General features: G+C 38.6%; 1 protein-coding gene across 1 annotated transcript; it reads left to right on the forward strand.

Moving 5' to 3' along the window:
* Positions 1-13589: 13589 nt before the first annotated feature.
* Positions 13590-49421, forward strand: BACE2 (beta-secretase 2). Its single transcript, XM_026713674.2, has 9 exons — positions 13590-14454; positions 32468-32556; positions 34196-34412; positions 36784-36912; positions 39687-39821; positions 42797-42898; positions 44350-44499; positions 45526-45694; positions 47107-49421. The coding sequence occupies exons 1-9, from the start codon at positions 14149-14151 to the stop codon at positions 47358-47360; spliced, it is 1551 nt and encodes a 516-aa protein (XP_026569459.1). The 5' UTR covers positions 13590-14148; the 3' UTR covers positions 47361-49421.
* The last annotated feature ends 2987 nt before the right edge of the window (positions 49422-52408 follow it).

Here is a 52408-nt window from a genome sequence, read left to right on the forward strand (position 1 = left end):
TGCAGATCAGCTATGTTTTTTCTGGAATTTTTTTGTGTTTTTCTCTTGCTTTTTTGTGTGATGCACTATATAACATTATTCTCCAAATCTGACAGTATTGAAAAGATTGCTTTCCTGTATCTAAAAACAATGGATATGTTTCAATCAGTGCTACAAACAAATCCAGGTATCCAGGAAACTTTGGTATTTTGTAAAATAGATGGGAAAGTATTTCTATTTTATTCAAGCATTCGTTTAGCAGAACTTGAATTCTGATTCAAATATAAGGACTTTTTTTGCCTAGAATGTCCTGGCCTCTCATTTTAAGAGACCACAGACTACAGATCTTTAAACTTGATGATCAAATTCCATCTTGTTTAATGTGCAGTTTCCTGAAATGTTCCTTTGAACTTATTGGTTACTTTTTGAAGGCTTAGTAAAGATATTATCTTACTGTTGACAACTGGATTTTTTTTTTCCTTAATGGGTTGACTTGATTCTAAGTATTTTAAATATTTAGAGAAATATCCATGCTTATCAAGTGTTGTTCTATTGTCATTAGTTCTGGTGGTAACATAAATGAAGACTATAATTGCTTAGGGGAATCCATTATTGAAGAATTTTGCTAAAAAAATAACATGGAGTGCAATGATTTTCTAGGTCATCTAGCACAGGGCTAACACTGTACCATTGTGGTGCTAAGTGGCTTAGGTTGGCTAAGCTTCAGACTTTCAGCTCATTGAGAAGTTCTCTCACTTCCCTTTACACTACAGTGCAAATAAATATCACCAGGGTCTAGAAAACATATAATACTTCACATCTTTTTCTTTCTTTTTGTTTCATTTATACATAAAACTGGATTATAATGAAAGTAATTTCTGAGATCATATCTAAAATATACTATTCTTTGTTTAAACATAACAAATATTAACAAGTATCTCAGATCTGTAAATATTTTTAAACAAAATAACATGATGTTAGATAAACCAGCACAGAAGCCATTTTTAATTGTTGTGTTTACACACACACATGTATACATATCAATCACGCTACTGGCTTTCAGAGTAATTAGCATTGTATTAGTTTTTGGGAAGAAGTTCTTGCAGGTTCAAACATTCTTTGCCTTGTATAAAGCCACTCTTCATCTCCCATTTTCTCTCTGTCACCTTTCATATCATTTGATCAAAATTCTGTTAAATATCTTCCTAGAGACACTTAATTACATCCCTTTAATTTGTGTATTTATTCTTGCTTTTTTTTTCTCTTTGCAAAGGACAACAGTGACATCATTCTTTCAGTTATCAGACACAAATACAATCTCCAGACATGTGTGTCACAGAAGTCACAAAGCAAGCAACATCTATATTTTAATATTTCTCGGGGTAAATCATCTGCACCCTGAAACATATTGTTCTAACAAGATTTATGACATTCTTTCCATCATTTCTTTCTTGGATACTAACATTTATAGCATTTGTTTCAGTTGCACACTTGGACATTTCACTTACATATCGTAAAAATACTCCTTCCACTATTCCTTTGATTTTGTTCTAACTTCAAGGTTTGTAATTCCTCTTACTGCAGTTGTTCTATTTTCATTCAATTTTTTTTCACTTCTTTTACGTTTTTCCATGTCCATTGATCTACCCATGCTTTTATGTCCTGTATTATGTCCCTTGCCTTCTTTCTTAATGTTCTTGATCCTTCAATATAAACAGAGCAATCAGTCATATCTTTAGATTTTTATTCATTCCCTTGTCAATATGTATGTATTATACTTATGCTTAAAGCAAATATTCAGAAGAAACTTATAAGATAGTCCTTGACTTACAACTTTTCATTCAGCAACTGTTGACAGCCCAACCCTGTACAAAGGGATCTACAACCCCAGCCTAAAGTTATGGCCACTGCAGCACCCTCACAATCACGTAAACAAAATGTGAGCACTTAACAATCCACCTGCGCTTGCAACCAACTGCAGAGGTGCTCTATGCCCACATTACTTTTCTTCCCAATCCATCCCAACCTGCTACATCCTCCTCCCCTAGCATAACTCAATCTACTTATGTTTTCCATTGATCTCCTTTGGGAAACAGCCGATTCACTGTACAGCCTTTCTACATTGAGGCTGCATGTTGTTGTCCAAGAAGTGGAAAGAAGGTTCAATGTCTGCCTTACAGTCCACAACAGGGAAAACACATGTCAACATCATCCTACAATCTAAACACAGAAATACCTGTGTTTTTCTAGGTGGATACTCATTATCACATCTTATTTCATCCATAGATCTCTGAATGATCGATAAATTGATTATGTCTCATTAAATCATTGTGACTCTTAGTAATGATACAGATTTTCTCCATGGCAATATATCTCTAAACTGGTCTTTCAGGTCTTCCAATGGTAATCTTCAGCCATTGTCCCTGAGTCTACAATTTGCTGCCATTGTTCTCTTCTTCCGTTTCCTTCAACCTTTCCAGCATAAAAGCCTTCTCTAGAGAGGTAGTTCTTTTCACAATGGGTCCAAAGTAGGATAATTTCTTCTGGGTATTAGTACTACAAGTGAGAAGTCTGGATTAATTTGTTTAATTCTACATTTGTCTGTTTCTTGATTGTCCATGGTCTTTTCAGCATTCTTCTCCAACAACAAGTTTCAATATTCTTCCTCTGCTGCTTCTTCAAACTTTAATTCTGTTTCCATAGAAGGATTTCTATGTTTCACACAATTCTAATTTTTCTACATCACAGTATTTGAATATATTTTCCAAGACCATAACAGCTGCTGTACCAAATACTAGTCTGTTGCATATTTCTTGAAGGCTTTTCCTATAAAGTTGATGGTTGGTGCTAAAAGGCATAAATTATCCATCACTTTGATATATTTATCAGGACTAAGATTGGTTATTCTACCTGTTGTCATTAGTTTAGTCTTATTTATATTTTAGTCTTACTCTCTCACTCTGCTCAATTTTTATCACTGGAATTTTCTGATCCTTTTGTTTTTGGCTATCAGGTTCATCAGCATAGCACAAGGTATTGATGTTTTTTTCTCCAACTACAAAATTATGCTCATCTTCTTCTAATCCAGCTTCCCTTAATATATATTTTGCACATAGGTTGAATAAATAAATAAATAAATAAACCCACTCCATTGCCAACCTCAAACCACTTTACTTCACCATTCTCTATCTAGATTCTGGCTTTCTGATCTGTATATAAGTTTCTCATGGGGACAATGATATATTTTTGGGATTTCCATTTTTCTGAGTTTATTTCACAGCTTGGAGTGATTGATCATTCTCTTCCTTAGCTTAATTGGAACTTGCACATGAGGTGTTTGGGACCTGTTCCACAGTCAGCATCTGCTCATGACTTTGATGCTTTTTTTCATGCCTCCTTTTGGCAATAAAATAGTTGATTTGATTTTGATGTGCTCCATCTGATGATGAACATGTTTATTTAGTGTCATTTTTCAAAGAGTATGTTGGCTATGAAGAAACTAGAAGAATAAAATGGGTAGGCCAGTCTCTTCCTCATTTCCATTTCCTAAGCTGTACAGTTCAACTACATGTTCCTCTTTAATGTTTCTACCTTTGGCTTTCCAATCTCCATTCACAAGCAGCAAATCTTGCTCGCATGGTTAGCTTCAAACTGAACTTGGTCATAAAACTCATCAACCTTACCTTCTTGCATATTGGTGGTTAGAACATAGGCTTCAATGATTGTCATATTAAAGTGTTGTTCAGAAAACCTAATTGATAGTATTCAGTCATTGATTGCTTTGTGGCCAATAACTATTCTTGCTAGCTCCAACATGATTCTTTCTTTGTTATCTTCTGAGTAATAAATGGTGTGGTTTTCTGACTAAACCTGTACAATGTCAGACAATCTTAGTTTCCTGATATCTGAGGTGTTGATTTATAGTTGTTTCATTTCATCTGTTACTATATTGACCTTTCCCAAATTCATGTTTCTTACATTCTATGTTTCTTACTGTAAATGAGTATTTTGCAGCTACTAATTTTATTTTCTTATGTGACAATATCAGCAATTAGATATTCTGCAGCTTTTAATGTAGCCACATCATTAAAGTTACTAGTACTCTAAAACAGCAGTCACCAACTGGTGGGCCGCGATAAAATGTTGGTGGTCTGCAGAGAAATGTGCCACCCAAAGCAATTAATCCAGGCTGTGCAGGAACACAAGGCTGTGCCACCCACATGGCCCTCCCTCCCCGCCCACTCACTCCTTACCTGGCAAACTTGCCTGCTAAGTTGCTATTTTGCCTTTTTCTGACCATCAGCTGTTCTGCTGTGCCAGGAGATTTAGATTAGCTAGAAAGCAGGAAATTGTTGGATTTCTTGCTTTCTAGCTAATCTTTAGATCTTCCGCTCTGCTTTTAAGCAGAGCCAAACCTCCCTTAGGACTCAAGGTTCTGTTATTCAGTTGCAGACTCAGATAGCCAATGGCAGAAACACAGATCTAAGTGATTCTGCCTGCCTTCTCTGCCTGATTTTGGGTAAAAGTTGCCCTTTTTTAATTATTTTTTTTTAATATTTACATACATGGTGTGTTGTGAGTTAATTTTATGAGTTTGCTTGCAAGCAAATTTTATGTGATAGACTCAGCTTGCCAATGGCAGATAGATCTCTGAATGAATCTGTGATTCTGTGAATAACTCAATCTGCCTGTCTGCTTTGCCTGATTTGGGGTAAAAGTTGCTCTTTTTTATAAAAAAAAATTCAATATTTTCCTATATGGTATGTTGTGAGTTAATTTTGTGAGTTCGCTTGCTAGCAAATTTTATGGGTTTGCTTGCAAGCAAATTTTATGTGACAGGCTCAGGTAGCCGATCTCACAGATCTCTGAATGAATCTGTGATTCTGTGAGCAACTCAATCTGCCTGCCTGCTTTGCCTGATTTTGGGTAAAAGTTGCTCTTTTTTAATTAAAAAAAATCAATATTTATATAAATATTTATAATATTTACATACAAGCCATGCCTAGCCAGTCACAGGACCACCAAGCCACACGCACAAATTAGGTCATGCCCAGAGAACCGGTTAATAAATTTGAATTCCACCCCTGCCTCTGTGTGTTTGTTTGTGTGTGTGTGTATGTGTGTGTGTGTGTGTGAGAAAGAGAGAGAGAGAGAGAGAGAGGGAGGGAGGGAGAGGGAGAGAGAGGGAGAGATCTCCCACCAATGTCAGCAAACCACCGTCAGTCAAAATTCATATTAGTGGTCCCCGGGATTTAAAAGTATGAGTTTGGTGGTCCCTGTGGTCCAAAAGGTTGGTGATCCCTGCTCTAAAACATCCTCAGCTCTTCCTCTGTAGAATGTTTATTGCCACTCAATCTGAGGGACCTATATTGTCAATTATATTATCTATCCATGTAGTTTTCTTGGTAAAAATTTATCACAAATGGGAGGGGATGGGTGATAAGGAGTGATGAGAAGAGTAATATAATAGTAATGCAGACTTTGTAAATAGTTGGACCTGAACATGGTTATTATCTATCGATGGAAGCACACTTCGAGGTTTACAACCAGGATTATATCAATTCATGGCTTCTGAGATACATTTGCATCCTTTATTATTAAATGTATCTTCATTCTTACATGTATTAATCAGCTCTATTTACACAAGATCTTCATTCAGATATATTACATTCCTCCCCTTTCATAGACACATTTTTCATCCCATTTACAAATGTATACTTGCTACCATTTATTCCTTTCAAAAAACTACAATTGACTAATTTTCATATGCTACAGTTGTCACCAGTTGTCATGATAGCTTTGATCAATCAAGATTATTCCACTATACTTGTGTGGGGAAAATCAGTTCTTAAATGAGTGGAATCAATTAAATCAAGTCGTTATATTGAGATATAAGGCCAAAGTTTTTTACTTCTTTCCATAGATTTGTAAAGGGTAGTATTTTTCTTGGTGCCTTTTCTTGATTTATGGGAGATATCGCTCTCCTTATTTTACTGCTTTATTGCCTTCGTCCTCCTCTGGGTTTCTGATGGAAACCAGAGAACAGAATAACAGAGTTGGAAGGGATCTTGGGGATCTTCTAATTCACCCCTATATCATTACAGACAAATGATTATCCAGTCCCTTCTTTAAAATCTCCAGTATTGGAGCACTTGCAACTTCTGGAGGCAAGTCGTTCCACTAGTTAATTCTTCTCATTGTCAGGAAATTTCTCCTTAGTTCTTAGCTGCTTCTTTCCTTGATTAGTTCCCATCTATTGCTTCTTGTCCTGCCTTCAGGTACCATGGAAAATAGGTTGATCCCCTCTTCTTTATGGCAGCCCTTCAAATATTGGAATATTGCTATCATGTTACCCCAGTCCTTCTTTTCACCTTCTTTTCACCTTCTTTTCAAACATACCCAGTTCTGTTCTGACCCAAACCCTTTTCTAATAAGACAAACAAAGGGAACAGAAATATTTTAATGAGTCTTACAAATCCCTGTTTAAAAGGCTGCTGCAAACTAATTAACTTTGATAAGCACAAATCTTGCCAAAACTGTACGAGACTACCAAGAATCACAGATAAGAAATATTTCAAACAACAGAGTCTTCAAATATCAACTTAAGATACTGTAATGTCCACGAGGCTGAGTTTCAAAATGTCTTTGCTTCCTTCAAAGAATGTTCACTTCACAGCTGGCTTTTATCTTCTTGATGGAGGGGCCATTACCTTGCAGCCTTATTCCTGAGTTGCCCATGCTGTTACAGCTGCTCTTTCCTGCAAGCAATCCTGTGCACATGTGTACTTGGCAAAGGCTCTTCAGGAATCTCCTCATTGCTGCTGCCAGCCCCCACAATCTCTGAAGGCAGCAGTCCACTCCCTAATGATCCTAGTCCCTTATCTGAGTCCTCGCTCTCCTCAGCCATCCACATCTGCTGCCGGCTAACCACACTAAGTTCCTGCAATCATTCTTCATATGTTTTAAATAATTAAACTACATGTTAAATAATTAAATTAACATTTTTTACAAGATAGAGAATGTGTCTAATAGCCTCAGTCATTCCATTGCTATATACAACATTCTTTGGTAATAGTGAGAACAGTAGCAGTTGGTTTTGGCAGATTTGGGATGTGTAACCGAATCCTAGTTTTACTTCAAGCATGCTTCTGTTTGTGGCACAACCACAAACTAAGAGTAAAATGCCATGTATAGATGACATAGGCAGAATGTAGGCATTTATTGCACCTATGCTGTCATATAACTTTGGTCAGTTGAGGTAGTGATTAGTTCTCCCTTTTTCTTCACAATGGCCTTCTCCAGTTCAAGAAACATGGACAAAACTGTGTCTAGGCAATGAATCTTCTAATCTTCATAACGGTTACTTGTTTTACTGCAAGACACACCCAAACATTATTTTTGGCACTAAGCATATTATGTCTTGTTCATACAATGATAATCACGAATTATTTATGGTTTGTTGAACAATAATTTTGGGAATCATACATTACACTCATCTATAAATTATTATTTACAAACAAAGTATAGTTCACACAACATGCTCAAGCAAGACAAACCAACTCATATAATGGCACAATCAAATACATGACCTCAGCTTACATAGGACACTTTGGAAGAGTTGTATCTGATGGGTACTATGAGTAAATGCAGTATAAAGGTAAAGGTTCCCTTGCACATACCTGCTAGTCGTTTCCAGCTCTAGGGGGTGGTGCTCATCTCTGTTACAAAGCTGAAGAGCCAGCGCTGTCTAAAGACATCTCTGTGGTCATGTGGTTGGCATGATTAAACACACAGAATGCTTTTACCTTCCCACCAAAATGGTCCCTATTTTTCTACTTGCATTTTTACATGCTTTTGAACTGCTAGGTTGGCAGAACCTGGGACAAGTAACGGGAGCTCACTCCATTACGCGGTGCTAGGGATTCAAACCATCAAATTGCAGACCTTTCTGATCGACAAGCTCAGCGTCTTAGCCACTGAGCCACCGCGTCCCTAAATGCAGTATACAGGCAACCAACAGAAGAGAATATATGTAGCTCAGGGCCAAACTGTTGTAGTTCAATAGTTATATACCCTGTTTATAACTAGAATAATAAAATCTAAGAACCTAAAAATGGTGATGAATGATGATGTTATCAACCGATGATGTTACCAAGTCAGGTTATGAAATGTCTGCAAGTGAACACCAAGCTCAGAGGAGCACCAAGGACTCCCCAAATAGGTACCATTAGCCGGGTGTTATGTCCCCGGGACTAACACAAGTTCTCTATCAGGTCCGTCCATCCGGTGGGGGCGTTTGCAACCCCCATTGGCTGGCTCCCTTCGACAGCCGGCTATAAAAGCCGGCTGCTAGGTTGAGCCAGTCGCTGTTCGCTAGCTAGTCTGCTGTTAGCTGCAGACGCGACAGCCCCCTTTATTCCCTTGAATAAAGCGTGTTACAGAATGCTCTGGTGTGGCCTCCCTCTCCTTCGGAACTTAACATTGGCGACGAGGATGGGATGTGGCCAACCAGCAGCAACTAACAAGAGCTGAATCACACACCAAAACGCTGAACCGTAGCCGCGTCGCTGAGAGCTCGGTCAGTTGTGAATTGCGGAAGTGAAAGCAGAGCGTGTAGCCGCTCGTTAAAAAAGCTATGTGAAAGTAGGGCACTGAAAACCTCAGCCGCCCAGCAATGAGCACAGAATCCAACCGTTGCAGTTCGGATTCTGCTGTTAGCGAAGTTCCAGCGCTGCACTCACAGCCGCCAGGATACAATTAGGCGCGCATTTTGAATAGTTGTCAGCACGGGGCTACAGCCATAGCCGCCTACGCCCTTATAAGGGCGCGATTTTCAAACTGAAGTCAGTTACGGCTATACAGCCATAGCCACATAGAGCGTGTAACCCAGAGAGATCCTATAGAGCTGAAGCAGCACTGCGTACTGCAGCTGCCACACTTATCAGGGCCATTGCATTCCCAGTGAGATTGGTCAGTCTACAACAGACTGAACTTCAACATGAATTCAAATCCAGCATTTCCACCATTCAAGCCAGATGAAGACAAGTGGGACTCTTACAGGAACCGCTTCAATCACTACATTGACGCCATCGGTCTGGCCGATGCTACAGAGAACAGGAAGAAGTCGTACTTCCTGAGTTACTGCGGGGCCGCAGTATTCGATACCGCCACAGTGTTATTCGCCCCCAGAGAATTGAAGAACGTCCCTTGGTCCGAACTGTTGGAGACACTCTCCAATCATTACTCCCCAAAGCCATCACAGATAGCGAGACGCTTCGCCTTTCGTATGAGGAAGCAAGCAGATGGGGAATCTGTCAATCAGTATATGGCCGCTTTGAGAACCGCAGCACTCCACTGCGAATTCAGAAATTACCTAGACGATATGCTCCTGGATCAACTCGTCTGTGGAGTCAGAGATATAAAATTACAGAGGCGTTTGCTGGCCAGGAAAGACCTCAACCTCACTCAGGCAATCGAAGAAGCTTTGGCAGCAGAACTAGCAACTCAGTCGGCCGCTGAAATTCAAGGTAGCGCAACCAAAGCCATCCCGGTCACTGTCCACTCCGAGGAAGTGGTAAGCGAAGAAGACTCCATCGAGCACTCAGAGGTCCATCGCCTCAAACCCTTCAAACAGCCTCAGGTAGGAGCTAGACTAAAAAACAGCAGCACACCTAAACACAACCTGTTGTGCCTCTCCTGCGGGGGGTCCCATGCAAGAACAACTTGCAGGTTTAGGAACGCCACCTGCAACAATTGCAACAAGAAGGGCCACATCGCCAGGGCCTGCCAGGCAATGCACACAGCTCCACAAAGGTCATCATCCTTTTACTCTCCTTCCGAGCCACCCAGGCAAGTAGAAAATTGTTATACGTGTTACCAGGCTAACCATACCTTTTTGACCCCTAATAAAATCACACTTTCTATCCATCTAGAAGGTAAACCCTGCCTTATGGAAGTCGACACCGGGTCAGCACTCTCGATCATCTCGTGGAGCACACTCAAGAAAATACGACCTACCCTGTCCAGGAAGCAGCTCCAGAGAAGTCGCCTCACCTTGAGGGATTATCAAGGGAAGAATATTCCAGTACTCGGAACAGGCAAGTTCCTTGTTAGATTCAAATCCTTTAAAGGCCATCTGCCTTTAGTGGTGGTGGATGGTGCCCTCCCTAGCCTTTTGGGGTTGGATTGGTTCCCCTATCTCGGCCTTAGCTTAACGGGAGTACATGCTGTCTCACCTTCCAATATCGACACCCTATTTTCAGATTATGCTGATGTATTCAGCAATGAATTGGGCTGTTACAACGGTACGCCCATTTCTTTTTCAGTGGACCCAAGCTGTCCCCATCCGCTTGAAACCACGGAGAGTACCATTTGCTCTGCGTTCTAAGCTGGATGCAGAACTAGATAAATTGCTTAAGCAAGGGGTGATCGAGCCCACAGATTTTGCTAAATGGGAGACTCCAATTGTCACACCCCTTAAAAAAGATGGCAGTATAAGAATGTGTTCTGACTACAAGACCACAATCAACCGCTATCTACAGACTAGCGCATATCCAGTCCCAGTAATCCAACACTTACTACACACATTTGAACTGGGAACCATATTCGCCAAATTGGATATGTCACAGGCGTACCAGCAATTTCCTGTGGATAACCAAACGGCCGAATTGCAAACAATTGTCACCCACAGAGGGGCATTTCGATGCAAGCGCCTCCAATTTGGCGTTAGCGTCGCCCCAGGTATTTTCCAGTCATTAATGGAACGGATACTGCAAGGCCTCCCTGGCGTAGTTCCGTACTTTGATGACATCTTGGTTTCAGCCAGGGACAGACCCCAACTTTTCCTCAGAGTCAGAGCGGTATTGGATAGGTTTAGGCAGCATGGCCTCAAACTAAAAAGGGAAAAATGTGCCATCGCCACTAAGCAGGTGGACTTTCTTGGGTATAAAATAGATGCCTCAGGCATCCACCCGGTGGAGTCCAAGGTCAATTCACGAGGCACCCACTCCTTCTTCCAAGTCAGAATTACAAGCCTTCCTGGGTCTGCTAAATTTCTATGCGTCGTTCCTACCCCACAAGGCGTCAGTAGCCGAACCGTTGCATAGACTTCTAGACAAAAACACTCCATGGCATTGGGGACCCAAAGAGGAACACGCCTTTAAGGCAGTCAAAACGCTAATCACTTCAGACGCTGTCCTAATTCAATTTGACCAGCGCCTCCCTCTAGTCTTAGCTGCAGATGCCTCACCTTTTGGAATTGGGGCTGTTTTAAGCCACAGACTCCCCAACGGCACCGAAGCTCCAATCGCATTCTTTTCTCGAACCCTGTCAACAACCGAGCGTAACTATAGCCAAATCGACAAAGAGGCCGTAGCCGCCGTTGCTGCGGTCAAAAAAATTCCATGAATTTCTTTTTGGGCACAATTTTGAACTTGTCACAGATCACAAACCTCTGTTGGGACTCCTCTCAGGAGAAAAACAAACACCGCAAGTCTTGTCTCCCAGGATGACTAGGTGGACCTTATTCCTGGCAGCTTACTCGTACAAACTGGTTCACTGCCCAGGAAAAAACCTTAGCCACGCCGACGCTCTCAGCCGCTGCCCGTTGCCAGCACCTGTGGAGGACCCGGCCCCGGTCCATGCAATTTTCGATGCCAGTGAGTTTAACATCCCAGTCACCGCCGGTGACATAGCTCTCCACTCCAAGAAAGACAAACTTATCGCCCAGGTCCTGGACTGGGTACGGAGGGGGTGGCCGGGCAGTAATCTGTCAATTGATTTCTCACCGTTTAAAACCCGCCAGCAGGAACTTTCCAGTTTACAGGGCTGCCTACTATGGGGGACCAGAGTGGTCATTCCAAAACCGCTGCGTACGCCCGTCCTGAAAGCGTTACACGAGGGCCACCCCGGCATCGTCCGGATGAAAGCATTGGCTCGGAGTTATGTATGGTGGCCCGGCATGGACGACGAAATCGCGAAATGGGTAAGCTCCTGCCGCCCCTGCCAAGAATCCAGGCCAGCACCACCGATTGCTACCCCAACCAAATGGGAGAGTGCCAACGCACCGTGGTCACGATTGCACATTGACCTGGCAGGTCCCTTCCACGGCAAGACTTTCTTAGTGGTCGTGGATTCATTCTCCAAATGGATAGATGTGGCCCTCCTACTCACAACTACCACCCGAGCAGTTGCCCAGGCTCTGACCCGCTTATTTGTTACACATGGTCTACCTGACACCATAGTCTCAGATAATGGCCCCCAATTTGCCTCCACAGAATTCAGCCGGTATGTCACCAACCTGGGCATCCGGCATATCCTAATGGCTCCCTTTCACCCTGCCAGCAATGGGTTGGCAGAGAGAGCCGTTAGGACAGCGAAAGAAGCATTGGCAAGATTCACTCAAGATGACTGGCACTCCAGACTCTCTCGTTTTCTTTTAAGCCAACACTCGACCCCTTGTACTGTCACAAACAAATCCCCCGCCAAGTTACTGATGGGCAGACGCTTAAGGACAGTATTAGATAGACTGCATCCCCACTACTGCCCTGACACACCAATTGGTTCTAACAGTAGGGTCAGGAGTTTTATGTTACAGGACCAAGTGTTCGCCAGAAACTACGCAGGCGATCCACTGTGGGTGCCCGGAAAGATCGTGGCCATCACCGGCCCAAGATCATATCGCGTCCAGCTAGAGGATGGTCGTATATGGCGGAGGCATCTGGACCAGATAAGAAGTCGCCAGAGCGAACATGCCAACGCTGATCCAGGGACTCCGGTGACTGTCCAATCGCCGCATCCGAATCCCAGCTGCGACCTCCAGAGTGACCAGTCATCACCAGCCGAGCCAAGAGAACGGACGGTAGACCGGGACCGTCCTACAGAGGCGTCAGCCGTTCCAACCAGCGACACCACCGGGTTGCGTGACAATGACAATTTAACAATCCAACCCGGGGGCGGTGACCATTCCCATACGCCAGTTCGATCCGAGGGTCCAGCAGAGCCAGTTCCGGACTCCCAGAACTCCATGCCACCTTGTGTCTCGCCAGAACTGCGCCGGTCTGGACGCTCGCACAAGCCGCCCGCTTATTTAAAGGACTACTCGTGTTCGTATCTGGGGGGAAGGAGTGTTATGTCCCCGGGACTAACACAAGTTCTCTATCAGGTCCGTCCATCCGGTGGGGGCGTTTGCAACCCCCATTGGCTGGCTCCCTTCGACAGCCAGCTATAAAAGCCGGCTGGTAGGTCGAGCCAGTCGCTTTTCGCTAGCTAGTCTGCTGTTAGCTGCAGACGCGACAGCCCCCTTTATTCCCTTGAATAAAGCGTGTTACAGAATGCTCTGGTGTGGCCTCCCTTTCCTTCGGAACTTAACACCGGGCCTAAAAATAAAAGTGCTAGAAGGGGAGGCTGAAATGGGGTTTTTCGATCAAAACGCATGAGAGCCATTTCCTGGATGCCCATGTGATCGTCATGATCAGGAGACTCTGGTGGTGGTCAGAAAGCTCTCTCACGGGTTGAGGACTGTAAACCACGGAAAAATTGACGTCCGGGCTTGTGAGAAAGTATATTTTGAAAATCAGAGAAGGCTGGACCAATCAGCTGATTAGACTTCTGAGCAATAGAAAAGTTTCCACACAGGCTGTCGCAACTCCATAAACTCCCCCACTGCCTCCGCTTTATGAACAGCTTAGCTTTGATTGCCAATCCCTTTGGAAAACTTGTGAGGGGAATTCCTCTTCCTTCCTCCCTCCCTCCCTGGCGCCTTCTCCGCCTCCAAGACGTTCGCCGGCCACGGGGAGGGCTGACTGGCCCACCGGCCCAGGCGGAGGGTGCTGTTTGCCGAGCTGACCGCCCCGCGGGGCATTTTTCTTCAGCAACCCCGTCACATCCGCTGGGAAGTTACTCGGCGAGTGTCTGAAAAAGAAGACGGCGCGCCCCGCTGTGGTAACCGAAGTCCTGAGACGCTTTGAGCTCCGGGGAGAAACTTTCTTTCTCGCGGGGGTCAAGGGAGCTCTTCGCTGGATGGACATGCGGGAAGGAGCACCATGAAGCTGGGCTGCCCGGGCGCCTTCCTCGCCTCCCACCGCCGCGGCCGCTTTGAGAAGCAACGCAGAGGCAGGCAGCGGCTCCCTGCTCTCTAACTGCCTCGGGTTGCGGCGACCGGGGGTGGGGATGTCGGGGACGCCTGCCTGTGTCGTGCTGCTGCTCCTGCTAACAGTAGCGGAGCGCGGCCGGGCTGGCTTCGCCTTCCGCCTCCAAGTATCTTCTCCGGTGACCCCCGAGAGCACCCTGGTCCCCACTCCCGTGTTGCTAAAGTCGCGGAGCAGCGGCGAGCCGGCGCTCCCAAAAGCCTCGGGCTTGGCCTTAGCGTCGGATCCCAGCGGCTCCCTCAACTTTCTGGCCATGGTGGACAATCTGCAGGGCGACTCGGGACGCGGCTACTATTTCGAGCTGCTCCTCGGCACCCCGCCGCAGAAGGTAGGGACGCCACCGGAGCGGGGCTAGTGGACCACCGAGGGAGGTTTCCCCTAAAGTTGACCCGTTTGGGCGTTCGCACTCGGGACGGCGTCTCCTTTCCGCCATCGCACCATGGAGCGGGTCTCTCCCTTTCCCTATCCTGGGCGATTCAAGGACCCGAGGAGGAGGGTACAGCGGTACAGTGCCTAAGGCCACCAGTGTGCCTTCTTGGCATACTGTGGCTTTAAGCAGCTTTGATTCTGGAGTCCCGGTGGGGAAGAGAGGGTTAAAGCGTCCGAGGGTTGTTGTGAGAAATAGATGGGGCTTTCTGAAATACTTAGAAGTACCTAAAAACCGACTGAAGCTGCTAATTCGAGGCTAACTCCGATGCTTCTGGGAAGCTCACAGATTTCCAAGGCTGTAGTTGGTTCTGTTCCTTTTTTTATCCCCCACCCCACCTCAGGAACCGAGCTTTAGAAATATCCTTTCTTTGACTCTGGAAGGTTTGGTAAATTGTCAACGTCTTCATGTTTTAAAACTCCATGATGTATCCTTGAATGCCTTTGTTCAATCAGATGCTATTGCCATTCAACTTCGTTATAATTTGGGGGTTTTAAAACAGGCATTTTAAAGAATCAGTTACTAACATTTAGTTATCTCTCTATAAATAGGAACCCAACCCATTTCCCTTTTTTGAAGTCTGAGGTTTTGCAGAGGGATGGCCAGAATCTATATCTCTTAATTGTATTGGGTGGGGTGAGGCTGTAATTAAAACTTTCTTCTTTTGGGATGATGTGTTGGGTCTTGCTTCCAAGTAATGGCAGAAGCGGTAATAGAAGTCCATTGAAATCTTATTGTACTATATACTTTTTAATATGCTATTAGTACAGCTGAAAAGCAGATGGGAGTAGTTTCTGGCTGAGGGAGATTTTGGTGCCCAGAAAAGTAAAATATTACTTTCCTTGCTACAACAAAATTGCTTTTCCCCTGCCTGTCTCGTGGTGAATGTGCTTATACACGGCTCTTGATGTTTTCTGAATTTGGAACAGCTCTATAATACTTCAGAATAATCTGAATTCTGTATTCATTGTATTTATGTTTGCCTGACCTTTTGAATCACAACCTCTGACCTTGCTATAGCATTTGCTATTTCTGAAATAAAAAACAAAAGACCTTTCTATAACTATGTAGCAAAATCCTGGTATAGATGCTGATTCCATGTGGCTTGCTGGTTGTATAACTGTAGGCATTCTATTGCCATTGTGTGTTTTACAGTTGGCGCATAAGCACAAAAGTGCCTAAAAGGTGAGGTAAGCTTTTCCTGTTGATAGGACAGTTAATGTTTGTCCCCGACACTCCTTTTTCCCCACCCTGTGCCAGGCTGGATTCTGATCAGGTTGCACATCCTGCTAAGCCAGACAAAAAGAAACCAAACCATATTATGGCTTAGACACTGCATGACCTAAGTTTCTATGTGTGTGAGTATGTGGTCTATATTTCACATCAACCCACTTACAGGAATTTGAATTCTACTTCATAAGCATAGAATCCTCACAATCTGATCTTTGTGCTTACTGACTTCTGCAAGCCAGTGGGCTGCAATCTTCCCACTTTATTGTATTTGTGAGAATATTGAGAGAATAATCTCATAATTGTTTAAGGCAGTGGTCTTCAAACTTGACAGACTTTAAGACTTGGGGACTTCAACTCCCAGAATTCCTCCTCCAGTCATGTTAGCTCAGGAATTCTGGGAGTTGAAGTCTACAAGTCTGAAACTTGCCAAGTTTGAAGACCTTTGGTTTAAGGCAAGGTTTGTTTTAATTATGACGATGAATGAACTATAATGATGTGGTTTTCACATTCTGCTGAGTCATGCATAGAATTTTTTTCCTAATTTTTGGAGCACCATGAATCCTATTTTTCTGTCACATCTGAAGTCTGGAACAACATCCACCCACAGATGAATTTGGTCTTCATTCTGACTTGGTTCAAAATTGCTACTAAAACTTGGTTCTTCTCCTAGGTCTTGGGCTGGGCATGGTGGTGTCTGGCCTCTTGTATAATGTGAATATTTTCTATAAAGGGTTTTTTTTTGGGGGGGGGATAGCTGTATTTTATTTGTCTTTTAAATTGTTTTACTACTGTGTACTTGCCACTGTCACAATGGGATTTGGTGGCCTTATAATTTTATACAATGTTCTAATCATGAAGGGCCAAGACCAAACTAATTTTTTTTAATTTACATTTTAATTGAAAAGTATTATACCTCATATTATCATTCTCTGATTATATATTTAATAATTTTGCCCTTCTGCTTAATTAAAAATTACAATTTGATAATTCTTAGAAGTCTTTGCACAATTCTCATGTGTTAGAATTTGTACCATAATTTAGATCACAAAACACAGTTCATTAACTATAGTGGTTAAGTTCATATAACATTTTGAGCCAAAATCAAATAAATCATGAATGATATGAATTAGGCCTTTGTGTGAAAGAGTTGCAGAGGTATCAAACTTGTGCACTTCCTGGCAGGCTATTGAAAAGTGATCATATTTGCTTTTAGTCATGGATTGGTACCTAGTTACTACCAAACAAACGAACTTTGATAAAGGAAATGTCAAGTGAGGGAGTGCTTGTATTCATATTAATCAGGGGTGGGATTCAAAATTTTTAACAACCGGTTCTGTGGGTGTGGCTTAGGTGGTTGGCATGGCTTGGTGGTCATGTGATGGGTGGACATGGCTTGGTGGTCATGTTATTAGCTGGGTGTGGCCAACTCAATATCACTCACATCGAGGCACACATTTCCTCGCCTGGCCTTTCATGACTGGGGAAGCTGCAACAGTCGTAAGTGTGAAAAATGATCATAAGTCACTTTTTTCAGTGCCATTGTAACTTTAAATGGTCCCTCCACACAAGCAAAGTACCAGCAAAGGAGGGGGGAAAACTCCAGAGATGTTCCTGAGACAGGAAGTCTAATCCTGCCAAGAATATAATAAGGGTTAACAGAGAGGCAGTTTCTATAAGCAAAACCAGAATGTTTCCTTCCTGCCTTCCTTACAGGATTAGGCCAGTAATTTCTTCTAACAACCGGTTCTCCAAACTGCTTAGAATGTTAACAACTGGTTCTAGCAAATAGGTGCGAACTGGTAGAAACCCACCCCTGATGTTAATCCTATCCTAGGTCTTAATAATGTGATGTATTCTGTTTAATTCAGTAGAAGCTTTCAAATTACTTGTAATCATGAGCCTGCAGCACTGATTAATTGCAACAAGGTCTTGGATTGGAGAAGGGTAGTTGACATACTTGAAAGCAGCATAATGGGATGTTGGCATAGTGGGCAGCTCTACCTTGTTTATATCCTTTCAGCCCATATAAGTTCAGGTGAATGCCTGAATTACATTACGAAGCACCCTTTGGGGCCAGCATTACCATTTCCTAGATAATTCCACATCGTCTCCTTTCCAAAAGTTCTGGGGTCATAGTAATGATTGTTATCATGCTGGGAATATCAAAAAATAATGAAAGATATAGTTGATAGTGTTGGTTTGTAACTAGGAAAGACTAATCTATGTGATAAACGATGAAGGACGTGAGTGAGGAATTATTTCAATTCAAATATTTATCATTTGCTACCCTGTTTCTCCAACAATATGGCCTCCCCCAATAGGAAGTCCCAGCATGTTTTATAGGCATGAAATGAAATTAAGCCCCTCCCCCCAAATTAAGGCCTATATTAAAACATGTGAAATGGGAATGGTGGTGGGGGCTTGCCGTTAGGAAGTACTCTTGTTGCACACCCGGATATGGTGCTGCCTGCGTTGACCCCGATACAAAGTGCCCCACCAATGCCGAGGTCAACATCCAAGCCATTGCCGCCCACCCACCCAAAGATGCAAGGGGGGGGGGGGAATTAAGTCACCCCTGAAAAGACAACCTAGCCATTTTGGGGGGGGCTCAAAAAAAATAAGACCCGGCCTTATTATATGGGAAACATGGTACTAGTTTGCAAAATGTCTAGGTTTAGAGTTTCTTTCAGGATAGAGATAATCCATAACTATTCAGGAGATAAAACAGAGATTGCTTCAAATCAACTGAGCGAATCCATAAAAATTATAACTTTCATCTTTCCTTTGCAATTCTTTGGAGCCACTGAATTAAAAGAACTTTCCTAGAAGAAAAATAGCTTATTGAACATTACTAGAGCTATTTTTACAGGGGTGTTGGAAGTAATTCTGTACACATTTATCCAGGAAATAAGTCTTACTTGATTGTGGACCTTACTTTTATACAGACCCACATAGAATGGCATTGCTAATAAAGTCTTAAATGTTGGATACAGCACATTATAATATTCTATTGTCACTCAAAATTTAAGAATATATTAGCAATATAAAAGTTAGGGTTTTGAACAAGCTCATTAAGGGTTACTCCTTAGGTAAATATGTCTTACAGCTGCAGCATATCACTGTCTAATAGTAGTAATGCTGAGTAAGTTATTTCTATATATCATACCCACACATAATATGTAAGATAAATATCTAAATATTTATTGACCCTATTGATCAATATGCAAACCCTGCTTTTAAAGTGATCACATCGTTAATACAGTATAAGTATTTTTTTTTCTTAGAAGTTGTATCAGAAACTGGAGTATTGCTAAACGGGGAAAACTCAATAATTTATATTTGTGTGTCGGCATATATTGAATTTTTTTTTAAAAAAATTATTGGTTTTTAAAACAAACATAAACAAAGCATAAAAACATGAGGCCATATATTGAATATTTTGAAGTTTTGGAACTTAACTATTTTTTTCTCTGTGTCATGAGATTGCATGTGAAGAATTAATGTCTCGTTGGGCAGGACGACTAGTCAGATGATAAAGATAAACTTCTTAATCCTCAGAATGTTCACAGTTCCAGTTGGTTCAAAAGAAGCATTTTGAAGAGCTGAGTCTTATTTTCTGAAAGCCTTCAGGGCTTAAAACTTTCATTTCCCCCCCCAAATATAATGGTTCTTTGTAATATTTCAACTTATCATTATAGGACATTGCTGATATAAAGGGATGGCAATGAAGAATGGAGAATGTTCTTCCTCTATTTCAGAAGAATGGAGAATGTTCTTCCTCTATTTCAGTTTTGCTCTGTCCCATTAGCTCTTAATATCCTTTTGACTAAAGTAGTGCTTGTGCTCCTTCTCACGTAGTCTGGGACATTTTTCTTATCGTATAGGGCTTTTCTACTTTGTAGGGTTTTGAATATAGGCTACTTCACTGAATTACAAGTGTAATTCAAGTGTATTTACAAGTGTAAATATTTGTTTTTCAACTTGTTAAACTTTGTATAAAATTGCACCCTCTGTTTGGGATTACTTCTACCAATAAACAAGTAGGAAAGTTTTGTTTTTTTAACAAAAAAAATTCCATTCTTTTTCGGTTGAAGAGGCCAGCATTTGGGACGATTTGGATTTTAAAGCCATAGCCTGAATATTTGAAAGGATTATTATTATTATTTGCCAAGATATCACTGCAATATTTCTAACTACTTAGTGTAGGAGGAAGGGCATCTGTAGCCTTTTAGATGTTCTAAACTACACCTTTCAGCAGCCCAAACAATTTGGTTAATGCTGAGGAATGTTGGAGAGCCAATTGTTCCTTCCCCCTGAGCTAAACATCCTATGGCCTCTTTGAATTTGATTTTCCATATGGATCTGACTACGGTGTACAGGTAGTCCTTGACTTACAACAGTTCATTTAGTGACCATTCAAACTTACAATGACACTGAAAAAAGCGACTTAGCACCATTTTTCGCATTTATGACCGTTGCTTCATCCCATGGTTATGTGATCAAAATTCAAATGCTTGGCAACTTTCTCATATTTATGATAGTCGCAGTGTTTTGAGGATATGTGATCAGTTTTTGTGACCTTCTGACAAGGTCACAAAATGGGGAAGCCAGATTTACTTCACTAACTAAACAATTGTAGTGATTGACTTAACAACTATGGCAAGAAAGATCGTAAAATGGAGCCCTGTCTCACCTAGCAATGGAAATTTTGGGCTCAATTATGATTGTAATTAGAGGACCACCTGCACTGTTATTTTGTGTTCAGTCTCTCTGATACTGGTTTTTTTTTTCTTCTTTTGAAAGGCCTACAACGGATATTTTTCTCCTATTTCTAGAACTTGACATGAACATAAATTGAATACCTGCCATTGATTTCCATATGCTTAGGGAATAAAAAGCTAGCATAGCTTTTGTCTTATTTTTCTTTTACTCTGTATTACCTTTGTTTCCTGTTCTGTATTCTTTTCTTGAATTCCAGCTACTTTAGAAAAATATTTATGATACAAAACAGTTGGCAGTAAGTAGTTAAATGTTCAGAAGCAAATAAAAGAGACAATGTATTTATTTCAGTCAGTGTCAATTTCAGTAGGAAATGATGTGACAAAGCTGTAATGAACCAGGGAATGTTGAAAACCTATTAAAGAGTGGTTTGGATGGTACCACAGTGTGGCAGATCCATAACTGGATCTACCTAATGCTAGCCAATCAGTCAGCATTAAGGACTCTATAACACATTGAGTAACTAGAGGGGCTTTGCAGGGATCTCTCTTGGGACCAGTATTATTCAACATTTTCATTAAAGACCAGGGACTGATGGCCTGCTTTTCACATTTGTGTACGTATGACATAAAACTTCAAAGCCTGGGTAACAGACAAGGTGACAGAATGAATTTGCACCCTGATCTGGACAGGTTGAAACCTCGCCTGAGAAAAACAAGATGCCCTTTAACAGGGAAATTGATGCTGTTGGTTTTAGGGATAAAAAAAAATACAGGATACACATGCAGTATCAGGAATTCATGGCTTGGAAATATTACACCTGAGAATAGATGGGAAAGGGGCTGGACTAGCCAGAGCTAACATCTGTCTAGATCACATTTAAATACAAACTTTGTGATGGTATGATCTGTACAACCATGGAAAATCTATGTAAATAGTCCTACATCCCTGGAAATATTTAAAAAGTTTGGACAAACACCCTCCGTGAGTTTAATTGGTTTTCCTGTATATTGTAGAAAGTTGGACTAGAGAATTGTTGAGGTCCTTTCCAACTCTACAGGTTTATGATGCTATATCATCAAAAGAGTCTTGAATATGAGTAGTCTTGTCAAGAAGGAAGATTTGCTTTACAATGCTTTCTCTTCTGATTTCAAACATCAAGTGAAAAAGAATTTCAAGAACACACATGTTTATATTTATATAAATACCAGTATATATACATATAGAATGTTTATAGACATTGACAAATCACAGTAATGTGTTATAGAGAGCAAAATGTTCTGTTCTGCATCAGCACAAACTTCAAGTAGTTCTCAACTTTCACCAACAATTGAGCCCAAAATTTCTGTTGTTGAATGAGACAGATACAGATAATCAGAGTTGGAAGGGACCTTGTAGGTCATCTAGTCCAACCCCCCGCCCAAGCAGGAGACCCTACACCATTTCTGACAAATGGCAGTCCAATCTCTTCTTGAAAGTCTCAACTGATGGCGCTCCCACAACTTCCGAGGGCAAGCTGTTCCATTGGTTGATTGTACTGTGTCCTGATTTCTTAGATATACAATTAATTTTCCCTACCAAAATTAAGGGTATTTTGGACATTTTATGAATATATTTTATTTAATGAATGTTATATTTATTTCATTAACTAATTAGAAGAAATATCAATACCAAAGTTTGAAACCAGCATTCAAATAAGTTTTAATGAAGTTTGATAAAATTTGAAAAATAAAATTTGTTTATTTATTATTTTCTTTATTGCTTTAATAGTCATCCTTGCCTTTGTTTTCTTCTCCACAAAGACAATATTGCTTAAAACAGGCTAAAGAGTACAGGTAGTCCTCAACTTACAACAGTTTATTTAGCAACTGTTTGAAGTTACAGCAGCACTGAAAAGAGTGGCCTATGACCCATTTTTCACATAACCGTTGTATCCTCCCCATGGTCATGTGATCAAAATTCAGGCGCTTGGCAACTGACTCCCATTTACGATGGCTGGAGCGTTCTGGGGTCACATGATCAACTTTTGCGACAAGCAAAATGAATGGGAAAGCCAGATTCATTTAACAATTATGTTTGAAAGATTGTAAAATGGGGCAAAATTCAGCTAGCAAATGTCTCACTTAGCAACAAAAATTTTGGGCTCAAATGTGGTTGTAAGTCGAGGATTACCTGTACTTTATAATGCCATACTATTCAAGAGTTAATTAGATTGACTTTTTAAAGCCTGGATAATTTTGTGGTTATATGTCAAATTTAATGTGGGACTGCTTTGTACAATTTGGGTTACTTTAATTAAACGTGGTACATACTTCATACCACTTTCTCATTGTCATTAATGTGTTAAAAAAAGTAGGATTTGTTCCAATCCAAAAAGATTTGTAGTCCCTCAACTTTTCTATTGAGAACAGCTATAAGGTATAAATATCAGTTTTACGTTTGTTTGTTTGTTTGTTTTTCTTTCTTATTTTAGCCAGTTACTGTGATCTGGAAAACATCTTGTATTAAAGCCATTTTGCTTTTTAAAATGGTTTTAGAGGTATCTTTCAGAAATATTCAGTTGTGTGTGTGTGTAGTGCATATGTACATTTATGTGTATGTATATGTAGGTTTTAAACAAGTACAGTTAAGTTGTGGATATAATTATGCTATGGTCATGTTGTAAAACTGTAACAGGTGGCAGTACTTGGCTGACCTTGCATGGGTTTAGAAGCAAAGACAGGTTTGATTAATCCTTGGATAGAAAACTACAAGAGAAATTTAGGCTAATGGATCAAATAACATCTTGAAAGAATTAAATTTTAAATCATTTCCAACTGTTGCAGAAAAACTATGGATGTGTCTATGAAGATACCCAGAGTATCTTCACAATATCTGTACTGTGCTATCCAGACAGTTCAGAGTTAATGGGATTTGGGATAGTTACTTAGGAATTGTGAGCTGTCCCCTTAAGGGAATGCATCATGGTAAATGTAGTTAAAGGTATCCTGGGAAGTGTAGTCCATGTCATGTGACCACATCTGTAATCCTGATTGGTCACTATAGTGACCCTTGTTGGGTTGGGGGAGGCTCCTTCACTCTTGCCTGAAACCACCATACCATGCAGCTGCTTCAATCATCATGGGGTTGAGACCTTTTTATCTTTCTACACTACAAGACAGATATGCAAAGGATTGGACATTAACTTTGTCACAAATGTGAGTTATGAGGATACCTGATGAACCAATAAAAAAGACTTTGTTATGGATGTTTTGTGGAGTTACTCTGTCTGCTTTATACCATCCAGAGAATAATAAGCAGAACATGTACAGTACAGTGCAATATTTTTGAAGAGTATCTGTACAAAAATGGTGGGTAATAAACATTACAAGGAAGCAGAGTAAGAAAAAAGGCCTAATTCCATGCATGTATAGCCAGAGCTAAGCATCATTTCAGGGGATCTTGTTAAGAGTAAGCATGTAAGATCTATACTTGAAGGTTTCACACATAAGTGGGTTTTTTCTCTGTATAAATTAAATGAAAACTGCTCCAGTGACAGTCCTATGTGTCTGTTTGTTTTCTATATCATATATAATGACATGTTCTGTCCCACCTGTATCCACAGGTGAGAATCTCAAGTTACAGAGTTCAAATACTTTACGCAAACAAAACCAGAGACAGAAGATTCAATTGCTCTATTATCACAGTCCTTTGGCAATCCTCCTAGAATCTGTCTGGCAATTCTGTATAGTTCGTAAATCACAACGCTGTAGTCAGACGCACTTCTTTCCAAGGCAAAATCCGCTTTGTTTCCAGCAAAGATTACGAACTCGTACGCTCCCTTATATCCTCTGAGAGAGGGCGTGTCAGTCTCATTAATTAATCCTTTGCTGGATGTCTCTTTTCTAATTGAGATTGACGTCTCAATCTTCTCCTAGTTCTGGCATCCAGCCAGCATCCGGCAGTTTCATCACCGCTTGAAGCCTCTGACACACTTTCCTGATTAACAGTTAACACCTGAGGTACAATCAGGGAAATAGATTCAGGGGAGGGAGTGGACTCTGAAACCTCCAATAAATCAGGCTCATATCTCAGATCCAACTCTTCTCCCTCTACTTGACTCCCCTCTAAGTCACTTAATAATGCAGGCTTGAATCTCAGTGCCAGATCTTCTTCATCGCTCGAACCCATATCTGCTGACTGATCAGGTTCCAATCTCGGAATCACAACAATGGCATTCATAAATTACTTGGCATTGATGTCAAAAACAACTTAAAATGTACCCCACAGAGTAATTTGCTAGTAAAGATATTTACTAGAATCAATACGAATTCAATCAAATTGTCTGGAGACCATCAGTTAGATGAATTTGTTTGTACATTCCAAATTATGTGAACAAGTGTGAAACTTTTACTTCTATTGAAAGTTATAAGATTTGATCTTCATCCCTAATTAAATTTATACACATCAAAATATCTAGTTTGTAAATCTTGCTAAACTTTCGGTGTTTCATCATTCAAGTAAGATTGAGGGAAAGATTATGTATGTAAAGATGAAAACAGAAATCCAAATCTAAATTATTCTCTAACTTTTTCCTCAGAAGTTCAAATTAAATATAGACTAAAATGTGAAACATCCTCACTTTGGATGTTTTTCTGAGGAGAAAATACTTTGCACTGAATAAAAAATTGTAAATAGTATATTCATTTTTGAGGGGATGTTTTTCCGCACAAAGAAATGTGAGAATTGTTATTACTTTTCCTTGTATGTTGCTCTTGTTATAACTCTTCGGCCCCCCCAAGGAGGCCAGCTCTCCCCCCCCCCTCAAAAAAATGACAAATCTTCATAGGTTTGAAAAAATATATAATTAACAGCAAAATGAACTCCCAGTGGAGTGAATACCTTCCCCTCCCATTTTCTAGGAAATTCACTTGTCATTGGGCCTCCCGGTATACATCTGAATGGTGAGGTTGCAGAAGACTGCTGTACCACAACAAATACAACTCTGCACAAATAAAAGCATTTAGCAGTGCAGTGAGCTATGGTTTTTTTAATTGTCTATCATTATATAGGAGAAGGTTGTAGCCTAGGAATTCAAGGTTATGCAAGACAAACATTGCAGGATTTATCAAAGATTATTTGGTTAATTATTTTAGAATTTCTTCACAGTTTAGTATTAATTGTGGAGAATGGTAACATTTACAAGCCCTTTCCATGTCATCTACTTCAGCACAGATTATAATTAATAATAGATTTTCATTAATTGCTCCAAAGATTCATTTATTGGCTAACTTTGCTCCTTGAAGGAGTTTAGCCAAATAAAAGTAAGAAATTGGATGTAAGTAAAAGGGGTTTGTACGGTTAAAATTTACAAATCTATCATCAGAATTTAAAATTTATTAGAAATGATTTTGAGAGCCAGAATAGATCAGGGGGGCATTTAAATAACATAGCATTATAAATGGTTTTTTTTTTAATGTTTCATGATATCATATAAAATTGTCTGCAGTCTGAGGTGTAAGAGAACGAGTCATAAAACAAGTTGCATTATTTTTTGTTTTTCATGGTACATATGCTTTATCTTTTGATGAATGTGAGAAATTTTAGCTTTTCCCCTTGGCGATGGCACCAGGGTATCTCACCATCTCCAAAGCTGATGAGATACCCGGACCCTGAATTCATCAGAATTGCAATCTTTGATCCAATAAGTTCCTGCATCCAAAATAAATAAACTGTGATTGGAGTTGTGACTGACCAGATAATGTTTTTAGTAAACTTTAAACCATGAGATTGAAGCTGTGAAAACACTGTCCTTTCCCCAGCTGGACAGTATTATAAGAGAGTAAAGATTTACCATTACACAAAAGGTATTTCTAACATCACAGTACGTGTAAATTGGGTGTGAATAGTTTTTTTAGGGAGTTGAAACTTCTTCACAATCTTAATTCCAAAAAAGATAAGAATACCACCATCAAGACAGATTCCTGAGGGAGAGTATCAAGTATCAGAAGATACGGTGTCAGGTTTACTCCCTACCTCCATGTTATCTCTTTGGCCTTGTGGCTCTATTGATAACACAGTTCCTTCAAATAAGTTTTTTTTAAATCAGTGGTATTTAGTTCTGGGTAAACAAGATTAAGATCATGCTTTAAATGTCCTAGCAAAGAAGGGTGGAAGAGTTGTGATTAACTTTGGCCTCTCCATAAATCACAGGAACAATGCGGTGTGTAAAATGCAGCTTTTAAAATAATGAACAACTCCTTTTAAGTAAATGTAAGTAGAGACGGTAACTATCCCAAAGGTATTTTCCCAAAATGCAACTGAAGTTTCTTGTTTTTCTTTGAAGACATTTCGCTTCTCATCCAAGAAGCTTCTTCAACTCTGATCGGATGGTGGGGAATGGAAACCATTTTCAACCATCCAGTCAGAGCTGAAGAAGCTTCTTGGATGGGAAGTGAAACACCTTCAAAGAAAAAGAAACTCCAGTTGCTTCTTGAAAAAGCACTTTTAGAAAAATCATGACCTGGATGACTGAGAATCTCTATAGATACAAGACTGCAACCAGTTGAACTAGAATTTGAGTGAGCCTTGCTCTTTAATCAGCCTATTATCTGGCAGTCTAAATGGAAAGATAATTTTGTTGTTTGCTTCCTTCAAAGCCTGCTGATTGACTGGGGCTCTAAGATGATCTGAAAAGCCCATTATGCCTCCCCCCACCTTTCTGGTGTTAAATTCTCAGAGACTGTGTGGACAAGTTTCTGCAGTTTTCTTGGCAATTTTTTTCCGAAAGTTTTTTTTCCCCAAAAGCGGTTTCCCACTGTCTCCTTCCTAGAGCTGAAAGAAAGTGACTGGCCCAAGGTTACCTAGCTGGCTTTGTGCCCAAAGCAGGACTGTCTCCCTGTTTTTAACCTGATGCCTTGACTACTACATCAAAGTGGCTCTCCATCATGCAGTCTGTAGCTGTCATGGCTACGAAGAAGTTCACTGAGCAAAATCTGCCATAGTGGAATATCTCTGGTTTAGGAAAAGCAGGTTGTTGCTGGAATGTGCCCGATCAAGACAACATTCCTTGATATTTGAGTTTACCTTTATTGTTTCTCAAAACTAGCTAAATAAAAAAATGTGTTTTGCAGTTTAATGGAATGTCCAAAATGCAGTGAAGTAATTCTGTGTTAAGATATATGTGTGTGTGTGTGTGTGTGTGTGTGTGTGTGTATACATACATACATACATACACACACACACATACATACATACATACATACATACATACATATATTTGTTTTCTTAAGTTTTCGCGGGTACTTACATGTATGGTATTCAGCTTTGTTCAGGTATTTTCCCACGTCATTATAGTTGTGCTTTTAAAGTTGTAGCAATGTTCCGGCAGTTGATTGTAGCAACGTTTCTGGCACAGCAGTAGGCTAGCCCCAAATTTAAAACTGAAACAACTGTAAAAGTCTGACTCACAAATAAACACAATACAGAAGCCTATTGATGGCAGATGAGATTCTGCTGAAACGTTGCTACAACTTTAAAAGCACAACTATAATGACATGGGAAAATACCCGAACAAAGCTGAATACTATATATGTATGTATGTATGTATGTATGTATGTATGTATATATGTATGTAGGTCTAGGTGTGTTCGGGTCTTTTCCCGTGTAAGATTAAGAGTATCTTGGCGATGTTTCGGTAAGGTGCCACTCGTCATCCTCAGGCTGGTGCTTTCGGCTTCGTGCCAGTGCAAGCAGTGTGTGATCGGAGCTGCCATCTCTCTATAAATACTGGTGGGGGGGGGGGCTGGTGTGCTGGGCTGGTTGGCTGCACTGCTGCCTCTTGATTGGTTGATGGAGTTGATGTTGGTATAATGGGCTGTGTGATGGCCTTGTGAGTTTTGTTGTGGAGATATCCTGGATCTTGTGCTGTAATCTCCTGGGTCGTTTGTTTTGTAGTGATCTTTTTTCCATTAGCCCCTCGTGTTTTAACGGCTTGGGTAATGGGTTGTGTGATGGGCTTGCGAGTTATTTTGTTGTGGTAACATGAATAGATGGGACGATACCTCCCACCTACCAGACATCTGGAAGCTAGCCCTCACCAACAAACGAGTCCCAGCCATGAAAACCAACACCAGACCCAAAACAACATGGGACACCACCGCCAATCCCCCTCATCAGATCCAGGCCCAAGCCCATCCTATAAATGAAGGACAGCCACCATCCAGAAAACAGACCACGGCTGCTTCACCAGCTGTCACACCTCCCGACCCCAAAACCAAACAAGTTGACACATGCCAAGAACACAGACCCAGACCCCAAACTCGAAGCCAGACTAAAACCCAGAATGCTACATCACAGCCACCCCGCTCAGAACATCACATCAGAAAACTCAGGAAATTATACCACAAGAACTCAAGAAGTTGCAACACAGCAAATGACCCAGGATATCACAGCACAAGGCCAAGGATACCACAGCAATAAACCTCACAAGGTCATCACACAACCCATTGCCCAAGCTGTTACTACACAGGAGGCTAATGGAAAAGAGATCAAAACACAAACGACCCAGGAGATTACAACCCAGGACGCAGGATACCACAACAAAATAACTCAGAAGCCCATCACACAACCCAGCTGGTTATTAACTATGGAATATTAAGAATCCTGTGCTCCTGCCACCAGAAAATCAGCATGCAAGGGACATATTTCAGTCTGGCTGATATTTCCTTATATAAAAATTCTTTCCTTCTACTGCTTAATTGGTTTTGTAGAATTCACCATTGCTTACTGAAGAGGTGGGCTTTCCTTAGGTGGCTTTAAAACAGAAAGCTAAGAGAAACAACATTCTATATAATGGCAAAAGTCACCCCAAATTTCATAGGATCATTAATTTTCCTGAGATTTTGCCAGCCTTGCCTCCAAATCTGTGAGATCTAACACAAGAACATTGGGATGTTGCACACAGAATGTTTGACAGTCTTCTGTAAGGTTTTGTAATTAGTCAGTTCCAGATAAAAGATCAGATTCACCAGAAAAAGCAATATGGGTTTATCACTAACTTTTGCATTTGATCCAAACTACTTGGTGTAAAATTCTTACGTCCACTTCTCCACTAAACAAGTTAGATAGAAATGCAGCTCATTATAATATTTAATGATTATTTAGGTCAGAGGCCCCAAGCTCTTCAGTTCATCAACCCCTTCATAAACTTTCCAATGGTTTATTGACTCTCAACCATTTTTTATATCAAAATGTTTTACCAAATATGACTTTATTGATATTTTGAAAAATAATCATATCATCATCATCATTTCTTAGATCAGGGATAGGGAACCTTGACCTTTTTATGACTTGTGGAATTCAACTCCCAGAATTCCTGACCTGGCATTTGGGAATTTTGGAAGATGAAGTCCACAAGTCATAAAAGGGCCAAGGTTCCCTACCCCTGCCTTAGATAGACCCATTGACTTTTTGTTGTTCATATAGACATTTTGGCAAATCCTGATTTAGGTAGTATTACTGCTTTTATTGAAATCTTTGAAGAAAGTAAAATGTAATTTGTTAGAATATCTGCCTGTTCCTCTAAAAAATTGTAACATGCAGAACTTTATCAACCTACATACTTCCCTTTAACACTATAAAGGATGACACCAGGACGATCATGGCGGATCTGAAAGGGGTGGTGTAGGACAGAGGGGCATAGAGATTGCTGATCCATAGAGTGGCCAAAGGTCAAGCATGACTGAATGGCTGATGACAACAATGATAGTTTCCTTTGCAGGGAAAGGTTTCAGTATAGAAGAACAATCAGATAATCCTTCTTTGGCGCTTCTGATGAAGTGATTCTTTTCCCTTCCCCAGCTTTAGCAAATATCTTAGGACTTTGATTACCAGAGTTTCTAGATATCATGAATTCAGCTGAGAATTTTGGAGTTAATTGTCCCAGCACAACTGGATCACACAACTGGATGGCTGTCATTGATTTTTGACTCCAACTTTGACTCTTCTTAGTATTATTAATGATTTGAGTTGATGTTCCAAGATCAGTAGTTTTTAACAATCACTGACCATTCTCTTGTGTGTGTTTTTTTATGTTTATGCTAGTTTCATTTAGTTGTGGAATATTAATTTGGCTAGCAATTAATTCTTGGGTTCTGGTCAAACCCTAAAGAGGGTTTGAGTTCATGTTTGACTAAATTTAATTGTAGTTGATAATTTTATTTATCTGATAGCTTGTGGCAAAAATATTTCTTCAACAGACTGAACAAGATTTAAACTATGTTTCCTATTTTAAAATGCTTTCCTTAATGCCATCATTCACTGGTGTGTGTGGGTAGGTGGGTGTATTTTATACGAATAATGTTTAACTGAGGCATTGTTTTAATTAGTATTGTGTGGTGATGGGCTTTGTCAAATAACAACCATTATATGGAACTAATAATTTTCAAATGCTTAATTATGTCTTAGGGTTACTTGCAATGAAGTACTACTACTCTAATCTTTGTAGGTTTTCTCTGAATAAGTCAAAAAATTTCCATTGTGCTCCTCTACTACTAATCTCTATAGCCAGGTAATAAATTATACTTTTGAAATATTACAGACATTTCCTTAACTGTCCTAAATGTTTATTCCTGCTCCTAAAATATTCATTTCTTATAAGTTTAAAGTTCTGGGTTTCAGTTAGTTATGAATGTGGCTTTATACACATGGCCAGGCATAATTCTATGTAAAATTATTTCCTGATTATTAATAGTTCAAGGTAGGGGAAAAGAAACAATCCCCATTGTGGTTTTTAGTCAAGCAGTATCCCTGCAAGTAAAGGCAACTTAAGCTGTGTGGCTAGTCTAAGCAGTTTCCTGCTGAAACATAGCAATCATGTAGCAATAATCATAAACATATGGCTTGCTGAACTAAAAAAGGAGAACAAAATGTGTTACCCAGATTGCTAAAGATTCCTTTTTAAAAAAAAAATCTTTTTTTTTCTGGCCAGAATACCAAATCTGTATTCTCAATTCTGTTGCTTTCTTCAAATCCTACCCTTACTATTCTATGCTTTCTGCTGCTACAATACTTTTCCCACACATTTCTAGCTCTAATGCTATCCATACAATATGAAAGAATGATAAATTTCTACTCGCTAAAATGCTAATTCAGCCTCTCTCTCTTCATCTCTCAGCAACATGGCACTTTGGCTTTTAGAATTTGCAACACAATTTTGCTTTCCAGCCGAAATCTACTGTACTACTAAAACTCTCGTTGTATTTGTCTCTTTGCACTCTCAGATTAGCCCAAATGTTGCATTGTATCACAATAATGTTTGAATCAAGGTACACAAAACCCATTAATTTAATGAATGCTAAAAAAAAATCTAGGTCCCATTACTTCTGTTGAATTTAAATTTCTACAGTGTTCAGAGCAGATTTATTTGCAAAGATGGCTGCTGCAGCATCCCCATGGTCATGTAATCCTGATTTCTAAGGTTCCCTACCAGCTTTCTGCTAGCAAAGTCAATGGTGAAACCAGCAGGAAGTTGCTGCCACTCCTACTGCTTTCCCCCCCACCCACATCATTCTATTTATACATTTAGCTAAGTAAATGTTGAGTTGTTATTTTAGTGTATTTGCCACCACAATTATTTTTCTGCTTATGATATATGTTCTTCTTAGAAGATCAAGGAACTCTCCAACTCTGAGGTAAAAAAAATACAGTCAGCCTAAGATGTAATGTTCATTCAGATTCCCATCGGATTGTACATCCTTTCTCTCAAAGGATGAACTAACAGGTCACAGGGTGGTCTAGTAGAACGTTAACATTTAAAGATCTAAATATATTTCCATTAGCCAAGAACCACCCAAACCATAAAGGCTGAAAAGTTGAAAAGTAATGATTTTTAAATTGCATTTCACACTTATGTCAAAAGCTTTTTTAAAAAAATCAATTTGTCTGAATATAATACAAAAATAACTTTCTTTTCTTTTAACAGCTAAATATTCTAGTTGACACAGGAAGCAGCAATTTTGCAGTTTCAGGTGCACCAAATGCAGATCTCACCTCATACTTCAACACAGAAAAGTAAGAGTTTTGATCCCTACTTCCCATTCCTTAGGACAGAGACTCCCAACTTTTGGGGCATCAGGGACCTGTTCTGTGGAAAAAGGATTTTCTGAGGATGGAGAGGGGGTGGTGGTATTGCGTGCTGCCTGCATCCTGCGGATGGGGCTTCACTTTGTTTGCGCAGATTGGTGCCAGTCCACGGACTGAGGATTGGGGACCCCTGCTTAGGAAACTGTATTGAAGTTTGTATGAAATGTTGGTGGGGGGGAATAGCAACAGTAGATGGAAGCTTTTCTTTACAGAACATTGATGGGATGCAACCTCCCCATTTCTTGTTTAAGTGTTCCATCACACTTCTGACTGTGTATCTCTATTAGAATTATTTAATTGATACACATGATATGATTTCTCCAGCATGGTAATGTCTCCTTTAGAAAATAAGTTTTCTAAAGATGAAGAAACAGAATCCTTAGTCCACCCTACTAGTACTGTGTGAGAAGTGTCAGGCTCCTAAAGCCAAGAAAGACTCACTGTGATTCTTTCAGCAGTTTCCCCTATTGTTCCTCACCTATAGATAGAAATCTTGCCAAACTACTTGCACCATAAAACAAATATCTGGGAACTGTTAGGGAGGAACCATTTTTACCCTTTTTCTCCCATACCAACTATCTAAATTGGGATGCCTCTTGTTCCTCTGGAAAACACTTCCTTCCTCCTGGGAGTCAAGTCAACATTTCTTCTCAAGAAGCTTGGTGTGCCACAGTTATAATTTGTAAATAGTCAGCTGCATTCTTCCTTTTTTATTATGTGATTGACTGCAGTACCACACATGGATACATACTTATATCAAATGTGTATGTACTGTGTATGCAATGAAGCAAGGTTATCATACTGTATCACACTGTAAGCTGCCCAGAGTCATTGTATCAGTGAAATAAAAATTAAATAATGAATAAATGTAATAAATAAATTATTGGAATAATGTATGAATACTTCAACTCTGCACTGATAAATGCACAGGAAAATGTGGGGTTTGAGGGCAGGGATGTCATTTGTTACCCAACTGAAATTACATGCTAGAGAAAGGACTAATATTTGGCAAAAAGTGCATTAGATAAAAATGACATGAGGCAGGTTAAAATTGCAGTAATAAATACATGACTAATGCAGTGAAAAGACATGTTGTCTTAAGATGAAATAGTTGCATGCTTCTATTTCATATTCAGATATTGCAAAGCATCTAGTAACAGGACAAGCTTGATTGTGTTGGAATGTAAATGACACCCAGCATTTCACAAGAAGTGGTATTTATGCGTAATATTTTCACAGAAAAAAGGAAGATTTAAAAAGAAGGGAGGTGCACCCCTTTAAGAAGGAAGTCCTTAGCCACAGTCTTCCTTTATGTGGCTTTGTTACATATAAATTAAAAGACTGATATGTATGCAAGGATATATGGAGAGGGAGAATTTGCCTGACTAATGTGGTGGTTGTACTACATACTGCTTGGTTGGTTGTATTGCTTGGTTGGTGGAGTTTTGCTGTTTTTATACAGTAGATATAATGGCTATTCTTGAAAGTGAAGGTAGACTGTATATATTATGCTTTCATCACAGAATATGGAATAACTTGGTTTATAACACTTTGTTTCTTTTCTTAGATCTAGCACATATAAATCGCTGAATGCTGAGGTTACTGTTAAATATACCCAGGGAAGTTGGAATGGAATTCTTGGAACAGATGTTGTTAGAATGCCTAAAGGAATAAATGGCACTTATATCATCAACGTTGCTACCATTTTTCAATCTGAAAATTTCTTTTTAAAAGGCATTCAATGGCAAGGGATCCTTGGTTTGGCATATAGTACATTGGCTAAGGTAACTGGATGTCTTATTCATCAGTTTCTGTATATGAAAATAAAAGCAGATATTGTGAGCAAATGAAAGTTTCAAAGCTGCTTCTATGATTTTACTAATTTGTATCTTAATCTACATTGCTAGTATTCCTGCATGATTTCACAGCCAAGCACTAACCAAGTTAACCCTTTTTGAAGTCAGCAACTTGTTAATTCAATAATGATAAATGTTTTATCATTAAAATCATTTTATCATTTAAACTAGGGGTGTCCAACCTTGGCAACTTTAAGCCTGGAGGACTTCAACTCCCAGAATTCCCCAGCCAGCAAAGCTGGCTGAGAATTCTGGGAGTTGAATCCTCAGTTAAAGTTCCAAATGGACACTGATTTAAACCATTAAAATGGTTTTACATTCATTCTTATGAGGCAGAGGTAAACATGCAGTTCCAAGGCTACAGGTGTTTCCATCTTGCAAAATTTACCCCCAAATTACTAAATGCATGGGGAAATAATCATATTATCTGTATTTAAATCTAAGGGAAATGAAATTAATGGGAACTAAATTAAAGTACACGAGGTCATCCATATGAGTGCAGTTCTCACCACCCAGCTTTAAAGGGATATTATAATGCTAGAAAGGGTGAAAACAAGCAGCCAAATGATTAGGACACCTTTGCATCTCTCCTATAATAATAATAATAATAATAATAATAATAATAATAATAATAATAATAATAATAATAATAATAATATAACATTTGAGTTCTTTATTGTTGGATGAACATGATAGAAGTATATAAAATCAGGTCTGGCCTGGATAACATGGACAGGAAGTGTTTTTTCCCCATCCTCTTTCTCACCTAATTTTGATACGAGGTCATGCATCGAAACAATTATATGGAAAAGGAAAATCTTTTTATGCTGTGAAACTTGTTTCCAGCTTACTAAAAAATGCCCATCTAATTTAGATGGTTTAAAGAGACTAGATATGGTCATGGATGATTACTACTATTACTACTTGATACTAATATTGATGGTTGTTTACTTCCTCCTAATTCATAGAGAGTGTAACACAGAGAGACATCCCCCATCTAAGCTTATGAGTTTCCCAAATGCTTCCAGATAGTCACTGTGAACATAGAAAGCTGGCCTAAATAAGCTTACCACCTACAGTCTGTCACCAGATGTTAGATATAATTTGGTTACAAGGAATGCATTAAATGTTATGGAGGCCTCTACTTCTTAATCCAACCACATAGAAGACTATTGGTACTCAAAGTTGGTATAAAGGCATAACAATTGAGAAGTCCTGAAGGGCAGGGGAAGAAAGCATAATCCATTGTGGCATAACATTTGACACAAAGCAAGATAAGAAGTAAAGGTAGTTTTCTTGTTGCAACAACAATTAAGACTGGAACTGCCATCACAAAGCAACATGGCCATAATAAGTCACTGTGTCATTTAGTTCTAGTAGGCCAGGTTGGCAGTCCTGGTTGCAGATATTAAGTGTGGAAGTATACACAACTGTGACTTCCAACTTGCTTGGCCTACTGATATTTGTGGGAAGCAATCAGGGAACATCTGAAATTGTGATTAAATGACTGTGAGATCACTGCAGTGGCTAGAACTCCCAAGGAGTGGTCATAAGTCCTCTTGTTCAGTGCCATCACAAGTTTAAATTATCACTAAATGAGTGATCATAACCTGAGCCCCAACTGTACTGAGCTTTTAGCTATTTTATTATTAAAATAAAGAAATACAAAGAGAAAAAACCTCTAACTATATTGCATAGTAACAGTTGAAAGACACACAAAGAAACAACTAGTAAGAATAGATAAACGTAAATAAAATTTGTATGGGAAAATATTCTAATAATATGTTCTTCTCTTCCCCTCTATTTATTTGTCAAGTTGACTACAACTTGAATATCTAGATTATTTCCTCTAGAAATGTTTCTGGAACTGCTGGCCACAACCTAGAGCGGAAGACCAAAATTAGAGAATATACAGCAATGGCAAAATTGACAGTTTATAACCATAATAGAACTCTATCAAACTTTAAGCAAGAATGGTTCCCTTATATACTACACAATGCACAGGAGGGCAAATTTTAAGACATTTGAATCATGATTTTTAGGAAGAAAACTATGACACCAATAAAACCAAATAGATGAAAGGATTTGAACAAATGCTAGCAATTACCTTCAATGTTTAATGTATAGCATAGGTTTGAGGTTTTAATAACCTCAATTTAATAAATTTGTAATTTGTTGTTAAAATTCTTTTTATCCAGGAATAGTATTCTGCTTGGGTTGCTCTCCATCAATTTATTCACAGTGCTTCAATTTGTGTACAGCTGAAGTTTTACAGTTCTTCTTCTTCTTCTTTTTACAGCCTTCAAGTTCTGTGGAGACTTTTTTTGATTCTATTGTGAATCAAGCCCAGATCCCCAATGTTTTTTCCATGCAGATGTGTGGACCTAGTTTGCCTGTTTCTGAAACTGGTACTAATGGAGGTAGTCTTGTGGGTATCTGTCAGGTTAAATATTAGGAAAAATTGCATTTTCTTAGACTATTTAATATAATTAAATCCAATAACTTGACATCTTTCTCATATCCTTTAGAAACTGTATGGCTATGGCAGTTTGCTAAATTCTCCTAATTGATGGTTAAATTGATGGAATAAAGATTTGTCATAACTTTTATTATTATTTCTTACAATTAGCTTAATAGTGACCCAAATATATCTGCTGAATTTTAAAGTTCAAGTTTAAATATATGCTTTCTTTTGTTAACTATTGTTAAACTATTGAGTCAAAGTACAACCTGGACAGTTACAACTGAATTATCAATCTTCTAGTACTTTGCTTTTAATAATGTTGAAAACTGAACAATAAGATCTGAACCTTAATGGTTTCAACATGAATATAAATTGAAACATAATTTCAAATGCATACATTCTGTACACAATAACCATAGTTTCTCTTTTGTTTTTTTAAAGGAAAGTTAAGAATTTTTCTTCTTATTCATTTTGTTCTTTAAAATTCAGTATTTTAAATGTAATTTATTGTGTGAGAGAATAATCCTATCTGTATTTTATTTTTAAAATGTGTCCCATTAAATTCAGTGGTGCTTACTTTCATAGAATTACACTAGATAAATGTATAGTTCAAAGCTATTTAATATTTAAAAGGACATAACGTGGTGACACTTTGTACTATTAGTGATGATTTTCCTCGTAGTAAGATACTTTTAAAAAGTAAACAACACAAAAAGAGGTTGCAGAACCCCATTTTATTCAAATTAATGTTCTGATTTTTTTCATTGATCCCTGAGGTTAAAATTAATGTTTAGATACTACCCAAAAACATAAATACCCATCCGGCTTTTTATCTTGCTGACATATTGGGACTACAACTTCTCCAGTTCCCATTCAACAAAAGAATGACTGGCTGAATCAGTGGTGGGATTCTACCAGTTTGGCCTGGTTTGCATGAATCGGTAGTAAAAAATGCTACCATTCGGCTGAACTGGTAGTTAAAAAAACAGCTGCCAGTTTGGCAGAACCCGTATTTCTTTTTTTCCCCTTCCTGATGATCAACTGTTCCGGCAATCAGCTGTGCCGGGATCCCCCTCGCTGTCTTACTGCTTCACCCAGGAGGCTTCTCGGAGGCCCACGAGGCAAAAGGGGGCATGGGGGGTTGCTGCGCAGCCCCCCATGCTCCATTTTTTGCCTTCCTGGGCCTCAGGGAAGCCTTCTGGGAGCAAAAACGCCCCCCAGGAGGCTTCCCTGAGGCCAAAAAAACAGAACGGGCGGGGGGTGATACACCAAAAAAAAGAAGCCATGCCCACCCAGTCACATGGCCATGCCCACCTAGCCACTCCCACCTAGCCATGCCCACAGAGCTGGTAGTAAAAATATTTCCATCCTACCCCTGGCCTGTATGGATGGACACCTACTCCTTACATGGTCAACATTTGGATCAACATTTCAGTCAACTGAACAAATAAATGTAGAAATCACAAATATAATTGAACTTTGTTCTGCAGCCTAGGAAGTCTTTAAATCTAGTAGATTCATTGCCTTCTCCATCTTCCTGTGATGAACAGATCTGTAGAAAGCCCCATTTTCCGTAGGAATGCCAACTATTGAGAAAGCGTCAGAGGACAATTTCCCTCTGCAGCTGTGAAGGGAATAGCCATAGCCACCCAGGACAATCTCTTAAAGACATGGATCTACATCTTTAGTTGATTATATTTTTGATATTTCATCGATTAGAAATCAACTAGAATTGTATATATTACAGTAGCATAACAAATGCACAGAAACTGTCTTCCCAGCCGTGGCTAATGAAGGGAATCAGGGCCCTTTCCTCCCTCGTAAGCCACGCAACCCATGTTGCTTTCTTCTCCATTCCTCCCTGCATGCCCTAGGATGAAGAGGGGGTAGGCCTGGTTCTTCCTCTGAACACCTTCTCCCTTGTTTTATCTCTTCCCTGTTCTGCCCAGCCAGACTTTGGCCTTCCCCAGCCTCTACCACAGCCAACAGAGCCACAGTCTCTCCCCCTGTCAGCTGTCTGGCTTCCTCCTCGGATTCAGACTCCGACAGGGGCATGACACCCTCTACTTAGAACCACAATTGAGCCTAAAATATATGTTGGTTAGTGAGACATTTGTTAAGTGAGTTTTCCCCCTTTTATGACCTTTCTTGTCACAGTTGTTCAATGAATCATTGCAATTGTTTAATTAGTAACATGGTTGTTAAGTGAGTTTGGTTAACCCATTGTCAGAAGGTCCCAGAAGATGATCATATGAACCCAGGACACTGCAGAAGTCATAAATATGAGTCAGTTGCCAAGCATCTGAATTTTGATCACGTGAGGATGCTACAATAGTCGTAACTCTGAAAAATGGTCATAAGTCCCTTTTTTCAGTGATGTTGTAACTTTGAATGGTCACTAAGTGAACAATTATAAGTTGACAACCACCTATACGCGTAAGATGCAATCACCTTAATGCTTCAAATGTTTTGTTCACATCTCAGCATGTTGTGATGTCCCTTTTTCAAATTCTTTGTACAGCTCTATTAATGTTGCTAGAAAAAAATTTAGATTGTAAGACTTTTATTTAGAATCCTATATTCCTTGCTTAAATGTATTTCTCTCCCTCTCTTTATGTATTTATATACATTACTGTTATTGAATCATTTTGAAAACCATTTGTTAGATTGTAGACATATTTTGTAACTCAATTATATTTGATTATATGATAAAGTAATTTTTTTTTAAATCTTTTCAGGTATTGGGTGGGATTGAACCAAGCCTATACAAGGGAAAAATCTGGTATACACCTATTAAAAAAGAGTGGTATTATCAAGTAGAAATACTGAAATTTGAAGTTGGGGGCCAGAACCTTAACTTGGACTGCAAAGAGGTATTTTTAATAAGGAAAAATTATAATTTAATATTCTTCTACTTAATGACAAATTTCACATGTGTGGGATCTGTTCCACAGATTCTCTCTTTGTATATGCAGAAAAGGGCATTGAGTTCTGTCCCTGCATAAATTCAAAGGAGCATAGGCCTGAAAATTGCCCTTCACTGTGGTTGTCATTATATTTTGCCAAGAACTTTCTTCTTCTTCAAATTAGTTAATATGTTTTTTAATGGCCATTTGGGAAACAGATTGATATGTAAAATGAGTAACCATTTTACTGTAGTTATTTCATTGTTGACTTTACTTATTATTTCTGTTGTACGAGCCTAACAAAACTTGGTTGTATAAAAATAGTATTAAATAAATCACTGCTAATTAGTATTTGAGTGGCAAATAAAAGTTGAGCAGTAGTAAATGTATAATCTTAGATGTGCACGAAAGTAAACTTCTGAAGAAGTTTATGCAAAATACTGTATAATATGAGCTATACGTATCAATTAAACTAAAAATCCAAGGCCTGTGGGTGATGTCTGAATGATTTTATGTTTTTAGGAATATTTGTTTATTTATTTTTAATGTCACTCAAAATCCATATTTGGACAGCCAATAAGTTTAAATGAATAAACAAAGAAATAAAATAGAGTATATCTTTCCAGTTGCTGAGTAGCACCATTTATATATATCTGAACTTCAAGTGAGTTCCCAAAGCTTCTGGATGTGTCTTGCATTATACCTGTTTCTTTGTATAACATAGAAACTAATGTGGCAGGTTTACAGATTTTGTACAAATTTAGTCTGTAATGAGTTCAGTGGGATTTTTTTCTAGTGCAAATTTATTGAAATGAAATTGCACAAAAGCAAATATTATTAAGATTAGATTTCTGATAAACTAAGTTAATTTGTTAACCTAGTTTAGTTTGTGTTAGGTCATCTTTTTCTGGTTTCAATTTCTCTTCCTCACATACTTTAATACAGTTGAATGAGAAATATTAACACTTCAGCCCAAGTCTAATTTTGGTGTGATCAATTAATATTACTAATAAGATGACACCAATTATGTATATTTATCCCACTATAATCATGTTAGCCTTCAGATTATTTTAAGGCTCTTGATTATTTTTGCTTCTCTTACTTCCTTTAGCTATTCTCTTCTGGTCAAATAATATGCGTACTCCAAAAAGTATGTGTAATACATATAGTCCTCAACTTACAACCACAATTGACCCCAAAATGTATGTTGTTAAGTGAGACATTTAAGTGAATTTTCCCCACTGCCTTGCCCCAGTTGTTAAGTGAATCACTGCAGTTGATAACTTAGTAACATGGCTGTTAAGTGAATCTGGCCTCCCCATTGACTTTGCTTGTCAGAAGTCACAAAAGGTGATCACATGACCTTGGGACACAGCAACGGTCATAATTATGAACCATTTGTCAAGTATATGAATTTTGATCACATGATCATGGGGGATGCTGGAAAGGTCATAACTGTGAAAAATGGTTATAAGTCACTTTTTTCAGTGCCATTGTAACTTTGAATGGTCACTAAACAAACAGTTGTAAATCAAGGATTACCTGTATTATTTTCCCCACCTTTGAGTGAATTGTAATGACAATGAAAAATAATAGATGCTTCCATTTGGACTGCTGCAAAAAGACAGTATAGAACATGGAGAAAGAAATAATGTGTGATCTTAGAAGGATTGGAATTGAAAAAAAAAATAGTCCTACTTTTGATTATATGCTCAAAGGCACCATTCTTTTTAATGGTATATAAAGATCAAAGAGTTAAGGGGAAGAAGGAAAAGATCTATGGGGGAAAAAAATTCTTACACGGGTGGTTATGAAAATGTCCCGGGGAAATTGGAAAGAGAATGGAATAGAAATTGAGTGGTGTTGGAGCAGATTTGTACAGAGTAGATTTGCCCATTCGCCCCCCCCCTCCCCCCGTTTGCTTCCTGTTCACTGCAGCCCATTCACCGCTACCCGTTTGCCGCTGATCACTGTGGCCTGTTCACCACCGCCCATCGGTGGCAAATGGGCCACGGCGAACAGGCCACGACAATCAGGCAATAGTGAATGGGCCACATTGAACGGGCAGCGGTGAATAGGCGATGAAAAGCCGCGGCAGCAGTGGTGATCCCCGATGCCTAGAACAGCTGATCAGAGGTATTCTAGGAGGCCAATCCAACCACCAATCAGCTGCTCAGTAGCAAAGGCTCCAGCATTCTCCGGTGGCAGTGCACCAACCTCCTTCCCCGCCACCGCAATATTTGCTCTGTAAGATGCACAGACATTTCCACCCACTTTTGGGGGGGGGAGGGGGGAATGAGTCTTATAGTGTGAAACATACGATATTTGGTTCCTCTGATACGAACAGATCATTGTAGTTTGACCTAGTTATGAGTTGGAGACAAATACAACTGGAGTTTTACTAGGTAGCAGAATTATCAAGCTCCATAAATATAATTCCATCACATCTTCTTTTTTATGTGTCCCCAAGTGGAGGAACCTGGGGTTCTATTAAAAAAAAATTGAAAGTAGGTCCTACAGGCTGGGTAGGCATTGTTATTTGTGATAATTATATCTTTACTTTGCTATAAAAATGAACTAGATATGAAAAGCCATCTCTTTCAGGTTCATTTTCAGGTAAGAAGGTCCTTTAAAGGATGAAGCTCATCAAGATGCACTTAGTTAATTTATACTATAGGGACACTTGAGAAGAGAGGTCAAGGCTGGTCTTATGATTCCTTTGGGTTGTTGTGCTAGGGAAAACCTTACTCTCTCTCATCAAGTCAAGATAATTCAAAGACCTTATTGCCTCATTGTATGAATTCAGTTTCAGAAAATCTGATACTGCCCAAGCCCTACGATAGAAGTTTTCATTCACCCTCTCTCCCCCAAAAGTTTACTACTGACTTGCTAATTGGTATGACAAGTGTTTTCTTCCCCCCCCCCCCCCCCCCCCCCTTCAGTACAATTCAGACAAAGCAATTGTGGACAGTGGAACAACTCTCTTGCGGCTTCCAGAAAACGTCTTTAGTGCTGTTGTGGGCGCCATTACACAGACTTCTTTGGTAAGCTATGACTTATGAGTTTGTCTCTCAAGTTAAGTTCTTAAAGGAATTCTTTTCAATGCTTATAGTATGATGGGAGTTATTTTGTAATCAAAAGATTGGCACTAAATGAGATTCTTTTTTCTCCTTTTTGGATGGAGACTTGATGGAGAGATGTCTAAGTTAAATTTCAATGCTATCAAAATCATACTACAGCATTTCTATAGTCTCAGTGTATTGAAAATGTCATGTATGTAGTAGATTCGGGGATAAAATCTTATTTTGTTATTGGTAACACTAAACGAGATACATATTTAATCTTATTTTTAAGGCATAGCTGTATTTCTTTTAAAGACTGATTTTCTACATGTGGTATAAAGTTCAAAATGTGGATCATATTAATAAATGCAGTGAAACATACACATATCTAAAAGTAGAACAATGAAGTCAGGATGTTAGAACTCTCCACTTTTTCTGCCTGCCCCTTAGCTAGACCCAGGATGATAACCCAAACCAGGTAAGTAAAAGTGACGTTACTGAAGCAGTGCATATCAAGAGTGGACAGTGTTCTTATGGTCTGGAACTGCACCTTTTAAAAATGGTCTTGATCTATGGGGGTTGCAAGACATGGAGCACAGTGTCATGAGGTTACTTACTATAGTAAGTGAGGCCAGCATTTCTTATTCTTTTTGTTTTTGCTCCAATTCCTCAAAAAGTTAGAAATGTTGGTTTCATCCTTGCCAGGAATATTTTGTGGACAGCAAAAGGAGAGCAAGACACACACATATATACGTATACGTATACGTATACGTATACGTATACGTATACATATACATATACATATACATATATATATATATATATATATATATATATATATATATATATATATATATATATATATGAAGCAATTAAATGGCAAATTTCTTCACAATAAGTAGGAATTTCTTCTCTCACTTTCTACTCCAGTGAAGAGGCTAGAAAACTAAAACCTAAGTGACAACCTCTACTGATATACTCACAGGTTTCAGTTAATCTGTCATGGTGAGCATGATACGCAGCCAAACATCGTCTTGATTTCAATGCTGACCTGTTCAAATAGTTTCATAGCATATCTTTTCTGTGCCCTGTCCAAAAGGAAGGGGATTTGTTGGCAGCCCAGATTTATTATGTATCCACCTTTAACTACGTACAGCAATTCCAGGTCAAAAGTTCAACATGTTGTTGAAGGCTTCATATAGAAGTATGTAAAGCTCTCAAATAATTAGCCTGCCAACTTAAAAGATTTGTCCTACTTTTTCTTATAAGAATAAACACCCTGATTAAGTGACTGGTGTACCATTATGATCCAATTTGTTAAACTAAAACAAACACTGACAGTCAGGTAATAGAGAGACCTTGAATAGGTGCTGAACACCAAACCTATTGAGGTGGGGACAGAATTTGTTTTTTCCCCCTCTTTTTCCTTATAGATCCAAGAATTCACACCTGGATTTTGGAGTGGCACACAACTTGCTTGCTGGGATAAAAGTGAAAATCCTTGGGTCCTCTTTCCTAAGATCTCGATCTATCTGAGAGATGTTAATTCCAGCCAGTCCTTTCGAATTACTATCCTTCCACAGGTCTGGAGCTCTTATTTTACTATTACTAATATTTATGACAGGGAAGATGGACCTGGAGTAATCATGTGCTAAACTAAGTGCTGACAGTTGTTTATCTGCATCCCATTATGCAGTATATATTGATGCTTGTGTGTCTTGTTAAGGATTCCAGTAGTGATGCTTATTCCCATTCAGGGAGAGTCTTGTTGAGTCTTTTGACAATAACAAGGGCAGCAGGTGATGGCTTAGCTTTACCTTGATGGGGTGTTTCATGTCATGGAGGCAGTGCAGTTCTCCCTATCAAAGAGAAGAAATGACAGGGTCTTGGAAGCCTGGCAGTTCCTGCTCCTTTGTTGTGTGTGGATAAAAGCCAGCATGCACAGCAACGTTGCCCAGTTACTGGAGCTTCAGGAGGCCTCAGGACAAAATATGGCCACTTTGCTTAGTGAGTGGAAGAGCATGGGGTGTTTTCACAAATAATTTGGAAGTATTTTATTCAATCGTCTGTCAAAATGAAGCATCCTTAAACCTTTGCACAGCCCTTCTTGCAGCTTAATTTGAAAAGGGCAAAGGTCATTTGAGACATGCTCGATTCCTCTACTGTTTTCTTCGGCATCATATGAAAATGCTATTAGGCCTTTGTCTTCTTCCAGAATGTTTTTCCAGGTTTTAGTGTCCTGTAACCTAGCTTACAACAGTAGATGTTCTGGTTGTCTCCCATCTAAAACATTAATAAGGTTGACTGCTCAGTATTTATTTAATGGTGCTGTTTCAGTTTTGTAGAATTCTCTTTGTATTTTACCACCACAGTAGCCATATTTAAGCTAAAGTGAATCTGGATAAATTATACCAGTCAGAAGGTATTTAAATGTCTATGTAAAATATAAGCTGACCATTTTGACTGGCACATGGTGATTGCTCTTGCTTTTAAAGCCTTGTATTTATTTTATAGTTTTAAAAAAATCATTTGGTTTTATTGTGTGTTCATTGAGATATATTTTGGTTTTTTAATCATCTTTTGTGTCTTTCAAAAAAACAACAACCCAGCTTTACATTCAGCCAATTCTAGGGATTGGACAGAATCTAGCCTGCTATCGGTTTGGTATCTCCTCTTCCTCCAATGCCTTGGTTATTGGGGCTACAGTGATGGAAGGATTCTATGTCATCTTTGATAGAGCCCAAAAGAGAGTGGGATTTGCATTAAGTACTTGTGCTGGTATGTCTTTTGAATTGAAATAATATTTTAAAAATTCAAACCTGGGGGTCCCAAATACAAGTGTCTTAGATATTCTGTACTGAAGACCCTACTTTTCTATGTGTTTTTGTGATTTTTAAGTTTCCAAACAATGTTGCCAAATAGATCAAGCAGAGCAAGTTTGATTTCTGAAGGCTTCCTGTGAATTTCATAGGATGGATTGAGGAACCCATTTTGTTTCAAACATTTACAGAGACTTTGGATCTGTTTCTTCATTTTCAGTGGATTATTAAATGCTTTGCTATTGAAACTGGCAAGAACAACTCATACATGCAAGATGCTGTATGTATGTTGATCAAAAGAAGAAAAGAATCCATTGTGTTTCAAGAACAAAGTAGTTATTAAGTATCAAATTAAAAATATTCTGTATACTTAATCACATAGGTGCCCACGCATAAAGACGTATACACAAACATAAACAATGGAATACTGACTTCTTTGGTAGTGAGAAGTGATCTTACACTTGAACCATCTCAGGAAGGAAAATGTGAATCAGTAGCCTTTCTACTCTTCTGAAATATGAAGGTGTTTTTTGTAAATGAAAAGGCAAATTTTACCTTAAAAATAATGTTCTTAAGGCCCATCTTGCAGTGCTAATTAAATTGTTTCTAAATGTTTAGAATAGAGGCATCAAACTCAATTTAATTGAGGGCCGCATCAGGGCTGTGGTTGATCTCGGGGGCCAGGTGGGCATGGCTTACTGGGTGGGCATGGCCAACTGGGTGGGTGTGGCCAGCTTGATGCCACTGTGTTTCCTCTTTGCACTGGGTAGACTGGGCCAAAGCCCCGCTGGCCTGATGTTTTTTCTTTGCACTGGGTAGACTGGGCTGAAGTCATGCTGGTCCGATGTTTCCTCTTCACATTGGGTAGACCAGGTCAAAGAAATGCGGGTAGACCAGGCCAAAGTTAGGTGGGCCCCTTACATTTTCCAGGATGGCCCTGCAGGCTGGATCCAACCACATTGCAGGCGGAATCTGACCACATTGTTGGCTGATCCAGCCCATGGGCCTTGAGATAGACACACCTGGTCTAGAATATCTTCCAATTTCACATTAATCATTATGCAGGAAAAGGTTTCACAGAGTTGAAATGATTTCTTTGATTTTACAAATCATAGAAAATAATTGTTACAACAAAATATTTTAATATTGTGAAATAAAAGGTTACAGCTTTGAATTCAACTCATTTTTCTATGAAGTATCCTGAATGTAGATGTGGGGTTTCTTTTGTAGTATGCATATTTTCTTGAGCTTGAATTTAACAGAGAGTATACTGGCATGTAATTCTACACACTGATAGGATTATAATTTTTAATATATATGCTTTTTGTTTGCTCTCTCAGTATTTATCTTCCTTTTTATTTATTTATATAGAACTGCATGGTTCTCCATTATCTGAGATTGAAGGCCCTTTCACTACCACAGATGTGGCAGGCACTTGCGTATCAACTGTATCTGTCCATGAACCAATCTTGTGGATTGTGTCTTACACACTTATGAGTTTCTGTGGACTTGTACTTCTCATACTCATCATCTTGCTGCTTATTCCACCACGGTGTCGTCATCCTTATGCTGACTGTGACACTGTAAATGATGAATCGTCCTTAGTACGGCATAGATGGAAATGAAGAATTTGGTCAACTCATGAAGAATCCTTATATATTCTGACAGGGAATGAAGAATGATTCTCCATTTTCTTCACCCTCAAGTTCTTAAGATGTGTTAGAACTACAGCTTGTGCTTCTAAATCGGCATGATTATATAAACTGAGAATTACAGGAGGTGTAGTTGAACAGACTTGCAGGGCACAAGGTTAAGGTATTTTAGCCAAAGATGAAAATCTGGGCTTCACTCTTTACAAATACTGTGGTCTATCACCTAATCACCTCCAATTCTCCTTTAACATACATTTAATATTTCAACAATTAATTATGTTATGTTAATATATAGCCATTTCAAATGCTACTCTATTGTTTGTTTGATATATAGTTGCACCAATTAATACACTTTTTTTTAAAAAAGCTAAAACTTTATTTTATAGTTCCAAAAATCTCTACAAAACAAAAACCTACAAAATATTCTTTTGATAAGCCATTCATCAGATTTGCCATAAAGAATAGAAATATTTCTTCTTTGATTAATTTTTTTTTCATTAACAATATCTGTTCCTTGGTGAATCAGCACTTCATCAAGTAACCAGCAGAAAGAGTGATTGATAATTAAAAGGAAGAAAATAAGACAGTTTTTTTTTTTAAATGAGGGCTTTTTTTCCTCTTTGGAAAATGATTTGCTTCTTTTAATGGTTTACTCTGTGATTCTTAAAAAAGGCGAAGCAGGGGAAAACACAGAAATCAAACCCATTGTGTAACTTTAGTATGAAACTAGACTGCCTCTCTTCAGGGATTCATCAGTATATCGGCTTGATGTAGATACAGATCGCCTTGCACCCGCATTCAGCACAACTGGAACATCCCTTTAAAGCTTCTCTCCCCCCCCCCCATCTTTCTCTATCTCCACCCCCTCTCCCACACATGCATTCCCAGTTCATGACATTTTAACATTCACAACTTTACTACGCACATAAATGTCTTGGTTTTCTGAATTCATGCATAAATGATCTTTGAAAGGGTTATTTGAGCCTTTGTGCACATATCCTGCAGAAACAGCATAGATATAAAGCAAAGTCTTTCTCTTTCTCCTTTCTCTCTCTCTCCATTTGTGGAGACTCTAATGACTAAAAACCAAATTTGTAACAATGCAATTGAAGGGGAATTTCTTCAGTTAAATGATTTGCTCAACTGCCATGGGGAAAGGTGAGAAAGATGAAGACCCATAAATGATCTGATGTTTAATTACTTTACTTAACAATAACAATTTTTATTGACCACCATTTCAACACATAGCAAACACAATGCTAGCGGGAACTTATTCACATATTTTTGTCTATGCTAACTGTCCTTTGTCTTTGCCACTGCACTTGTGCCAAAGACCTTCACACTATGAGAACATGCATTTAAAGCAATACCCATAAATATGATTCTTAACTAAAAAAAAACTTGTAATACTAAAATAAATACTGTTAGTGTTATTTTCACATATTTCGTAATTATTTCTTTAAATTATACTAAATTGCAGAGTCTGATCACAGGGTAAGGAATAAGCCATAATCTCCATGAGGGACATAAAACCTTTTACTAGTTGTGCTGATGTTGAAAGAAAAATTATTGTAATGACAAAAATTCTCAAATTATTTTTGAACTTTTTGAGTCCTTTTATTGATGCCACGTTCACTCCGTTTTGGAATATATTTTTTTTGGGGGGGGGGCGGTGTTGAATGGCATAAATGCAAATACTTGAAAAAAAAAGCAATAATGGTTTCATTAAGAAAGAGGGACCTCTGTGTGAGCTTTTAAAAAGCTTTGTTGCTGAAATATGGCTAACAAAATACATTTGCTTTGTCGTTCTAACACATTAATCTAAACCGAGAAGAAAGATGGCAGCTTGGTGAGTGTCAAAGAGATGCTGGGCAATAGTGGGCCAAGGACCATTTTTAACCTCAAAACACATTGTGCAAGCTTAGCATGGAAGGTGAGAAGTCATAAGGTTTCCAATATTTCAACTGACGTTTTCTATCATAAAAGTTATTTATACCTGTAATTAAATTGAAATAAACTTTTATGTAAAAAAAATTCCATGGGCATGTTGACTGATTAATAAGGACTGATTTTGTTCAATGAATTATGTTATGAATTTTATGAAAGATGTCATGGTTTCCACAAGAAACAGCTATTCTTAATCTTCAATCTATCTTCAATGAAAACAAGCAGTAGACTCGAATGAGAGCACAAATAGAATCCATTGCAAGAGTTAAGATGACTGGCAATCCCCATGCAGAGACAAACTAGTACAGGTAGTTCTTGACTTACAACCATAATTGAGCCCAAAATTTATGTTGCTAAGCAAGACATTTGTTAAGTGAATTTTACCCCATTTTATGACCTTTTATGCCACAGTTGTTAAGTGAATCCTCCAGTTGTTAAGTTAGTAACACAGTTGTTAAAGGAATCTGGCTTTCCCATTGACCGCTTGTTAGAAATTTGCAAAAGGTGATCACATGACTCTGGGACATTGCAACCATCCTAAATATAAATCAGTTGCCAAGCATCTGAATTTTGATCACATGACCATGAGGTTGCTATAAGTGTGAAAAGATGGTCATAAGTCATGTTTTTCAGTGTCATAACTTCAGAAAGTCACTAAACAAATTACGGACTACCTGTATTTGCAGACTGCAGTTAGGGGAGCAAGCACAAACGCCCTTTCAAAGTGACCATAATTCGTTCCATAACTTTGGTCACAACCTGATTTGGTCATGACTTGAACCTAATTTTGGAAATTTGGCACTTACAAAAAAAATGGCTCAGAAGGGGAAATCGGCCATGAAAAAAAAATGGGTCAAATCTGGTCATAGTCAGAAGCATTTGTGACTAGAGGTTCTACTTTACTGTATTTTTAGCATCAGCTTCTTTGGTGAAACTAACTTCTTCATTCAGTTTTGATGGTTCTATCTAAATAGATTTCATGGACTGATCTGATTATATATGATATAGCACACAAAGCATTTATATTCCATCTTATTTCATTTTGCTTGCCATCTTTTAGCTTAATTTTTTTTAATTCTAATTGCATCGATTATTGTGCATAACCCAGAATTGTTGAGAGGTAGCCAGTGTGCAAGTTTAATAGATTTTATTCCTTAATGGTTGCAGTTTATAAAACATTCTACATTTTGCTTTCTTCAGTCTCATGAAGACTAAACCATATCTAAATTGCAGCAATGTGCATATTTACAGTACCTTCAAGCAAAATGCAGTGAATTGAAAACTCCATGGCTCTCAAACCATTTTTTTACAAGTTAAGAATTGTACCTGTCTTAATTCTGTCTAAAACAGAGCTAGTCAAAGTGTGGTGGATGGACAGGTGCTGGTCCATTTGTTTCTGGTTCACACCCAAGATAAGTACAAGATTTGAAAGTAAATGTTTAAAAAATTTTATAGCAATTTGAATTATCACAACATCCTATCAGTCCACAACAGATTGGAAATAAATGAAATTATACTACAGATAGACGCACTTATCTAAAGAGTTTTCCAGCATTTCTATTCTATTCCTAAATAGAATTTCATTGTGTTCTTGCTTGAAATCCAAAATAACTTAATGCCTATAACCCTCTTTCTGCCAACTAACTTCTGCTTATTTAGCTGTTCCTAAGCTGATTTCATCTTCAGTAAGGATGATTTTGGATTTTAGTTGGAATATGCAATGATTCTCAGTGGAATTTTTTATATATATAAAATTAGTATTGATTTTTAAAAACAAACATAAACAAACAAAACATAAAACATAAAACATCTTTTTTGAAAGCAGCTTGATCCTAGGTTACATCTCTTCATACAGACACAAATTCAAATTCAAGCTCATTTTATATACCATTCCATATCTTATTACCATTCTACATTTTCTATATAGCTTCTCCCCTCTTTTAACTTTCTTAATTTTATTTTATTTATTTCATCTCAATTCAGATCATTATACTTATATTCTTTGTCCTGTTTCCAGCTGTCTATTATCTTTTTCTCATTAAACAAAATTTCTCCTGTAATCACTGATTGGAGTATGACACTTTTATCTCTTTCCCCTAAATTTATAACACTTAGTATAATACATAACTTCCATTCAGATTCTGCTTAGTACATTCTAAAGTTACACACTATATTTTAAAAAGAGAAAAAATTATAAATATATAATATAATTAAAACAACAATCCATACCAATTCAGATCTATCGTTAATATTCATTTAAATCTTAAACATTTTACACATTACTTTTCAAACAAGTATAATAGTTCTATGGGAACGCATAAACTTTCCATAGTTATTTCCCCCCCACACTTCACTTATATTTTAAAATGTTCCCATTCCTTCCTAATTCAATTCTCTCATTTCTTTCATTTCATTTATTTTATTCACAAAAGTTCACAAAAGTTTCACTGAATTATCCCACTTTTTAATCATATGTTGTTTCCAATTTTCTAACATTATTTCTAATACAAATATAACAATACAATCTTATGTACCTTTGCAGAATCACTTTTTCAGTTATATTTTTACCCATTATCTCTAAATAAGTCCTGTTTCTTTACATCTTGCTCCACACCTTTGTAGATTCTCTTCCTTTCCTTTCTCCCTTGCTTCTTCTCTCTGCCTTTTTACCCCCTTGTCTCTCCACCTCCATTTCCCTCTTCTGTGTTCTCCTTTTCTGTTGCTTTCTAACATTATATCCACTTTTCACCATATTTTTCCTCTTTTTTGGTTGTTTTTTTAGGTCTTAAAGTCTCCATTTTCTTTCCCCTTTCTTCCCCAAGTAAAGTTACTTGTTCGTTAAAGATGGCTTCTTCTTTGTCCCAATCTTCTTGTTGCGCAGTCTTTTCTTGTAGTTTCTCGTAGGTACAGATTGCCATTTCTAAGAATTGAAAAACAGAACCAAGAGTGCCCTTCCCTTCTTGTTCCTCTTCTTTGTATTTTTTGAATTCCATTTTCAGTTCATCCACAAGTGATGCCATTGTTAAAAAAAAAAAATTCAAACAACCACCCAAGTGTTTTTAGTCATTCAAATA

The sequence above is a fragment of the Pseudonaja textilis genome, chromosome 7 (genome assembly GCF_049901715.1).
Source record: "Pseudonaja textilis isolate UNSWEBS1 chromosome 7, rPseTex1.2, whole genome shotgun sequence".
In the NCBI taxonomy this organism is placed as follows: Eukaryota; Metazoa; Chordata; class Lepidosauria; order Squamata; family Elapidae; genus Pseudonaja; species Pseudonaja textilis.

Coding starts and splice junctions, on each gene's coding strand:
- BACE2 (XM_026713674.2), top strand. CDS start 14,149: ATGTCGGGGACGCCTGCCTGTGTCGTGCTGCTGCTCCTGCTAACAGTA. Junction 44,500..45,525: donor GAATTACTATCCTTCCACAG/GTCTGGAGCTCT, acceptor ACAACAACCCAG/CTTTACATTCAGCCAATTCT. Junction 45,695..47,106: donor TGCATTAAGTACTTGTGCTG/GTATGTCTTTTG, acceptor TTATTTATATAG/AACTGCATGGTTCTCCATTA.